This window comes from Nicotiana sylvestris, chromosome 6 (assembly GCF_000393655.2).
Source record: "Nicotiana sylvestris chromosome 6, ASM39365v2, whole genome shotgun sequence".
Lineage (NCBI taxonomy): Eukaryota > Viridiplantae > Streptophyta > Magnoliopsida > Solanales > Solanaceae > Nicotiana > Nicotiana sylvestris.
Window position 1 is genome coordinate 3,967,224 of NC_091062.1, and position 60,948 is coordinate 4,028,171.

Sequence of the window (60,948 nt, forward strand, 5' to 3'; positions counted from 1 at the left end):
TCCAGGCGGGCTCCTGACTTCAACAATTTCTTAAATTCTATCACCTCTATTCTCCAGGAGGGCTCCTGACTTCAACAACTACTTAAATTTTTAGCCTCCATTCTCCAGGTGGGCTCCTGACTTCAACAACAACTTAAATGTAATACCTCTATTCTCCAGGCGGGCTCCTGACTTCAGCAACTTTCTTAAAATAATTCAGCCTCCATTCTCCAGGCGGGCTCCTGACTTCAACAAGTTCTTAAATTCTATCACCTCTATTCTCCAGGCGGGCTCCTGACTTCAATAATTTCTTAAATTCTATCACCTCTATTCTCCAGGCGGGCTCCAGACTTCAATAATTTCTTTAAATAATTCAACCTCCATTCTCCAGGCGGGCTCCTAACTTCTTCAATTCCTTAAAAATAACACCTCCATTCTACAGGCGGGCTCCTGACTTCCCCAACTTAAAATATAACAACCTCCGTTCTACAGGCGGGCTCCTGACTTTAACAACTGCTTAAAATAATTCAGCCTCCATTCTCCAGGCGGGCTCCTGACTTCAACAACAACTTAAATGTAACACATCCATTCTCCAGGCGGGCTCCTGACTTCTTCAACTTAAAATATAACAACCTCCGTTCTACAGGCGGGCTCCTGACTTCAACAACTTCTTAAATTTTAACACCTCCATTCTACAGGCGGGCTCCTGACTTCAATAACTTAACATATAACAACCTCCGTTCTACAGGCGGGCTCCTGACTTCTTCAACTTAACATATAACAACCTCCGTTCTACAGGCGGGCTCCTGACTTCTTCATCTTCGACATACAACAACCTCCGTTCTACAGGCGGGCTCCTGACTTTGACAACTTCTTAAAATAATTCAGCCTCCATTCTCCAGGCGGGCTCCTGAATTTAATAACTTCTAAAATTTATCACCTCCATTCTCCAGGCGGGCTCCTGACTTCTTTAACTTAAAATATAACAACCTTCATTCTACAGACGGGCTCCTGACTTCAACAACTTCTTAAATTTTAACACCTCCATTCTACAGGCGGGCTCCTGACTTCTTTAACTGCTTCCTTCAAAACTGGTGTTTTATTCCTCTGAAAATTGCTGGGGATAACACCGTTATTTTATTTCACCAATATGTCATGTTCCTTCTTCAATGACTATTTCCTTTAAAGCTGGTGCTTTCGCTTCCCTGAAACCTGCCGGGAATAACACTGCTGGGGAATTATCTTCCTCCCTTTAATAATGGTGGGGATGATACTGACTATCTTGCTTCTTCCAAGATTGCTTCTTTTTTTTAAAACTTGTTTCTCCCTTCTCGTATACTGTTGGGGAATTTTCTTCCTTCAACACTTGTGTTATCTTCTCTCTTTCCCAAATGACTATCTGTTTTTAAGAAAATTTTCGTAATGAGAGAAAATTTTCTGCCCCAGTTTGATAATCTTCCTTGTGACCCTGTCTTCCTGCGGTCAATAATATTTCCTTGCCCTGTTTCAAATAAAAGAAAAATTTGTTAGTTTAAAACGGGGCGAGTGGTCGTGCCACTCTGTTGGGGATGGTGTTTTCCCTTTTCTTTTCCTTGCATGACTATAAAACTTGCTGGGGAGAATATTGATTGCAAGGGCTAATATTCCTGCTGGGGATGGTTGTCATTTCTCTTCCTTCCCTGCTCCGTGTCGTCCGACCATTGCGGAGCTTGGTCGAGAATCTGCCGGAGTTGTTCCTGTATCTCGCAAATATGCTGAGGATCATCTTGGAATTTGATCCATAACTTCCCTTGGAAATTTGGGCCTCTTAGGATCTAGACCTATTCGTCATTTGGTCTTTGCGACAAACTACTTTTCGCTTTGTCGCCTTATCTTTGGTTTGTCCTTTTCGCATTTCGCCTTGCACCATTTTGGCAATTGGTAGTAAACTCTGAAAATCCTTTTCAAAAATAAACTACTGGGGAAATAAAATCTTTTAAACTAAGAAATGAAAGAGTGATAATTTTAAAGATAGAAAAAGAAGTCTTTCTGAACAAAAGTTAGGGAAAAAGAAAAGAACAGAACTTATCTGAATGATATAACCAATCCCAACGATCATGTCGTGCATTCCGGATTGATCAACCTAGTCTGTTTGTATCAATCAATCTTTCAGATGGCCTCATCTTGCTGGGGATAAATAAATACTCAACTTTTGACAAAGGTGGACCTTCTCCGCCAATCTCGCCTTGTCGCCTCATAGTGCCCTTCGAGGGGTTTTCACTAATAAGACTCTCTCATTTCTCTCAACTCCCGTTGCCTTATGGTGCCTGTGAAGGTTTTCATTGATAAGACTCTCTCATTTTATTTTATTTATCAGTTGGGGATTGGAGCATTTGTCGATTTGACGTTCTTTTGTTGGGGATTCTTTCGGCTATCAATTCCTTTCCCGTTTATGATCCTCTTATCTGCTCTGCGGGATCAGAGTGTTGTTCCCGACTTCCACGTGCATGAACTTGGCACTTCTCGAATACTGATCGGGAGGCCTTTTTTGGACATCAATAGGGATTTTTGTGTGGAGTTAAAAGAAAAGGCTATAAAAAAGCTCAAAATAATTTTGACGGGTAAAACATTACAACTCTTGGAATCAAACTTTCTTTCCCAAAATTATAAACACAACTTCTGCCCCAGTTTTCTTTCTTGGGGATTCTTATTTTTTGGTACACTATGACCGAGCCGTGAGGCGCCTACGTATCCTTCTTTGAGGAATCAGGTCAAACGTAGTTCCCACGTTCTTTGTTTTTCTGGTGATTTTCTTTTGTCTTTATTATTGTTTTTCTCTCTGTTTATCCTTTATTTTAATTACTGACTCCAAAAGAGGGATATGAAAGAATAAATAAGGCTCAAAAGGGTAAGCAAAGGTTAAAGTATTTTGATAGAATAAAAAATTGCCTCCGTCATTTCATTCTCCGATAAATGCCAAGAACAAACAAATGGCAATTACAATCAAAAGAAATCATACATAATATCTCTTAACTGCGTCGAAATTGATAGCCATGTCGACGCATTTTCCTTCGACATCTGTTAAACATAAGGCGCCATTGGACAATACTCTGGTTACAATGAATGGTCCTTGCCAATTCGGGGCGAACTTGCCCTTTGCTTCTACTTGGTGTGGCAGGATTCGCTTCAACACCTGTTGCCCTACTTCAAATTTTCTGGGGCGCACCCTCTTGTTGTAGACTCTTGCCATTCTCCTTTGGTATAACTGGCCATGACACACAATTGCCAATCTATTTTCATCAATCAAGCTCAACTGTTCTAAACGGGCTTTGACCCACTCATCATCATCAATCTCAGCCTCGGCGACAATCCGAAGGGATGGAATTTCTACTTTCGCCGGTATTACTGCTTCAGTTCCATACACCAACAAATAAGGGGTGGCACCTACTGAAGTCCGGACGGTAGTGCGATAACCAGCAATGCAAATGGTAATTTTTCATGCCATTGCCTGGATCCTTTTACCATCTTCCTCAGTATCTTCTTGATATTTTTGTTGGCTGCTTCAACAACTATATTTTCCTTGGGACGATAAGGTGTGGAATTACGGTGTGTAATCTTAAACTGTTCGCATACTTCTCTCATCAAATTGCTGTTAAGATTAGCACCATTGTCCGTGATTATCACTTTCGGGATCCCAAATATACAGATGATATGGGAATGGACAAAATTCACCACTGCCTTCTTGGTTACTGACTTGAAAGTTTTGGCTTCAACCCACTTAGTAAAATAGTCGATGGCCACCAGAATAAACCTGTGACCGTTCGAAGCTGCCGGCTCAATAGGCCCAATGAAATCCATGCCCCATGCCACAAATGGCCATGGTGCTGACATTGTGTGCAATTCTGTTGGTGGAGAATGAATCAGATCGCCGTGTATCTGACACTGATGGCATTTTCGTACGAAACTGATACAATCATGCTCCATAGTGAGCCAATAATATCCTGCTCGAAGAATCTTCTTCGCCAATACATATCCGCTCATATGTGGCCCACAAACTCCAGCATGTACCTCTGTCATAACTGTCATGGCTTGACTGACATCTATACATCTCAGCAATCCCAAATCTAGGGTTCTTTTGTATAACACTCCCCCACTAAGGAAGAAACCATTTGATAATCGCCTAATGGCTCTTTTTTGATCTTCGGTGGCCTGCTCCGGGTATATCCCCATCCTGAGGTACTCTTTGACGTCATAAAACCATGGCTCGCCATCCATTTCTTCCTCTATCATGTTGCAATAGGCATGCTGATCACGAACCTGGATGTGCAACGGGTCAACATGAATTTTGTCTGGGTGGTGCAACATTGATGCTAAAGTGGCCAATGCATCGGCAACCTCATTGTGAACTCTTGGGATGTGTCTGAACTCCACTGATCGAAATCGCTTGCTCAGATCGTGCAAACATTGTCGATATGGTATGAGCTTCAAATCCCGTGTTTCCCATTCACCCTGAATCTGATGCACCAGGAGGTCCGAGTCCCCCAAGACCAAGACGTCCTGGACATCCATGTCTGCCGCTAATCGCAAACCCAAAATGCATGCCTCATACTCAGCCATGTTGTTGGTACAATAGAAACGCAGTTGAGCTGTAACAGGATAATGATGTCCTGTTTCAGAAATAAGCACTGCTCCTATTCCAACTCCCTTCGCATTTGCGGCTCCATCAAAGAAAAGCTTCCAACCTGGTTCCTCAGGTAAGTCCAACTCATCTATATTCATTACTTCCTCGTCAGGAAAATATGTCCTCAACGGTTCGTATTCTTCATCAACAAGATTCTCAGCCAAGTGATCTGCCAATGCTTGGGCCTTCATGGCTGTCCTCGTTACATAGACGATGTCAAATTCCGTGAGTAATATTTGCCATTTTGCTAACCTTCCTGTGGGCATAGGCTTTTGGAAAATATACTTTAACGGATCCAGACGGGAAATGAGATAAGTAGTATATGAGGATAAATAATGTTTCAATTTCTGGGCCACCCAGGTTAGGGCGCAACATGTCTTCTCGAGTTGAGTGTACTTAACCTCATATACTGTAAACTTCTTGCTGAGATAATAGATGGCTTGCTCTTTTCTTCCTGTAATGTCGTGCTGCCCCAACACGCAACCAAAAGAATTCTCCAAGACCGTTAGATAAAGAATTAATGGTCTTCCCGGCTCAGTGGGAACCAATACAGGTGGATTTGATTAATATTCTTTGATCTGGTCGAATGCCTCCTGGCATTCCGCCGTCCATCCTATTGCAGCATCCTTCTTCAACAGCCGAAAAATGGGTTCACAGGTTGCTGTGAGTTGAGCAATAAATCTGCTGATGTAATTCAATCTTCCCAACAGACTCATTACTTCTGTCTTGTTCTTTGGCGGTGGCAATTCTTGGATAGATTTGATCTTTGATGGATCTAGTTCAATACCTCGCCGACTGACGATGAATCCCAAAAGCTTCCCAGATGGAACACCAAATGCATATTTGGTCGGGTTGAGCTTAATATCATACCTTCGAAGTCTTTGAAAGAACTTCCTTAGGTCTGCTACGTGGTCTTCCTGATGCTTGGACTTTATGATTACATCGTCTACGTACACTTCGATTTCTTTGTGGATCATGTCATGAAGCACAATGGTCATTGCTCTCATGTACGTTGCCCCAGCATTCTTCAAACCAAATGGCATTACCCGATAGCAATAAGTTCCCCACGGCGTAATGAAGGCTGTCTTTTCCGCATCTTCCTCATCCATCAGTATCTGATGATACCCAACATAGCAATCCACAAAAGATCCGATCTCACGTCCGGCACAATTGTCGATCAAGATATGGATGTTGGGTAAAGGAAAGTTGTCTTTAGGGCTTGCCCTATTTAGATTGCGGTAATCGACACACACCCTGATCTTTCCATCTTTCTTTAGTACCGGCACCACATTAGCCAACCAATCAGGATATCGAGTGACACGAATAACCTTTGCTTGCAGCTGCTTGGTTACTTCTTCTTTAATCTTCACACTTATATCCGTTTTGAACTTCCTCAATTTTTGCTTGACGGGAGGGCATGCCGGGTCAGTGGGAAATTTATGAACCACTAAATCTGTGCTTAACCCCGGCATGTCATCATATGACCATGCAAAAACATCTTTGAACTCAATAAGTGTTTTGATCAGTTCCTCACTGATATTTGGTGCAATGTGGATGCTTAATTTAGTTTCTCTGATATCACCGGCATCCCTTAAATTGATGGCTTCTATATCATTTAAGTTGGGTTTGTATTTTTCTTCAAACTGGCTCAACTCCCTGTTTATCTCCTCGAATGCTTCATCCTCATCGTATTCCGATTCATTATCATAATCGACCTCTTGCATGGTTAATTCAGAATCAGATTGATCTTTTAGACTAGGTTGAAGATCCGTTATGCATGCCATGTCATTAGAACCAGTATGAAAAGAACTGTTCAGAAAAAGAAACGAAAGAAAAAAAATTAAAATAATAGAAAATAATAAAGAAGAAACTTTTCATTTTATTGAATCAAGGTTTCACACTGTATTCGATATAATAAAAAGAAATCTGGATTACAACCCTGGAATAATCCAGAAAATAGAAAAGGAAAATCAGAATCAACTACCAAGACTCCCTCCAAGTAGGAAGAGGAGTAGCCGTCCAATTGTTGACCTTGACTTTGGGACCCACAAACTGTATGTCTGCCTTACTGGAGCCCTCTCCAGCTTCTATCATGTTGACGTCGGCAAACACTCTTCCAAAGCTTTCATTCAAATCTCCGTTTGGCCCCATCAGAGGCCCAAGAACTTCCGGGGCTGGCAACTTTCTACATCCTACTTTGACAAAAGATCTGGACAAGTGTGGGACTGGTTTAGGAAGGACCCAAACTCTTTTCTTCTATTTGCGGGCTCGCTTCACATTCGCTGCGGTAGGCTTGAATCCTAACCCAAAAGTTTCCAGGTTCTTGGGCAAAGAAACTGGCTGGATCATTCCCTGCAAATCAACCCCCAGACCTTTCCCTAGTACAAACCCATTATTCAACATTTTTGCTGCTATCATGAAGGCTGCAGCTGTGATTCTAGAAAGTGGAAGGCCCTCGCCCTCAGGAATTTTGTCTACCAAGACTGCATCAAAAACCTGATAAACCTACGGGCCCTTATCATTGTCGGTTTCTATGAAGGGCACAATAGCATCACTAATGGCATATGTTCCATCATCCCCGTGTATCACAATCTCTTGTCTATCCCATTCAAATTTGACCACTTGATGTAGTGTAGAAGGTACTGCCTTAGCTGCATGGATCCATGGTCGCCCCAACAAAAGATTGTACGACACTACCACATCTATTACTTGAAATTCCATGGTGAACTCGACTGGGCCAATGGTTAGTTCCAGTACGATATCACCTACTGTGTTAATGCCGCCCCCATCAAAACCTCGGACGCAGACACTGTTCTGGTGGATCCTGTCATCAGCAACCTTTAGCTTGTTGAGAGTTTCCAAAGGACAGATATTGGCACTTTACCCGTTATCAATTAATGCTCGAGTGACCACCGATTCTTCGCATTTTACCGTCAGATAGAGTGCTTTGTTGTGCTCAGTACCCTCTACCGGTAACTCATCATCAGAGAATGTCACTCGGTTTACTTCAAAGATCTTGTGCGCTACCTTCTCCAAGTTGTTCACTGAGAGTTTGTCCGGGACATAGGCCTCATTCAGAATCTTCATTAAGGCCTGACAGTGATCACTTGAATGGATTAACAAGGATAGCAATGAAATCTGGGCTGGGGTCTTTCTCAATTGCTCTATAATTGAGTAATCCCGCGCCTTCATCTTCTTCAAAAATTCCTCTGCCTCTTCCTCTGTTATAGGTTTCTTTATTGTTTCAGGATTGACCCTTCTCAACTCTGCGGGAGCAAAACACCTTCCCGATCGAGTTAACCCTTGTGCCTCGCATACGTCTTCTACAACCTCCTTCCCCTTATGCGTCACCGTCACTTGACTGTAGCTTCACGGCACAACCTTCTCACTTGTTATCGGCAACTGTATGACCGGCTTGATAACAACCGGTCCCACATGGACCCCTTTTACTACCAACCTGAGTTTGTTTGCTACTCCCTGCAACATTGCTCTGACTAACTCTAGCCTCTTCGCAGTAATAGATGGCTCTTTCCCTGCTATCACAAAGGGCTTGTCATATACCTTTCCCGACTGTACCACTGCCTTTCCACTGGTTGACTCTTCATTAGTACTGGCGCGAATCATCATTACCGTTTGTGAGGGTGTTTTTGGTTTCCCTCCCTCGTGCACTAATTCGATCATGTGGGCTTCATGGTGCACCGGTAACGGATTTTCATTGATGTTGGGGGCCCCTGGTGCCTGAACCTCGATCCTATTTGTGTCAATAAGATCTTGTATGGCAGTCTTTAACTTCCAACATTTCTCAGTATCGTGCCCGGGAGCACCCGAACAATATTCGCAGCTCACTGAATGGTCCAGATTTCTGGGAAGGGGATTTGGCAATTTGGTTTCAACAAGGCTTAGTAGGCCTATCTGCTTCAACTTATGAAACAGAGAAGTATAAGTTTCTCCCAACGGAGTGAATGTTCTTGGCTTCTGCATCCTTTCGTTTCTGAAAGCCTGATTTCCGCGGAAGTTTGGCCCTGAAGGATTCCTGTAGGCCCTCGGTGGTGGATATGTGCTTTGTGGAGGTAGATATGTATGTTGGTGAGTCGGTACACGCCATTGCGGACGAGCCGGAGGCTGGGTATAAGTTTGGGCGTGATGTATGGAAAAATGTTGTTCTTGTGGTGGGTAGTAGGGTTGTGGAGGGTTGTATGGATTGGGTGGGTAGTTTAGATGATGGGGTCTGGGTTGGTAATGAGGGGAAACGCCTTTAAATCTGGACCAATTGCCTGCCTCTATTGTTGTGACCTCCTCTCTTCTTTTCTTTCCGAGCGCACCTCCCGTGCCGCTCTGAATGGCCTGAGTTGTTGCCTTAATTGCCGAGTAACTCAGGATCTTATTGGACTTAAGTCCCTCTTCTATCATACTCCCCATTTTCACCACTTCATTGAAGGATTTTCCAACTGACGTCACTAAGTGACCGAAGTAAGTCGGCTCTAGAGTTTGTAGAAAGTAATCTACCATTTCTCCTTCTCTCATTGGAGGATCAACTCTGGCTGCCTGTTCTCTCCATCGGAACCCAAATTCCCTGAAGCTCTCTTCGGGTTTCTTCTCAAGCTTTAGCAATGTGAGACGGTCTGGGACTATCTCAAGGTTGTATTGGAAGTGTCCTGCGAAAGCCTGTGCCAAGTCATCCCAGGTGTACCACCTGCTTGGATCTTGTCTTGTATACCACTCTAGTGCCGACCCACTCAAACTCTGGCCAAAGTAAGCTATCAGTAGCTTATCTTTTCCCCCTGCTCCCCTCATTTTGCTACAAAAGCCCCGTAGATGTGCTATAGGATCGCCATGCCCTTCGTACAAATCGAACTTGGGCATTTTGAACCCTGCTGGTAATTGAACGTCAGGGAAAGGGCATAGATCCTTGTAGGCCACACTGACCTGGTTGCCTAACCCGTGTATGTTCCTGAAGGATTGCTCCAGGCTTTTAAATTTCCGCATCACCTCGTCCTGCTCTGGGCTCTTAGCCGACTTTTCAATCTCCGCCGGGACCTCAAAGTGGGGATTGTAGGTATGTGGCTCAAGTGCTTTGAATGTGAGTTCAGGGGGGTAATATTGTGTGTCGTGAGCCTGAAACAGTGGCTCACTGGATGATCTGTGCAATGGGGTTGGGGGAGGTGCCACAAAGACGGGAACATTTGGTGGAGGAGGGTTTTGAGTGGGTGGTGGAGCTTGGGGATCATAAGCCTCTCTTCCCTGATAATAGTGATGGCTTGGGAAACTTGTTGAAGGACCGGGAGAAGGGTATTCTGACGTGTGTCCTGGTTGGAGAGTAGGAGTAACAGGTAGTTCCTGCCCCTTTTGGGCTCTAGCCAAGGCTATCTGCATTTCATTCATTTCCAGCCTCATCTTTTCCATTTTTTCCATGGCTTCCTTCAGCATCTGATTTGCCATTTTTTCCGACTCAACATTGTTGTCTGATTCCAGTCATGCTTTCTGGTATAGGACCTTTCGATCTTGTTTGATAATGGTACGGTGCCAGTACGCTCTAACAACTAACTGGTTTTTATTGGAAAATCAACAAACTTGTCAGTGTTAGAGTCTTAACAGATATTGTAATTGCACATTGGGGGGATGCAATGCTCTTAGGCAGTTAATCATTTCTAACATACTTTTGCTCTGACCGCATGCATCATCCCGACTTATTTTGTTCTGACAGATATATATTATATATTTATTTATTTTTTCTTTTTTTTTCTTCATAACTACGGTCGAATCCTATAAAGATTGCCTACGTATCGTGACCCCGCACGAATCAGACCAAGCGTAGTTCGTGCCATAAGTAAAATGAAGACTCAATTTCATTACTCAAATATGCTATTACAAGCCATCATTAAAAAAAACAAACGAAAATACAGACTCCATACTTTTTCTTTTTAAGAACGTTTGAAGAGAACACAAAGGTAGACAACAGACTCAAACAAGTGCATATTGAGCTTAGGGATACATTAAAGCTTTGAATTTTGGTGCCCGCGAGGCATCGTTCGGCCTTTCTGCGGGCTTTGGTGCCAGTCCTCTTTGCAAGCTTTTTAGTTCCTCCATGATCCGGTGGACATAACCCATGACCGTGGCATAAAGAATATCACGGGGCATCTCTTCACATGTTAGGCACTTCGTGGTGATATAGCGCCCTATCTCATTGATCCTACCCCTGATTCTATCCCTCTCTATGCACAGCTGTTCTATCCGTTGATTCTTTAGTCCCAATATTCGAGTATTGTCAATGAGCTGATCTTGGAACATCTCTATTTGTTCTTCCATCCGGGCTATTGACTCATAGCAGCGTTCTCTATCTATTCTAGCATCCCGGGTTTGTTTAAGGACTCGGTTATTGAGAATGGAGTTTATCTCTCTCAATGTCGCAACACTCATTTCGTAGTCCCTTTTTACTTGCCATAGGTGCTCTCTCCGTGCTGCTGCAACTTTGGCCCACCTGACCCGCATTCTTGTTATACAAGCCTTGGATCTCTCCAAGTCTTCGCGGCTTTTGTTGACCTGACTCCTCAACTCTGCTATCAACCTTTCACTAGACTGAATTTTCTGTTGGTCGCCGGCATTCCTTCTATTTTGGCGGATTCGGGCTCTCAAGGCCTTGTTCTCTTGAATCAACTTGCTTTTCTCTCCTGTATCAGCATCAATTTGCAAGCTGCTTTGGTATTTTAGCCCCTCAATTTGCTGTTTTAACTTGCCAATCTCGACCCGATATTCCTTCTCTTTTGCTAGCCAACCCCATTGTGCTTGCGAAGATTCTGCAAAGTCTTGGACGTGAGCTCTCTTAGTTGGTCTCTGGTGCTTAAGCTCTCTTCTGTACCATGTGAGGTATTTTGGAGATACTTCGCCTTTGGCCCGGTCTTGTACATGAATATCTACTTTCAGGGTTTGACATTCATTCCAAATTCTCCGAACGACTGCTTCAGGGAACTGCCCACCAAGCCCGATTTCGATTACCTGGCCACTGAGATCCTCTTCCTTTGGGACTATTTGGTATCGCCCCAACTGTCTCAACACTCTATATGGTGCGTAAGGCTGGATACTTTGGAGGCCTATCAATAATAAATGAGATTCGGTGGCTGACATGTGTATGATTTCATCTATGGGTAGCCACCCAAATGCCCATTCTATCTGGTTTGCTGAGACTGAACGCAACTAAGTGACCCACTCGGCGACCCCTTATGGCAGGCTAAACCCATTGACCCTTGTGGAAAACTCTTCTATACAAGTCTTTTGTGATGACTCATATTTCAGGAACTGTGGGCGATGACATAGGTGTTCTATCATCCACATTTGCAGTAGTACATTGCAACCCTCAAAGAAACCTCCCCCGGTTTTGCAAACAATGAGAGCACGGAAGATGTCTGCTATAATCATTGGCGCCAGAGTGCTGTTGTTCTGCTTGAGCAAAGTGCTGACGACCCCAGCGACTTGTATGTTGATTTTCACATCTTTTCTAGGGAATACCAGAAGGCCCAGAAAGGCTACCATGAAAGCAATACACCTATGTTCTTCCCATTTAAGCTGATTTTCCCCGATGCAGATCTTTCCCTCAGGATTGTTGAACCCTCCAAAATGACCGTATCTGTCGTACAAGAATGCAAAACTATAAAAACCTTCAGATAATTCTGGGTTGTGTATAACTCTGCGGATCTTCACGGTGTCTAGAAGTTTGTGTATGGTCACAGTCCTTGGTGCAATAAGATACTGCTCTCTCATAGGGACTTTGGGATTCCCGATGTACCTTGTCAGTTCTTCCAGTATTGGTGTGAGCTCAAAGTCTAAGAAATGAAATACATTGTGTGCTGGGTCCCAGAATGAGATTAGTGCCCTTATAATGTCCCCTCTCGGAACAATGTCCAGTAGCCCAACTCCTAAGTACATCTTGACTGTATCTCGCCCTGATTCTTCTAAGTCGTTCCACCACATGCGTAAGCCTAAAGGGATCCCATTTACCATGGCTTCAGATTAATTCCTACTCGTGCTCATTCTGCACATTTATTAAGGGATTTAGACAAAGCAAAAACTTTATTTGACTCATAACTAATTTTCCTATTTTTCCTAATTTTGAGGAAAAGAAAAATTGATTCTTTAAATACGGCCTTTTTATTTATTTTTGGCATTTTTGTAGATAAATAAACAAATAAAAATCATTTAAAAACAAAACTTTTTTTTTGGTAATACAAACTATTGTTTTGTTTTTTTTGAAAAAAAAAATAGGCAATTAATTCTCTATACTGTTACTTCGTCCCATTTTTTTTTAACAATTTTCAATATTCTTGATTTTCCAAAGCCGGTCAGCATGCAAGTCTAAAGCAAATAAATGCATAAAGCAAACAGAATGCAGCAGGATGGTCTTTACATTTACGGTTGCTAGTCCTAGACGGACCCAACCCTTGTGTTGAGTCCCCTAAGTCAGATGCAACGTGATGCAAATAAGCATTTTCCTACTAGGGATCCGGCATGAAGTCATGTTTTACTAAGTTTCAAACTGGGCTTTGTTCTAGACCTGGCTTACCCGAGCGGACAACTCGAGTCGAGGAGGGGGCTACGTACCGGGGACCCGCGGGGTCATCCGGCTTTGTAACTTATCCGAGCCTCTTTCTTATTTCAGGTATTGACACTAACAGAATAGGGAGTCTCGACCAGCGAGCTTCTCCCCGGAGGTAAGAAGAGAAGGGTTTCGGCATAGTTTATATACAGTTCACATAATATCAAAGCGGTAAAGGCAATTAATTAGCACATTTAATCCAAAACATGTAATGAAATCAGATAATAAATAAAGCCAAATAATAACAATTATTCTAAGCTCGAACTTCTAACCCTGAACCAGTGGTTCTAAGATAAATCCCCAGCAGAGTCGCCAGAGCTGTCACACCTCCTTTTTCCGACCCCGCGAGGGTACAAGGAGTTTTTCCAATTAAAGGACAATCGAAACGGGATTTATTTATTTATTTTAGAGTCGCCACTTGGGAGATTTAGGGTGTCCCAAGTCACCAATTTTAATCCCTAATCAAGGAAAAGAATGACTCCATATTACAGTCTGCGTACCAGAAATCTGGATAAGGAGTTCTGTTAACCCGGGAGAAGGTGTTAGGCATTCCCGAATTCCGTGGTTCTAGCACGGTCGCTCAATTGTCATATTCGGCTTGATTATCTGATTTTTATACAAATATGAACTTATGTGCAAGTTTTATCCCTTAGCCGCTTTCATAATTATTATTATTATTTTTACAAGAATGTGAACATTGTTTAAAACATGTCTTTGGATTACGTCACATGAAATGCACCCGCAATTTAAGAAGGTAAGATTAATTAAACCGCGCCTAAAGCGATTAGCGTGTTCATTATTTGGGAACAACCGTGAAGTTTGCTAAACGGCTCCTCCCGAAGTCTAGGTGATTAAATGTACATTTTATTGAGGGCCCCGCAATTTGTGCGTTTTATTAGGCGAGGCTCACTTCATTCCTTATCTTTTACAAAATAAACTCGTCCTAAACTGGCCTCATTCTTTTTTCCGTCCCTAGAATGAAAGAAGAAGACTTTCTAACTTAGTTACATGCTCACAAGTTATTATAATTGGGTTTCAAACACAACACTTTAATTTTGAAAGTGAATGCGTACATGGGCCATTTTTGTTTAAATGTTGGGCTTAGCTGATTATCCTGTACATGTATGAAGTTTTTAAAAGACGGATATGAAAGTACTATCTAATTACACATGTTCTTGCAAGTTTGTAAAAATATTAGAACAAAACTAACCATTCTCTTATTGGTTTAAAATAAGAGTTTTTAGATGAGTGGGGCTACCGAGATTAACTACTAGCAGATATTATCAAACTGGATTCAAATACTAGCCTATATACTGCTTAGAGGAATTAGCGTGTTGGTAGAGTTGATTAAATTATTACAGCTACATTACACCAAGAAGAATGACTAACATTAATCCATTAGGATACACAGTCCTAAAGTCCGCCTTAAATACAAACAGACACTAACTATACGGGAAACTAAAGCAGTAGTAAACATTTGCACTTCAAGTTCTCTCTCAATCAGGCTTCATTCAATTTGACATCAATACATCGCTCAAGATGGTGATAAATACCTGGTTTGGATAAAAAAACGAAAAGAAAGAAGAATAATCAGCAGCAGTACAACAGCAACAGCAGCAACAAAAGAAGCAACACTCAACAGCAAACAACCCAGCCAAACAAATGTTTGAAACCAAATAAAACCAAGCAAGAAATTCCAATAATGACCAGTAGAGAAACCAGCCAACAGATTTAAACCAAACAGAAATCCAGTGAACTCAGAAGACCAAATTGAAAACTCAGCTGGTGTCCCAACAAATAACCGGATAATCAGAGGAAGAAAACAGATGCAGGAAGAAACATGCTTATGATATTTTGTGTTCAGAAATCCCAAGTCTCTCTTAAACCTCTATTGAACAGAAATTAAGCTAGCCTATTCAGGGCCTGAAAATCCAGCCTTGTCTTTTGATTTTCTTTTTATCTCTCAACACTCAAAGCTATCCAACTCTCCACTTAACTGTCCAGCCTTAATTTTCTAATCCCTGTCTGATTTTTCTAAAGTCTGTCCTACCTTTTTTCAGATCTTTTCTTTCCAGTTTTTTTTCTTTTTCAGTCTTTTTCTTTTTCTTCTAAAATCTGTTCTCTCTTTTCTTTTCTTTTTCTCTTTTCCAGATATTTTTCTCTCTTTTCAGATAATCCCCTTTTTTTTTCAATCCCCTTTTTCAGTCCTCTATTCTAGGTATATATAATAACCAACAGATCTGCCCTCCCTTGAAAAGCTTCACTTACCCGACCAAAATCCCAAAAAGTCTGCCTATTTTCACCAATATCCCACTAAGGAATGCTTTTCCTTACTTTATTCCCTAATTTAAGGCATGATATAAGGGCTTATCCTCCACTAACATTAAACTAATATAAAAGCTTTTGTCGTATTAGTGCTTGACTAACGGACCACTAATTTAGTCAATTCTACCCATTTTCCCTTCCCAAAATACCCCTATAATCCTACTATTATTACTGCCCTCCTAACACAAACACTACTGTATTACAATTTTTAAAATCTGCTTACCTTTTAACAAAGATTTAAAATTAAAACTGATTTCAAATGTACCCAAACTTATTTCTGATTACTGAAGGACTAAAGCTGAGTTCTTATTGAAACAACTGAACTGAAATTAAATCAAAACCAAACTAACACAACGCAGAACTCAACAGAATCATTGAAGCTGAAATTGAAACTTGAATCAATATGCACATGAATGAAGGTAATGTGGATGCAGGTTCATTGTCAGCTTAATGACAATGTCCTGAAACTAAAACTGAAATATGCACATGAATACAAACATCAGGAATGCAAGTTCATTCCTGAAATCAAATGGCCCTGGATCAAATATACACAACAACATTTGACGAACTTGTTGATTTAACAAACAAGAGTGAATTAACTGTCGAAACTAATTAATGGACATGCTTATAACAACTGATACCAAACAATCAGACCCCAGACAATTTAGGCAAACATGTTGTTTCAATCAACATTAACAGGAACAAGAATTTATAATAAGACAACTAATCGTCGAACTTAATCGAGTCGATTACACACATTGTAAACAATTACAACAAACAGAAACAATGTTATAATTTGATCGAATAAACGGGTATAGTGGATATGAGACAAAATCAAGTAAAAAAAAGTAGGAAAATTATACAGATTACTAAAACAGGCAATAATACACGCATAGGGTACAAAAGAAAAACAGGAAAAATACCTCTAAATCTTCAAAATTATACGGACCCAGGCTCAAAGTCAGACCTAAGCATTTTGAGGTCGAACAGACTTTAATTGAAGTGTTCTCAACTGAGAACACTTCGATTAAAGTCTATTAGGCCCCAACCCTTCAATTAATTTGGTCAGATTCCATGATTGGAATTTTAGGGTTCCGTTTTTTTTCCAGATTTAGGGCTCGAACATTTCTGGGCAGATTTGAAGGGAATCAAGGGTGGTTTAGGGGTGAAGTAGGCTTGGGGGTCACCTGGTATGAATTTGAAAAGGATCTGGGCAGTTCCTGTTTGGATCGAATCTTCAGATGAAGATTCGAGCAGTTCTAGGAAGATTCAACCTAAGCCATTACCGGATCTATGACGAGGGTAGTCGGGATAAGCTAGGGTGTTGATTTGGAAGCCATCGGAGAAAGTTAGGTTTTCATACCAAACTTTGATCGAAGATTCGAGATGTTGGGGTCTGATTCAAAGTAAGCTATGATGATAGTTGGAACGGGGAGGTTGAGAGGAGTTAAGGGTGTTAAAATGGAGTCATTTAGACCACCGGAACCTATGTGAGGCGATTTCCGGTGGGTGGTTGACGGTGGTTGCAGGCGGGGATATGTTTGGTCTCTGAAGGAGACAATGAACAGAGAAGGGGGGGGGGTATGGTTTGGGACTTATATAGGGTAGGGGTGTTTTGATCTTGGCCGTTGGATCCATCACGATCTATGGCCAGGATCAATTCACTTAAAGGGGACGACGCCGTTTATTTCAAGCTGGGGATGGGTTGGCCCGGGGTGAAGTGGATCGGGTTATGGTGAGGCCTTGAGGCCGTTGGATCAAAAACAACGAACGGCCCCGATCACATTCAACCATACGACGTCGTATGGCTTGTCTTTGAAATTATCTGAACGGGCATCATCAAATGGCGTAGTATTTGCCCTATACTACGTCGTTTGATGGCTTTTTGGGTTGACCGGACCTGGGCCGGGTAAATGCTTTGTTTTGGGCCTGATTTTCTCCTGGCCCAGTCCGAATTTCCTTTACATTTACCCATTCTCCATTTTTCTTTAATTACAAAAATTAAACAAAAATCCTAAATAAATTGTAAAAATCAAAAAATAAAATCACACACATATTATTTAACATCTATAATAATTAATACTCAAATTAAAATTTAAATAAAATCAACGCAATGGCCAGAAACAAATATGCATATTTTTTTTTGATTTTCTTTCTTTATGGTTTATAATTTCCTAAATATATTATTATCCTTTTATATAAACCCATGATTAATTAATTATAAAAATGCAACCTTAATTCCTAAATGAACATGTACCTATATTACTACTTTTCTGTATTTTTCCTTAATTAAAATAAAATGCACATGCACAGACGAAATGTCACGAAAATTCAAAAATTGCATACAAAGAAAAAAAAATTATTTGTAAGTCGTACAAATACACCTCGCAACACTAACATACTCATCACGTGGATATCCAACCGCCATTCCGGCTAACAAGGACAATAATGAACATATGAGTTCAAAACACTTGCTCACAAAATCAGCACCTCGGTGCTCAAGCCATTGGCAAAGATTTGGCCTCAAGTCCTCCAGACTGGTCTAACTTCAAACTCACAGAGATTACACCTCGCCCCTCGATCGGGGAATCAAAGCCATCGAGACACATCTGATACTGAGCGCCCGTTGGTGCATACGATCACGCGGAAGGAATTTCAAAAGTTTCTTTTCAAGCTGAATCAAGGACGCACGATAAGAATTCAAGAATGTGAAGTTTTCCTAAAGGTTCGGCAGCCTCTCGAGGATAAGTACAGACGTCTCCGTACCGATCCGCGAGACTCTACTAAACCGGCTCATGACTCGTGAGACCAAGTAACCTAGGCTCTGATACCAACTTTGTCACGACCCAAATCCCGGTCGTGATGGCGCCCAACACACTACTAGGCAAGCCCGACCATTATTCAACACTTAACCCAATTTATCAAAAATAGCGGAAAGAAATATCAATTAAGCAAGATTAAAGTACTGAAGAATTTAACAAAATACACAATATAATCTCACTAGGACCCGGTGTCACGAATCTGAGCCTCTAGAATACAGAATATCATCCTAATACATGGTATATCCAAAGTCTGATAATGCGGAAATAAAGAGATAGGATAGGAGGGAGAAGATCAATGGCTACGAACGCCGTGCAGCTACCTCGATACTCCCAGAAGCTGGATCTGCTGATCAACTGGATCTACTGAGCCTGAGACTGCCCTGGATCTGCACACAAGGTGCAGGGAGTAAAGTGAGTACTCCGACCCAGTGAGTAATAAAAGTAACTACAGTCCGAAGATAAGAAAATCCAGTAAATACACAAAGTAAGCTAAAATCCAAATATACAGCAACATATGGAACTGAGCAGCTAAATAACGGTATAAATAGAAATACATGAATGCAATGCAATGCATATGATGGTACATTCCAGTACCCACTGCGGCGTGCAGCCCGAGCCATCCATATTTATTTATCGTCGACGACGCTCACTGGGGGTGTGTACAGACTCCGGAGGGGCTCCTACAGCCCAAACGCAATATCTTGGTCAGTCATTGTTACCTGACCAATTTATATCATACAGTGCCATTGTTACCACTGTTCAAGTATATCATCCAGTGTCATTGTTACCACTATTTCAAGTATATCACACAGTGTCATTGTTACCACTGTTTCAAGTCACTTTATAATCAGTCCAGAAAATAATATAATAAGCCCCTTGGGCATTTACAAAACAGAAGTTCCCAGCCCGGAATACATTTAAAAATATCATTTAAGTTTTCAACACTTAGAATTATGGCTGAGTTTGCAAAACAACATTTAAAACCTTGGACTGAAATTAAATGATATGCAAATCATGCTAAGCAGTAATATCAATCCTCGAAGGATTTTACAAATCGGCACAAGGCCCCAAACATGGCATCAAGCCCAGTAATATCAATGAAGTATGTGTATCAATCACCAGTATAGTATAAACATCACACGGGATGGACCAAGTCACAATCCCCAATAGTATCCGACCCCGCACTCGCCATGGAGTGCGTGTCATGCCTCAATATAGTGTTACGATGTGAAAGTCCGGGGTTTCAAACCCTCAGAACAACATTTACATCTATTACTCACCTCAAGACGGCCAAAAGTCTACTCCGCGATGCCCTTTCCTTTCGAATCGACCTCCTCACGCGTCGAATCTTGCCAAAACCACAAGGAATATATTACAACAGGCTAAGGGAATATAACCCAATCGAAAAGACTCGAAAAATATCGAAAATCACGAAATTTGCAAAACCCGAGCCCCGGGCCCACTTCTCGAAAAATTACGAAAGTCACATCACCGGATTCCTCGTCTCGCCACGAGTCCGTACATATAAAATTTACCAAAATCGGAGTTCAAATGACCCCTCAAATCTTCATTTTAGAATTTCAATCTCAAGCCCTAATTTCTTATAATTTGGCTATGTTTTCATGGATTTCAAGGATGATTCTTCAATAAAATCATGTATTTAACTCATAAAACTTACCTCCAATCGATCTCAGTTGAAACTCCCTTCGATCCCCGTCCAAAAGCTCTCAAAATGACTGGAAATGGTGGAAAAATGACCCAAAATCGGATATAAACTCACTGCCCAGATTTTCGGAATTACTGTTCACCTGCGCGGTACTGTTCACGCGCGGGTTACTGTTCACTGCTGCTAAAAAAATACACCAGCAGCCAATTTAAATTGCAGCACAACTATTTTTCACTAAAATGGCTCTAACTTCATCATACGAACTCGGAATTAGACGATTCTTGTTCCTATGATTCACAAATAATAATACAAACACAACTCTTCAATCGAAACTCAATTAGGAGCTCATTTTCCTAGTGCGATATCCATTTTGCTCGTTAAATAATTACTCATGTTTCGCGTCAAAAACCCAATCGCGACTTGATGAAATTAGACCAAAATTTCCAGATCAGTCCTATAATTCATTATCAAAATTCTAGAAGTCTCGGAATCAAATTTGGATCTCTAGAACTATAAATGAACTTTTAGATCATTACATTTATCCTCAAAATGGCAAAATCTTCCAAAATTTGTCCGAGCCTCATAGGATCCCAACAAAGTATACTAACAAGTCCCATAATATGATACAAACTTAGTTGTTCCTTCGAATCACCAAAAATAACACAAAAATATTAAATTCACCTCGGATTCAAGCCTATGAACTTTGAAACTTCAAATTTTCACATCCGATGCCGAAACACGTCAAAACTAGTTCGAATGATCTCAAATTTTGCAGACAAGTCCAAAATGACATAACGAAGCTACATCAACTCTCGGAATTCCATTCCGAGCCTCGGATCAAAATCTTTCCTATCAACCGGAATTCGCCAAAATACTAACTTAGCCTATTCAAGCTTAATTCTACACCGGTCATCACAAAAATATTCCGGACACACTCCGAAGTCCCAAATCACCTAACAAAGCTATCCGAACCATAAAATTCACATTTCGAGTGCTCTAACACATAAGTCAATATCCGATTGACTTTTCCAACTTAAGCTTCCTTAAAAGAGACTAAGTGTCTCAAACCTTTCCAAAATCATTCAGGAATGACTTCAAATTTTGCACACAAGTCACATTCGACATTATAGACTTGCCCCAACTTTCGGAATCACATTCCGACCCCGATATCAAAATTTCCACTTCCGGTCGAATTTTCTCAAAAACCTTCAAATTTCTATATTTAGCCAAACGGCTCCAAAATGACCTACGGACCTCCGAATTCACTTTCGATCGCGTTCCCAAATCCAGAATCACCATACGGAGCTACTCCCAGTCTCAAAATGCCAAACGGGCATCAATAACACTGAAATGCATTTTAAGCCAAACTGATGCAATTTCTTCTAAAATGCTATCTTCCACAATAGGCGCCAAAACGCTCCCGTGTTATCCAAAACCCGATTCGGGCATACGCCCAAGTCCGAAATCATCATACGAACCTGCTGGAACCTTCGGATCCCAATTCCGAGGTCTTTTACTCAAAATTCCAATCCTAGTTCATTTCTTCAATTTTAAGCTTTCAAAATGAGAATTTCCATTTAGATTTGACTCCAAACTTCCTGAATTTTAATTCTGACCATACACTCAAGTCAATATACCTGAGATGAAGCTGCTCATGGCCTCAAACTGCTGAATGACGCGCCAGAGCTCAAAACGACCGATCGGGTCGTTACACCCTCTCCCTCCCCCCCAAAAAAAAAATTTACTTCTATAATCAGGTTTGAGTGTGTACAATTATTCCCGTGGTCAACAGGTATGTAAGAATGTTCAAAATTCCAAACATACCGAAATATGATGGGACTTCGGACCCTCAGGAGTACATCACCACTTATACAATGACAGTGAAAGGAAACGACTTGGCTCAACATGAGATAGAGTCGGTCTTGCTGAAGAAGTTCGGAGAAACCCTCACGAAGGGAGCCTTGACATGGTACTCCCTCGTACGTGAACACTCAGTAGGTTTCTTTGAGATGCTCGCAGATTCTTTCATCAAGGCCCATGCCGGGGCCAAGAAGTTCTAGGCCCGGAACACGGACATATCCAGAATTTCGCAAGGAGAGTCTAAATTGAAGCGTTCGTGATCAGGTTTCAGAAAGAAAGGATGCTGCTACCGGCCGTGCAGATGAATGGGCAGCTGAGACATTTACTAACGGGTTGTACCCAAGGAGCTCCGATGCCTCCCAAAAACTGAAAGAAAGCCTGCTCGAGTTCGAGGAAACTATATGGGCAGTTGTCCATAACCGTTATGAATCAAAGATAAGAATAAAAGATGATTAGCTTGGGTTCCCGGCATCAACTAAAGTTCGGGATCGAGAAAATAATAAGGATAAATCGAAGGATGATTTTGGTGCAGATCGGCGATCTTCTAAGGGCTGTTTTTTGCCCTACAAAAGGGTCGGCATCAAAGGGTTCCGAATGGCGGATATGTTAGCTCCCGATAGAATAACTCGTCGTGGCCGGAATAACAGGCCACTGCAAAACAAAGAGTTATTACGTACCCGAGATTCCACCTATCCCAGATTGTTTTGAGTACAATTTTAATATCAGCGTAGTGGAGCTAGTATTGGTGATGAGGAACATCAAGGAAGCGTAATTCCAGAGGCCAATGAGATTTGATCCCAGCCAGAGGGATCCTAATCTATGTTGCGAGTATCATGGGACTAACGGTCACTGGACTAGGGACTGCCAACATTTGTGCGAGGAGGTAGCAACATTGTTGAAAAAAGGCCATCTCAGAGTGTTCTTAAGCGACCGGGCTAAGAACAATTACGGCTGCAGTCGGGACAACACGAAGCCCTCGAAGACAGGTCTCCCTCCCCGACTAACCATCAACATGATTTTTGGGAGAAACGAGACCAACTGTGTAACTTTTTCGACAGCAAAAAGACAAAGATATCGGTGACTCATAGCAAGAGACTCCGGGAAGTTGCCGAGGATGGCATCACCTTCACAGAAGAGGACGCCGATGGACTTCTACTGCCGCACAACGATTCCCTAGTAATTTCTCTTAACGTTCTAGACTTTAAAATTAAACATGTTTTGGTGGACCCAGGAAGTTCAGCCAACATCATTCAATGGAGAGTGCTGGAGCAAGCCAAGCTAACCAGAAGCATCATTCCGACAACAAAACTCCTCGCCGGGTTCAACTTAGCAAGTGTATCAACCTTTGTGCTTTGCCAAAAATACGAGTTACTATTTCGCTTTGTAGCTATTTTTAGGTTCCAATGACACCAATGAGAATGGTGCAAAAATAAAATTATCCCTACGAGATTTGAGAAAATATTAGTTTTTTTTCATGTAGTGTTTCTTAATTAATATCTAACAATTATCTATAATTATCTAGAAGGTTTAAATTTTTAGGTTATTTACATATAATTCAAATAACTCAGATATTTAACATGGTTAATGTTAAATATCAAATGGAGTCATACTGGGAAAAAAGATTCACTAGCTAATTTTTTTTTATAAATTTTTTTAGATAGCCAACTAAAATGAGTTTTGAATTACGAATAATATTTTCACTTACATTATTATAAAAATAATTATAATTAAAAAATAAAGTTTTAGAAACTGAAATTTTAAAATAAAAATATTTTTTAAAAGTTATCAACCCACCAAATAAGAGTTCAAGTAGTAGTAAATGAGTCAAGTCGTATCCAAAGAGTCCTTCATAGTCTCAAACTTTGATTGATTTGCCATAAATATCAGTTATTATTTTTCTTCCTAACTATTTTTAGGATCCAATGATATTGGCGACCTTCCAAGAAACTTGAAACGTAAAGTCAAAAAAGGAGTGTGCTGGCTACCACTTACTTGGCAGAAATAACAACTGAATGTGATAGCACTTAACCACAATAACTTACATATGTGTGTACATATTCAAACGGTCTATAGTCAGATCACTCGTCTTAATTGAGTCTTTAGATATAATTTAATTACCGCACAAAACTTGTTAGTTTTTCGGATTCAAGCAAGTATAGAAAGTAAGAGTTCCCACTTGGTTTCCGGCATTTCCTATGTAATTTCTAAATATCAAAATTTTATCAATCATCGTTCTGCTTAAATGCAATAAATATGATCCAGTAAAAAAATGTATGGTTGTATCCATTTTTTTTGTGTATTAGTACATGTGATTTTTTAGAATTTGATTGATGGACTATCATTGACCTGAAATTTTGTAGGTCCACAGAGAACGACCTAGTGACTAATACTATTGCTTCCCATGGATTTCATTTTACGTTTTTGGGTCGTGCAACATGAATTTATAATTATATCCATTTTTCGTGCGTATTAATATACGTTGATTTTCTAAAATGTGGTTGACGGACTCCGATTGGACTGAAATTTGATAGGTTCATAGGAAATGACCTAATGACCAATAATCATCCATTCACCATGAATTTCATATTCATTTTTTTAGCATTTCTAGGTTGTGCAATACGAATTTATAATTATATCTATTTTTTCATTCGTATTAATGTATGTTGATTTTCTAGAATTTGGTTGACAGATTCCGATTGGACTGAAATTTGTGGACCTGCTGGGAAAGCGAAGGGAATAGGAAGACCAGGAATGAAGTCACTCGACCAAAAGAATGTCTTATTTGAGTTCAAAGAGAGGAGCCAGACAGAGACAGATTGTAATTGCAAAAACCAACTCTAAGAAGCAACTTTACTTTAAAGAGGGGCAAAAGAAAAGCAAGGTAGGTCCACAGGAAATGACCTGATAACCAATAATCATCGCTTCGCCATGACTTTCGAGTTCATTTTTTGGCATTTCAGGGTCGTGTAACATGAATTTATGATAAATCCATTTTTTCTTGAGAATTAGCACATGCTGATTTTCTAGAATTTGGTTGAAGGACTCCGATTGGACAAAAATATAATAGGTCAATAGGAAATTTCTACTAACCAATATTCTAATGCTTCGTCATAACTTTTGATTTCATTTTTTGGCATTTCAGGATCGTGCCACAAAAATTTATGACTAATGGAAGGCCATTGTATCCTACGTCTTTAGTTCTTCCTCCTCTATATACTTTTTCGAAGAACCTTAAAATCTATTGGGAACTCTGCGAAGAAGATTCAGGAAATTGAAGACACCTATGGAAGTTCTGTTGAGGTATGTATCAGTTAGTCCTTTCAAGTAATTATTTCTATGGTCAACAGATGTGTAAGAGGGATTTAACTATAAGGTCAGGTATCATTTTATGTATTTTGCCTGTCCTGTGCTATTTAGTGTGTAAGAACTTGTGACTGTCCTATGCTATTTGCTCTTTCAAAGTTACCCACCATCCACAAACACCACTGCCAAATTACCGCAATCAACAAGAGCAAGGTAGGGGTTGTTCTGATGGTAAGCAACCTCCACTTCCAACCAAGAGGTTGTGAGTTCGAGTCTACCCAAGAGCAAGGTGGGAAGTTCTTGGAGGGAAGGATGCCGAGGGTCTATTTGGAAACAGCCTCTCTACCCCAGGGTAGGAGTAAGGTCTGCGTACACACTACCCTCCCCAGACCCCACTAAGTGGGATTATACTGGATTGTTGTTGTTGTTGTAACAATCACCAACACTAGCCACATGTTGCCACATGTTACAATTCATCATCACCAATCACCGTTATCACACGACCACAGTCACCACATCAGCCATCATTATATATCGCCAACCATAACTATCAGCCACTACAACCATTAGCTATTACTATCATTCACCGTAATTATTAGTTGCCACCACCAATGACCAACATCAACTACCATTATTGATCTTTATTGCTAGCGACTATCCACCACCAACCACCACCTCAGTCGACACCCACAACCACAACCACCACCAATTATCATATTATTTCTTAATTTTTTTTTATTGATGTAGTATTAGATTAAATAGTATTTTAGGTTAATTTTATATTTAATTTTTAAATAAAGACAAGTTTCATATAGACGCATAATTATTTAGTATTCAGATTTGGTAATACACATCTTAATATTTATAAGTGTATATCAATTTATACATTTTAATTATTAAAAAAAAAATGAGGCTTAGTCAGATCACTCGACTTAATTGAGGACAAGGTAGTTATATATACTCTTGGTGACAACATCACGCATCATGTCAACGCTTTATTACTACCATAATTCCGCGTTAAAAAAATTAGGATAATACAAGAATTACCACATATATCCACCTCAAGCCTTTGTGCTGAGTTCTTGGCCAGCGCGCGCAGGAGCTGAGCAGAAAATAGGATAATATTGTAACTTTTGGCAGAATGGAAGTCTACGCCCCCAGGCCAGAGCCACATATTGCGGGTTCGGCTGCACCCAGTAATTTTTGCCCAACTCTGTATTTGTACGAAGAAATTCAATGAATATGTATAAATTATTAATTTAGAACTCAATAACTTAAAAGAATTATAACCCGAACTCGTAAGGTTCAAATCCTAACTCCGCCTCTGCCCCAAATTTTAATTCAATAGTGTCTACATGTACAAAAATCAACTGCTCACTTTGAGAAGCAGTCAAAGAAGATGGCTTTAATTTTGTTTGTTAATACGGACTTTACTTCTTTTCAGATTAAATACTATATATTTTTTGGGACTATTCAGAGCTGGATCTGGATCAACTTCCAGCTGGTTGATAGAGACAAGAGAGTGGACCAAGCTGGAAATATGTAGAAATAAACGAAACATAGTCCTTTCCACTTTCTGTTTTAAATTGAGAAATTACCAACTTGTTGAAATTAAAACAAAAGAGGTTCTGCCTTTTTCTTTATGCACAAACTCCCAATTGCATCACATACACATTGAGATATATTCTGCTTCTTCTCTGTGCTGAAACATTCCTATTTTTATCACACTTAATTATGGCTTATGCTGCTATTACTTCTCTTATGAACACCATACAACAATCAATGCAACTTACTGGACGTAATTTGCAATCGTTCTATGAGAAGCTTCAATCCTTGAGATCTATTATGGAGAAACCCTGTAATATAACAACAGAGGATATTGAAGCACTGACAAGCTTGGAAGCTGAAATCGTAGAGGTAGCATTCAGCGCAGAAGTTAAGGTTGACTCGAGATCAATAAAAGTTCTTTATTCAAAAACAACAACTTTACGGAGCAACGCTTTATGGAAACTCTGTTGTTGCTTGGAAAAAGCGGTAGAACGCATTGATTCCATCATGAAGCAGTGGATGGCGATACGGGACTGGTACACTAACATCAAAGGTTTGAAAGCACAAAAGTTTTCTCTAGCCAGTATACCTGAACGTGCTGTAGAGCCCGAGAATATTATGGTTGGCCATGAAAGTGAGTTCGAGATGATGCAGGATCGACTTGCAAGAGGATCAAGTGAACTAGAAGTTGTCTCCATTACAGGGATGGGTGGCATCGGTAAGACAACTTTAGCTAACAAGCTTTACTCTGATCCATTCATTATGTCTCGCTTTGATATTCGTGCAAAAGTTACTATTTCACAAGAGTATTGCAAGAGAAATGTACTACTAGGACTTCTTTCTCCTATAAGTGGAAGGACTAATGAATATTTCGAGCAAGATGATGGCCAACTAGCAGACCAACTGCAAAAGCTTCTAAAAGGCAGGAGATACTTTATCCTCATTGATGACATATGGACTTCAGAAGCTTGGGATGATATAAAGTTATGTTTCCCGGAATACACCAATGGAAGCCGAATACTCTTAACCACTCGGAATGTGGAAGTAGCTAAATATGCTAGCTCAGGTAATCCTCCTTGTCAGATGCGCCTTTTAGATTTTAATGAAAGTTGGGATTTACTGCACAAAAAGGTCTTTGAGAAAGATTGTTTCTCTCTTGAATTTGAAAAAATTGGAAAAGAAATTGCATCAAAATGCGGAGGATTACCTCTAGCAATTACTGTGATTGCTGGACTTCTCTCCAAAATTGGTAAAGCATTGGATGAGTGGCAAAGTGTTGCCGAGAAAGTAAGTTCAATGGTAAGCACTGATGTTGACGTCCAATGCATGAGAGTGCTTGCTTTGAGTTACCATCACTTGCTACATCACCTAAAAGCATGTTTTCTGTATTTTGCAATCTTCCCGGAGGATGCTGAGATTTATGTCGATGAACTCTTGGATTTATGGGCAGCGGAGGGATTTTTGAAGTTAGAGGAGATGAAAAGCATAGAAGAAGTGGCAGAAAAATGTCTAAAGGATCTAATAGATAGAAGTTTAATTTCCATCCACTATGTGACAGGTGATGGACGTGTCAAGTTTTGTAGAATACATGATGTGATCCGTGAACTCTGCTTGAAGGAAGCTCGAAACATGAATATTGTGACTTTTATTGGAGAAAAGAATGATGAAAATCCATGTGCACTATCCATGCATTTTTCTTCAAATAGTCGAGGTCGGACCAGTACCCAATTGAACTACCGTATTATTGTGAATAAATTGGCTAGATGTCCTAATAATGAGGCTCGTTCCATTTTCTTTTTCAATAGTATGTCAGGGTTCATGTCAGAGTTGTTGCCTTTCAAGCTAGTAAGAGTACTAGATCTTGCTTTAATGAACTTTATTGTTTTTCCCAGTGGGATACTTGATCTAATTCACTTGAGATACCTAGCTTTGCGTCTTTCTCCTACCGTGCATTACTATCTAGGAAAAGAGACTCCCTCATCAATAGATATTCCTTCTTCCATATCTAGACTATGTTATTTGGAAACTTTTTTTCTTGGTCAGCCACATGACGAGGCCCCACGACATCCTCTAATAGTACCATCCGAAATTTTGACTATGCCACAACTGAGGCACCTCCGTTTGGGCTGGAATTACTTACATTATCATGAGCTTACAGAGAACAGCTTGGTTCTGAAAAATTTGAAACGTCTCTCACATTGGAATCCTTGGTATTGTACTGGATCTTTCTTCAGACTATTTCCCAATTTAAAGAAGTTGCAAATATGGGGTGTTGAAGAAGACTTTCGTAGTCGCAAGGACCTCTATGATTTTCGCTGCTTAGATCAACTCGAGGAATTGGAATTTTATATGTCTCATCTAAATTATCATTCCTGCTTTCTAGAAAGCATTACACCTTCAGGTGCTACTCCACAAGATCCTCTGAGGTTTCTGAAAATACCAGGTCCAACTCCTACACATGCTGTTCCACCTGCTCCAGATGCTGTTCCACCTTTGCTCCTACCTCCTCCGGATGCTTTTCCACAAAATCTGAAGACATTAACTCTTTATAAGACTTGTTTGTGGTGGAAGGACTTGAGCATTGTTGGTAAATTACCCAAACTCGAGGTACTTAAATTAATAGGTGATGCCTGTAAAGACAAAGAGTGGGAAGTAGCGGACCACGGTTTTCCTCGGTTGAAGTTCTTGTACCTTGAAGAAGTGGATTTTCAGTACTGGAGAGCTAGTTGTCATCACTTTCCCTGCCTTGAACGATTAGTTATTGGAGGTTGTTATTCATTGGATTCAATCCCTCGAGATTTTGCAGATATAACCACACTCGCTCATATTGTTGTATGGAGTTGTGCAGAATCTGTTGGGAATTCTGCCAAGCAAATTCAACAGGACATGCTAGACAACTATGGTAGTTCCTCCCTTGTGGTCAATATAGTAAGACATCTTCTTCCTTAAATTTAATTCTTATATCATTCATTTACTTTTAACCATTACTCCATTTAAATTACCATATATATATAGAAATCGTTGTAGAGATCAATTTTGTTTTCTGTCCAAATTAGGGTAGGAACCTCATTAACCAATCACTAGTTAGTTGGATCTCCTTAATAAGTGCATACTAGGGGAAACGTTTATATGTGACCTGACGTGCTTGATAAATTTCCCCAATCTTGAAATGCTCAAATTGAATATCAATTCATTATGATCACTCATTTTGATAGAGAAAAGTTTGGTTATGAAAAGGATCGAAATAATCAAGTGTCATCCGGAAGCTAGTTAAGCAAAATCTGAACGACGATAAATCAGACAACAAAAGAGAAATATACCAAAATAGACACAAATATTCAACATTTATGATAAATGTTTGATTCCTTCTAAAAGAATGAAAATTCAATTATGGTAAATATGTTGCTCTTTCCTTCAAGAGATAGAAAAATCAAATATGATAAGAAAATTAAGACAAAGATGTAATTCTTATAAGCAATCTAAAGAAGTTGCAAGTATGTGGTACTGAAGTAAGGGAAACATTCTTCATTATTTTCTTACTTAAATCAGCTCGAGATATTGAAATTTTTGATTAAAAAGTTCCTTATTTAACAGGGGTCCGTGTTCAAGCCTAACGAGCAAGAGGAAGAGGAAGACGATGAAGAAGAAGAAACATATTGATCAGATTGAGGAATTGAAATATCAAATGAAAATGTCATTGGTACAGTTGCTTTGATCTTTCCCTATTATGCAATCATTTTTTGTTTAAATGAAAAATACTTTTTGTAATCCAAACTACACATTTCATAAGTAAGTGTTAAGTTTTTTTAAAAAAAATTGTTTCCTCTAAATTATTACAACAGTAAAAATCTGCTACAACATGTAACTCTTTATAGCAAGCTGAATACAGTAACCTTGATAATAGAACAATAACCTTCTTTAATAAGTTAAATTGCATTAATATTGTAAAAATTCTTTATGCCGTCATTGTATCTATTCAAATCCGTCCAATAATGTGTAGGTTCATTTACCTACATGCTCTTTCTTGCAATAATTTTCTTTCGTTCCTTAATTTAGGGAATTCTATTTTTTTTTAAATTTTCTGCAAAAATAGGTGATGACCTTAAGGTGCTCCACTGATTAGCCAATTCTATGAAAGAAATGTCAATTCATAACTTAATTGTATATGATTTTGAGTATAGCCTTCTGTTAATGTTTTTTTAAATGCTCCAAATTTTATGTACATATTTATAAGATAAATAGCGTTTTTTGCCTCAGCGCAGACAAAGTTAGATCATCTAGTCGTCCAATAGAACTATACATGGCACTCCAGAACATCCATACTTTGCATCAACATATCATTATAAAAATAAAATAATAAATAAAAAACTAATTTCCCAAAAATTAAAACATATTTTTAAAACGTCTAGTCTAGAATACGATAACTATTTCAAATTATACAAAAAAGAATGAGTATAATATAATCGATTGTACATTTGTACTACATAGCTATAAAAAGTCGATATTCTGTATATCACTTCTCTAATCAAACTGAAAATACATTAACTAAGAGCAAGTGTGATTATATCTACAAAATCTTGGGGAATTGAATTCAAATACCAGCAACCTTTGAGAAATAGTTGACTCTTTCAATTACTCACTCTCTTAACTATTTTCTCCCTAACAAATTTTAGCCATTTTATTGTGACGGTGGTGTCTGGATCAACAAGTGCCACCTTGAGTATTTTATTGGATCCTCCAAACACTCTTGTATTTTATTCTTTGATCTCTTATATGTAAAAAAATAAAAATCTCTTAAAAGATTTGACATAAATAAAACTAAAAATAATGTGATAGAGTACAAAATCAATTGACTCACGCCAGTAACACAGGATTACCCATTTTTCCTCTAAGCTTCGTCAAATATTCACCAGACAACTACAAGCAGTAGCAGAGCTATGTATGGTTAATGGATTCAAGTGAGTTGGAAAATTATATTGCTTTAGTGTATTCTTAACAATGCCCTTTATATTAAGAAAACTTTTAGTGTATTGTTTCTCTAATCCCCTTATTCGAATTTCTGATTTCGCCACTACCTGCAACCTAGGAATCATTCACCATAATCATCATATCATATCATATTTTATACTAAAAGTGGGAAGCCCCCAAGTTAAAAGTTAAATTACTAAAATATCCACAAAAAATTATTGGACTTTAATACCCTTAGTAAATAAATAATAATTTCTTTTTATACTCTTTAGTAGTATAACTATTCTTCCAATATAAACATAAATGTATAAAAAGGTAAACAGACTCATAATAAATAGCCTAAATCATGATAAGGGCGTTTTGTCTCTTCAATTTCTTGTCCTTATTCTGCTCTTGAGAATCATCACCTATTTGAAACTACTACAATAAACAGATCGAGCACTCCCATAATGAATATTAATTGCTTGATAATATTGCTATGTCTTTTCCACTGCTCTTAATGCTCCTTTGGAATTCCAAACTAGATTCATTGAAATGTTTGCTTTATGGGAATGTTCCAGATGGAATAGTAACAATTATGTTTGATGCACATTGTTATATAAAAAGACAAAACCCACTAAACCATTAAAGGCAGATCGAGCTACAACACAAAAAGGGAGGTTGACATATGCCAGAGTTCTGGTTGAGGTTAAGCCTTATCACAAATATCCAGATACAATAATGTTTGAGGATGAGAAGGGCAGAATAGTGGAGCGGGAGGTTTTCTATGAATGGAAACCTACTCTATGTGGAAAGTGCAAGAACTTTGGGCATGAAATGAATGAATGCAGGAGGTTTATCAAAGAAGAGAAAGAGAAGAAAACAAACAAGTAGGAACTACAAGAGCCAAATACAGTACAGGAGAAGACTCAAGTGGAAAAGAAGGCTGTCAATGTGAAGAAGAAAGGGGAACAAGAACAAATATAGCAAGAGAGTGGGCCAATAAGCAAAGGTAATAAGGGGACTGAGGTAGTACCCATTGCAAATGAAGTGGCAACTACATCCAGAAAGTAGAAGACTGTAGTAAGAGGGAAAGCAGGGGAAAGAAAGCAACATGAAGGTATAAGAACTGGGAATTCTTTTGCAACATTAGGGGACCATCAACAGGAGAAAATAGAAGAGGAAAATGGGAAGGTGATGGAGAACAAGACAAAAAAGGGGAAAGGGAGTGAGATGGCCCTTGGAAATGGGCAGGATTGGGGCAACCCCTCATCCAATGGATAGAATAGGTTTCTGAAACACCAAGGGATTGAATAAGCTACATAAACAGAATGAAATGAATTTGTTTATGAACAATCAAAAAGTTAGTCTATTTGGTCTTCTGAAAACTAAGATTAAGAGAGTTAAAGCACAACAAGCTGCTCTTAATCTATGTAGGGGGTGGTCTTTTACTATAAACTTAGTAAAACATCCAGCAGGAAGGATTTGGATTGTATGGAAACCAGGAGTATATGATGTCAATATAACAAATATAACTGAACAACTTATTCACTATATGGTCGATCATAGAGGGACAGGGAACAAATTCAATGTTACAGTAGTGTATGGGTTTAACAACCAAAGTATGAGAAGGCAACTGTGGGAGGATATTAAAAGTATACACCTACAGAACAGAGGGCCTTGGGCAATAATGGGGGACTTCAACTGCATTTTGAGCACTGAAGAAAGAATGGGAATCAGGGTTACTATAGCAGAAATCAAAGATTTTAAAAAATGCATGGAGGAATGCTCTATGCAAGATATGAGATCTTCAAGAGCCTTTTATACTTGGAGCAACCAACAACCAGGTGGAGCAGAGTAATGAGCAGAATAGGTAGAGTCCTCATCAATTTTGAATGGATGACAAAGTTGCCAGCATCAGAAGTCCATTACATGCAACCAGGGCTCTTTGATCGCTCCCCAAGCATAATAAACTGGGAGAGAGGGGGGCAGTAGATAAAAAGGAGTTTCAAATACTTCAATATATGGAGCATGGCATGTGATTTTAAAGAAAGAATAAAAGAGAACTGGAAAACAGATAGAAGGGGCACACAGATATACCAACTGGTGGGAAAACTACACAGAATCAAGGGAACTTTGAAGAAGATTAACAAGGAGAGATTCAGTAACATTGAAAAAAGAGCAGAGGAAGCAATAAATAGTCTGTAGCTATGTCAAAGTAAGGTATAGCAGGGCCCCCGGAATGAAGCTTTGATCAATGAGGAAGTAAGATTAAATGAGGTATGTAGTAGGTGGGAAAAGGCAAGGAACATGTTCTTACAATAAAAGGCTAAGACACAATGGCTCAATCAGGGTGACCAGAATACTAAATACTTCCATGGCCTACTGAAAGCTAGGAGGAACTGCAACAAAATTTTCCACATCAAAAACATGAAAGGGGATGACATTGATGATCCAGCAAAGATTCCAGATGCATTCATAGAAATCTACACAGAAATGATGGGAAAGAGAATGGTGGAAAGAGATCATGTAAATAGCTAGATCATAAGACAAGGACCAATAGTGCAAAGGAGCAAAGGAATGAACTAGAAGCAGACTTCATAGACACAGAGGTGAATGAGGCTCTATGGGCAATTGCTGGGGATAAAGCACCAGGTCCGGATGGATTTGGAAGCCAATTCTATAAGGACTGCTGAGATGTTGTGGGTACAGATGTAAAGAAGGGAGTACTGGAGTTCTTTAGAGAAGGCAAGATGCTCAAAATTGTCAATAACACTGTGATAACCCTTATCCCCAAGGGCTTTCATGCTGAGGCAGTTGGTGATTATAGACCTATTGCCTGCTACAACACAATTTATAAAGTGATTTCGAAGATGCTTTGTAATAGGCTCAAAAAGGTATTACCAGGGGTAATATCTCCTAATCAAAGTGCTTTTGTGGAAGGCAGGAACATAGTGCATAATATTCTGATTTGCCAAGATGAGGCTGTACAAGAGGAAGAATACAACTAAAAGTTGTCTAATCAAAGAAGACCTAAGGAAGACATATGATACTGTGGAGTGGGGGTTTGTGGAAGAAATATTGCATTCTCTTAACTTTCCTCAAAAGTTCATAAAATGGGTGATGGCTTGCATCACATCTACCCAGTATACAATAGCAGTGAATGATGGACTATATGGGAACATTATGGGCAAACGAGGACTAAGGCAAGGGGACCCAATATCACCCCTACTATTTGTCATTTGCATGGAATATCTCTCAAGAATAATGAAATGGATTTCTGAACAAAAAGGGTTCCAATTTCATACTAAATGTAGAGGGCTCAAGCTAAACCACTTATGTTTTGCAGATGATGTATTATTCTTCTGCAAAGGGGAATGGCAATCAGTGGAAATGATCCTAAGGGGGCTGGAAATATTCTTAAGAGCATCAGGTTTACATACCAGTGCAGCTAAGTCAAACATTTACAGTGCAAAAATGGAGGAACAATGCATTCAGGACATATATGAGCTCAGATGATACCAAAGAGGAGCTTTACCATTTAGGTACTTGGGAGTACCAATATCTGCTAAGAAGCTCTCAACAACAGATTGTGAAATGCTAGTAGAGAAGATGGCTACCAAGTTCGAACTTGGAGTTCAAGGAATATTTCATATACTGGAAGGGTGATGTTAGTGAACTCAGTATTGATGCACATATACTCATATTGGGCCTCAATCTTTATAATCCCCAAAAAGGTCTTAAAAAGTATAATAGGTATTTGCAGAAGCTTCCTATGGGATGGAAAAGGAAACTCAACCAAAATGACGCTGGTAGCATGTGACACAGTGTATAAGCCTAAACAATAAGGTGGATTGGGGATAAAGGATTGTACAACATGGAATGAAGCAGCAATGGTGAAATATGTTTGGAATATAGCAAACAAAGAGGATAACCCTGGGGTGAAATGGGTTAATCATGTATATATAAAAGATCAGGATTGATGGCAGTATGAACGACCAATTGACAGTTGCTGGTATTGGAAGAAAATCTGTGCAAGCAGAGATAAATTTGCAGCTGATTTTGTGAATAATGGATGGCTAAAACAGGGAGGAAAGTACACTGTAAAGAGTGGATACCATTGGTAGAAAGGAGAGGAAGAGGAAAAATCATGGTATCAAGGGGTATGGGGTCGGATGAATGTACCAAAACATAGCTTTACTAGCTGGCTTGCCATGCATAGGAAGCTATTGACTAAGGATCGATTGCTAAAGTTGAAGATAAGTCAAGATAGTGATTGTATGATATGTGGAAGCCAAAGGGAAACAGTGGAGCACCTATTATTTGAGTGCAAACTTTCAGAGGAGTGCCTAAAAAGACTGTTGATATGGATGCAGAAAGGAATAATAAAATATGACCTAAAGGGTATATGGAGAAGAATACCTCGGGGAATACAGGGGAAGAAATGTAGAGAGTTTGCCACAGCAGTGATTGCATCACTAATATACAAGATATGGTGGGCTAGGAATGAAGTGTTATGGAATCAATGGGTACCTACACCAAGAAGTATATGTGCACAAATACAGCAAGAATGTAAGGCTAGAATAGTACCTATGTTAAACAAAAAATGTAGTAGAAAGGAGAGAGATTGGATAGATCAATTGTATAGGAAATGTTGAAAATACAGGGAAGGGAAGTATAGGAAAGATATAGAAAGATAGAGGAGGATACGGGAGAATGAGGGGAATATTGTAAAGAGTTGTTTATTTGTGAATAAAATCTTTCTGTTTCACAAAAAAAAACCCACTAAACCTGAAATATCTCAACAATGGCAGCGGATATGGGCATGGATGGAGACTTTTGATGCGTTTCTATAGTCCCATATAACTCTTGCTATATATATATATATATATATATATATATATATATATATATCAATTAATATTTCCACATATTTCTATGAAAGATGGATATGGAGTAGTAAAAAGTTACTTGAGCCCATAAAAAGAAGTGGCTTCTGTGCTAAGCTGATATGCCACTCAATGATTCAAACAATGATCAGATGGCAAGTCATGCAGTTGAAGAAATACATGTAATAGCAGAAGTAGTGAACCAACTCTATCACTATTGTGCTGGACTTGGTCTATGTTGAATGAGCATCATCAGATATAATAATTTGCAACATTTCAGATCAATAATCTGATTTTGCATTAATATATCGAATGAATTTGGTCTATATTGAGATATGCATTGCAATTCCTCAAATTCTCACATGACAGAAGTTTGGATTCGAGAATTACCACTTTCTCTCTTCTCTCTCCATTGCTCATAGGTAAAAAATTAGAGATGAAATTCCCATATATAGATGAAAAAAACAATAGTGTTGATGATTTTTTATGCCTTTTATCCAAACAAGTTAATTTCTATAAGGTATTAGCATGAAGAGTTGTAGAGGAATTAGGACAAATCTAATTAGGAAATTTTAATGGTGTGCAATATAATTTGAGCTTTTTTTTCATTTGTGTTGTCCAATGTGTATTTAGCTTTTGTCATACTACTACTATTATATTTTTTTTGGATGTCAATAAAGAGCATAAATGTAACCATAAATTTGTTACTATTGACAAAGAATGCATAAAACTATCAATTTGATGATTTTACTTTTGCAACATTATAGAGTAGACAAATCGAGTGGTTATATGCAAGAAGATAAAATCGGTTTTTATTTTTTAAACTTATTCTTTTATTTCCTATCCCTGTGAAATTTAATTTACACTTATGATTAGCGATACTATATTCTCTGGTTTTGATAAGGTAGTAGATTTTGAAATAAAAAATGAATTGAAATTGCTAAAAGTGTAGTTGTTCATGGTCTCATGTACAAAGGTTAACAGCGGAATTTTTTTTAATTGATAGGATAACGATTGAAAAATTTATCAGAGGTCGTATTAAGGATATGTAAAAAAAAGGCATCCCGACGCACTAAGCTTCCGCTATGCGCAAGGTTGGGGGAAAGGCAGAACCACAAAGGTCTATTGTATGTAGTGTTAGCCTGCATTTCTACAAGAGGTTGTTTCCACGGCTTGAACGCTTGTCACATGGCAGCAACTTTACCAGTATTAAGGATATGTATTAATGCTAATATTTGTTTAATTTAATTTCAAATTTATAGCTCAATCGAATTTTTAGAATATTTATACATAAATTTATTACTATAAATATACATTATGCGAATATTGATATGGGATACACGTGCAACGCACGTACCCAGATACTAGTATATATATATATATATATATATATATATATATATATATATATATATATATATATATATATATACAGGAAAATAAAATAAATAGCGTTTTTTGCCTCAGCGCAGACAACATTACATCTAGTCGTCCAATAGAACTATACATGGCAGTCCAAAACATCCATACTTTGCATCAACATAGCATTATAAAAAATAAATAATAAATAAAAAACTAATTTTTCAAAAATTAAAACATATTTTTAAAACGTCTAGTCTGGAATACGACAACTATTTCAAATTACACAAAAAAGGAATGAGTATAATGTAATTGATTGCACATTTGTACTTGTAACGACCCGACCGGTCGTTTTGAGCTTTTGCACTTTGCTCGCCAGTTCTCGGGTATAACTTGCCCCGTGTGATGTATTATGACTTATGTAAATCATTGGTTTTTGTTTTCAGGGTAATCAGAATGAATGTGGAAGAACAGTTATCAGTTTGAAGCTTGAAATTTGAAAGGTTTGACCAATAGTTGACTTGTTTGTATATGATCTCGGATCGGATTTTTTATGATTTGGTTAGCTCCGTTGAGTGATTTGGGACTTAGGAGTGTGATCGGAATGCATTTTAGAAGTCCGTGGAAGGTTTAGGCTTGAATTGGCGAAATTGAGATTTCGGCATTTTCCGGTTGATAGGTGAGAATTTGATATAGAGGTCGGAATGGAATTCCAAAAGTTGCAGTAGTTCCGTTTTGTCATTTGGGAAATGTGTGAAAAATTTCAGGTCATTCAGACGTGGTTTGGTTGGGTGTTTTATCAAAAGAGGAAATTGGAAGATTTTGAAAAGTTTGGCTTGAATCCGATGTGCTTTCGGTGATTTGATGTTGTTTGAGGTGTTTTGATGATTGGAACAAGTTTGAATAAGGTATTAGGATATGTTTGTGCTTTTGGTTGAGGTCCAGGGGGCCTCGGGGTGATTTCGGATGGTTAACGGAGAAGTTGGATTTTTGTTGCAGCTATTGAAATTGATGCTTCTGATATTTTCGCACCTGCGGATATGGGACCGCAGGTGCGGCGCCGCATGTGCGGTTGACTAGTTGCAGAAGCGAAAAGGAGCCTGTTGGGCAGAGACTGCAGAAGTGGTTAGAGTGGTCGCATCTGCGATGTCGCAGATGCGAGGATGTGGTCGCAGGTGCGATTGTTGGCTAGTTAAGTGATTTCCGCAGAAGCGGAGGAAGGACTGCATCTGTGGTGCCACAGAAGCGGGTATGGCACCGCAGATGCGAAAAGGTCTGGACAGAAGGTATAAATTGTCTCCTTCACAAATTTAGCTTATTTTACCATTTTTGACTTTGGCTTGGGAGCTTTTTGGACGATTTGAGAGTGGGATTTAAAGAGAACGTCATTGAGGTGAGGAATTTGGACCTAAAACTCATTCCTATGCTATTATTTCATGGATTAGAGCTAGAAATTATGGAAATTAAGGGTGAAAATTGAGAAACTAGGGCTTGAAATTGGAGACCAAACATTTGGGATTTGAAGCGTCATTTGTGGATGGATTTTGATGTTTTTGATATGTATGAACTTGTGATGAGATAAGGAACCCATTGATGTGAAAATTTTCGAATTCCGAGACGTGGGACCGGGGGTCGGGTTTTGGCAATTTCGGGATTTGTGTCACATTTTGATTGTTTTCGCTTGGGCTTCATTTCCTTAGCATATTTTGACGTCCACATTCTGATTTTGGAGAGATTCGACGCGAGTGGAGGGTGATTCGAGGGGCAAAGGCTTCGCGAGCTAGAGATTTGATCGGTTCGAGGTGAGTAATAATTGTAAATGATGTTCTGAGGGTTGAAACCCTGGATTGCACATCGTAGTGCTATATTGAGGTGAGGCACACGCTTGATGACGAGCATGGGGTCGCACACTATTGGGGATTATGACTTGGTCCGTCCCGATTGATAATTTTACCGCGTATTTGACTGAAATCTATTTGCTATCATCATTATTTGGGTTGAATGCCATATTTGGGGCTTCATGCCAATTATTTGAACCCTTCGGGGATTTTTGTGGATATTTCCTTACTGTTTTGACTTTTTACTCGAACTCAGCCATGTTATTTTCCATTGTTTTCAAAACTCAGCCATGTTTACTTTGTTTTAACACTTGAAATGATATTTCAAATAATATTTTGGGCTGAGCATCATATTTTACTGTTGCCCGAGTGGCTTATGTGATTTTTGACTGAGTAAGACCGAGGGCCTGTGTTGTGAGGATACTTATGGGTTGGGTTTCACGCCGCAATGGTGATACACTCATTTTGATTATGAGGCCGAGGGCCTAAGATATGTACGCCACGAGGTGGCTTGTTGATATGAGGCCGAGAGCCACGAGATGATGCCACGAGATGGCTTGATATTGCACTTGGGCCGTAAGGGGCCCCTCTAGGAGTCTGTACACCCCCAGTGAGCGCGGGTACCCATTGTGATGTGAGATATAGCCCGAGGGGTTGGTAGTGTTCTATGTGATTGCCCCAGGGGAGAACCTTATATGTTTATCTTTCTTATTTGCCTATCATTTACCTGTTTAATTGTGTGTTTGTGCCCGAGGGGCGAATTTTCTGTGCTTATCTGCACTAATTGCTTTGCATTCATTTGCATAACCGTTGAAAAGTCATTTTAAAGAAGTTTAAACTATGCTAAGATGTTTTAAGAGATTTCACTACTTCATTGCTTTCTTACTGGTTTTGTACTACTTCTATACAGAATGTTGATGCACTTTTCGTGATTTCTTATCCCTCAGTCTTTAGTTATGATTATTACTCACTGAGTCAGAGTACTCACTTTACTCCCTGCACCTTATGTGCAGATTCAGGTATTTTTGAATCCGGTAACGGGTATTGGTTGATCAGAGGTAGAGTCATCAGAGTTTAGCAAGGTAACTGTCGGCGTTCGCAGCACTGATTTTCTCCCTCTTTAGTTCATTGTCTGTATTCAGTACATTTTAGACTTTTCAGTTGTAGTTAAACCCTAGTAGATGCTTGTGACTTGTGACACCCCGATGTCGGGCTGTATTCTTTTTTGCACTTGATTTACTCCGCTAAATCTATACTTGTTGGGGATTTATCCTTATAAATTACTTAAATTGACTTATTTAACTGTTAAAAACTAAATTGGAAATTGTGTCGACTGGCCTTGGCTTCACGAGGGGCGCCATCATGACCGGGTCCGGTTTGGGGTCGTGACAAGTTGGTATCAGAGCCTAGGTTACATAGGTCTCACGAGTCATAAGCAGGTTTAATAGAGTCTCGCGGATCAGTACAGAGACGTCTGTATTTATCCTCGAGAGGCTGCAGAACCTTTAAGAAAAAATCACATTCTTGAAATCTTATCGTGCGTCCTTGATTCAACTTGAAATGTAACTCTTTGAATTCCTTCCACGCGTTCGTATGCGTGCATGAGCGCTCAGTATTAGATGTGTATCGAGGGCTTGTGATTCCTTGATCGAGGGGCGAGATGTGATCTCTGTGAGTTGATGTTGGGCCAGACTGGAGGACTTGAGGGCGAATTTTTTCCTATAGCTTAAGCACTGAGGTGCTGATTGTGTGAGCAAGTGTTTTTGAACTTATATGTTCGGTAGTGTCCCTATTAGTAGAAGTGACTGCTAGATGACTATGTGATGAGTATGTTAGTACTGCGAGGTGTATCTATATGATTTGGAAGCGACGAGAAGGGTCTGCTGGAGGATAGAAGAACTATTAGGTGCTTGAATTCCATCTTGATTCGAGGTATAGCCCCGAGTTATGGGCGTGTGAAGAATCTTTTCATGTTTCCTAGTTGGGAGTGAAGTAAATCTCATGTTGTGGTATGAGTTCAGACTCAGGGAGACTAAGTGACTGCGTAATGTTTATGACGGTGGAAGGTATACAGAAATGTTAGTTGGAGGAAAAGCAGGTGGGTTATCTCCTGCGAAGTGTTCTGAGGTTGTGTGACCCTTATGTGTCTTCTAGAAGATCTCATTTACAAGTGAAATATAAGTATTGAAATTTGAATTTGGGTCGCTTAAGAGAGTGGGCTTGACTGTTGTGAGGATGAATGGGAGATTTGCAGAAGATTCAAAGTACCAGATCCTCTATGTTACACGAGCTTATGAAAGATCCAGTTTAATCTCACTATGGTATTATGGCAGCAATAGAGTATATGCATAATAAGTTATTGAGTGTGTTTTGATCTATGGCTTCGAGCTAAGTGGGGGAGTCTACTATTGATTAGTTGGTTGCACGATTATGTGCTATATTGGTCCCAGTTCGAGGCGTTCCGGCGAATCAGTTATGGCCTACGGAGATTGAGACCGAGGATGGCTCGAGTAAAGGAAAATTCTTAACAAAGGATATAGTATGATTCATAGGTATGTGAGAATCACGGAATGTCTTGAGTTGTTGTTGGTAAAGGATGTTCGGTGCTTAGAACAGGAAATTGCTTGGTTGTACTGGAATGAGGTTACATTCTGCAGTGTTAGAGTGCTAATGAGGCACGAGTTGTTCGGTTTGTTTGATCAGGCTAATTGCGGTTTGAGTAAAGTGGATGACTCTCGAGAATGGTTCTAATGGGTTCAAGATTTTCTAGTACTAATTGGAGATTTTCAAGTGTATAATTTGGCTAGAAACTAAGGTTTGCATTAAAGGGTGCCAAGACTTGTGTCATTTCTATATCAATTATGGGATTCTATATATTAGTATTAGGAAGTTAATGGTTCCAGATTCGCAGGAAGTCCCTTCGGGGTAGGTATTTTGAACGTGGTGCTTTTGGAAACATTTAAGAGAGTACTCAGCAGCTTATGAGCCTTAGACAGTGTGGTTTTATGCTTGGGTCTCGTGTGATAAGTCTGGGTTGAGGAATTGTGGTGCTATATCAAGATGGCATATCAAGTTGAAGGTAAATCAGAAGGAAACTCAAATAGATGGGGTAGCTTGGTAGTGGGTCGGATCGGTATGGTAAGGATATGATTAGCTCTTTGGATGCTTATGAGGTAATGAGTTATACAGGCGTTTTGCGGCAATGCTCTTGGGTTTTAGTGGCCTGCGTAGCGTGGTTGAGTTAGAAGGATTCAGTCCTGACGGTTTAGTCTTATGCGAGTGGGATTTAGAGAGTTTTTGATGGTTTCTACCATGGCTAGAAATGCATATTTTCTACGAGTGTGAGAAACATCAGATGTTTAGTGATTTTCTTCTAAATGGGATCAATGAAAGTTCTTGGCTAGATGGGTTACAGTTCAGTTCTGAAAAGAAGGTCATAAAAACTCTTAGGCAGCGGGCAGTTTCAGACAATTAGAGAAATGAGCTTCAGATAATTAGAGAAAGGGTCTTCGGATGATTAAGGAAATGGTATTTCTAATTTGGGGTGATTTGACGAGGGTATATGTTTCAGAAAAGGCAATGTGATTAAGTTGATGGTGCTTTGGTAGTATTGCAGCACTTTCTTGTTAGATCGACTACTGATATTCGAGTTTGCTTGGTGGCACAATGGAATTTTAGAGTATCTCTCATGGAATGATTAGGTATTTGAGGTGTAGTATGCATTCAGACGGCGGAATTGGGATCAGGTATGTTGATTCGTGTGCTATATGGAGTTGGAGATTGGGAGTTCTCCTATTCAGGCTATGTTGTGGTTGTGGGTCACGTGTATCAGCACTATTTAGAGACTATCGGTGTTTCGAGACCTGAGGGGATCTTTTGTTGCTTGGTAGGTTAGATTTTGGATGTGATATTGGGTGCAAACTGGTTGTCTCCGTGTTGTGTTATTCTGGACTATTATGCTAAGGCGGCACTGTTGGTTATGCCGGAAATGCCACGGATTGAGTGGTGAGGTTCAACAGATTATGTCCTAGTAGGGTGGTTTTATATTTCGAATACCCAGCGGACGACTGGGAAGGATTGTCTTCTTAATTGGACTTTCGTGATAGATGTCAATGTAGAGGCTTCTACCATTGATTCAGTTCCGGTGGTGAGGGACTTTTCGGATGTGATTCTGGTGGTCGGGCATGTCGCCAGGCAAAGTTGTTGATTTCGGTATTGATTTGATGTCGGGCACCGTATCATATGACACCGGAAAAGTTATAGTAGTGGAAGGAGCAACTTTAGGTTTCCTTGATAAGGAGTTCATTAGCAGGCCAATGTGGATGCGTGTTCTAACTTGAGTCGGCTTGGTTGGCTCCAAATTGTATTGATTGAGGGATGTGTTGATTCGACTGTTATTGAGCTTATTAGTAATCTGGGGAGATCTATGAGTTACCTTTCCGTGTTGCGAGGCATTAGGACTTGTTGGTTATCGGCACATGTGGTGCGGTGTTATTGGGGCCTCGTAGTAGAATTCGAGCGGGAGGAGTATTGGATATTGCTTAGTAGGTGGCGCATCAGTTATGTCCTTTCGGGTTGTATGGTGTTATGTATTTGCTTTACCATAGTTATGATGATTTACTTTGGTTCTAGACAGCAATTGCGCGTGGTCGTTAATTTCGAGCAGAGTGACTTGAGGTGTTTCATGTGGAGCAGTGTTTGGATAGGATCGCGCTTTGCAGTGAAGTTATATGGAGGTATGACCTTGAGGGTTAGATTCGTGTGTTCTATTTCTATGATGTGAGATGGGTTCTCAGCCTTGTGTTGTGGTGGTACTGGTGAGCTTGAGGTACAACTCTTTCATTTGAGTTATTTTCATGATTTGAGCATGTTCGGATTGTTGCTTATTGGTGCGCTAATTGCACAAGTTGTGGTTTTAGTTTGTATTGATGTGTCATGTCATCAGAGTAGTTGTGTTGGATTAAATGGGATCGTTGGGGTCTTTAATGAATACAAACAGATTTGATTTCAGCATGTTGGAGGGATAATATCGAGTTTTCGCTCAAAAATTTGCTATGGTCATTGCCAAAGGAGAAGTGGCTTCATGAATGGTTGATCTGAGGAATGGTTATGGCTTACTGTGTGTTTTATTTATCATTGGCAGTATATGAAAATGTTGGAATAAGACTTTAGTTGATAAGAGGTTTCCTACCGGTATTCGGTTGTTGGGTGAAGCTGCTGTGATTTGAAGTTATCGCTACAAGTGTTTGAGTTATGTAGTATATCATGTAATTGCACCTGAGGTTGCAAGTATGAGTTATTACAGCTGGTTCGGGCTTATTCTGAATATAGGTGTGAGATTCTGATCTTGTGGATGATTTCAGAAGTGGGAATGTGGTCTAAGGTTTATGGGCTAGGTTGGATTGTGAAATTTCAGTTACATTGTGTTATCTGGCCTATATGAGATAGGGTGACGTGGGATCACCCCCGGGTATATGCATGGTAAGGTTATTCAGCGATTGGTGGGCTTTTGGAACAACTCTGGGCATGTTCGAGGACGAACGTATGTTTACATGAGGGAGGATGTAATGACCCGACCGGTTGTTTTGAGCTTTTGCACTTTGCTCGCTAGTTCTCGGGCATGACTTGCCCCGTGTGATGTATTATGACCTATGTAAATCGTTGGTTTTGGTTTTCAAGGTAATCAGAATGAATGTGGAAGAACAGTTCTCAATTGGAAGCTTAAAATTTGAAAGGTTTGACCAAGAGTTGACTTGTTTGTATATGATCTCGGATCGGAATTTTTATGATTTTGTTAGCTCTGTTGAATTATTTGGGACTTAGGAGCGTGATCGGAATGCATTTTGGAAGTCCGTGGAAAGTTTAGGCTTGAATTGGCGAAACTGAGATTTCGGCATTTTCTGGTTGATAGGTGAGATTTTGATATAGAGGTCGGAATGGAATTTCGGAAGATGCAGTAGTTCCGTTGTGTCATTTGGAACGTGTGTGCAAAATTTCAGGTCATTCGGATGTGGTTTGGTTGGGTTTTTGATCAAAAGCAAAAATTGGAAGATTTTGGAAAGTTTGGCTTGAATCCAATGTGCTTTGGGTGATTTGATGTTGTTTGAGGTGTTTTGATGATTGGAACAAGTTTGAATAAGGTATTAGGATATGTTTGTGCTTTTGGTTGAGGTCCCGGGGGCCTCGGGGTGATTTCGGATGGTTAACGGAGAAGTTGGATTTTTGTTGCAGCTGCTGAAATTGCTGCTTCTGGGTTTTTCGCACCTGCGTATAGGGGACCGCAGGTGCGGCACCGCATGTGCGGTTGACTAGTCGTAGAAGCGAAAAGGAGCCTGCTGGGCAGATACCGCAGAAGCGGTTAGAGTGGCCGCGTCTGCGATGTCGCAGATGCGGGGATGTGGTCGCAGATGCGATTGTTGGCCAGTTGAGTGATTTCCGTAGAAGCGAAGGAAGGGCCGCATATGCGGTACCGCAGAAGCGGGCATGGCACCGCAAATGCGAAAAGGTCTAGACAGAAGGTATAAATTGTATCTTTCGCGAATTTAGCTTATTTCACCATTTTTGACTTCGGCTTGGGAGTTTTTTGGACGATTTGAGAGTGGGATTTCAAAAGAACGTCATTGAGATAAGGAATTTGGACCTAAAACTCGTTCCTATGCTATTATTTCATGGATTAGAGCTAGAAATTATGGAAATTAAGGGTGAAAACTGAGATACTAGGGCTTGAAATTGGAGACCAAAAATTTGGGATTTGATGGGTCATTTGTGGATGGATTGTGATGTTTTTGATATGTATGAACTCGTGATGAGATATGGAACCCGAGGATGTGAAAATTTTCGAATTCCGAGATGTGGGCCTGGGGGTCGGATTTTGGTAATTTCGGGATTTGTGTCACATTTTGATTGTTTTCGCTTGGGCTTCGTTCCCTTAGCATATTTTCACGTCCTCGTTCTGATTTTGGATAGATTCGACGCGAGTGGAGGCCGATTCGAGGGGCAAAGGCGTCGCGAGCTAGTGATTTGACCGGTTCGAGGTGAGTAATGATTGTAAATGATGTTCTAAGGGTTCGAAACCCTGGATTGCACATCGTAATGCTATATTGAGGTGAGGCACACGCTTGATGACGCGCGTGGGGTTGTGCACTATTGAGGATTGTGACTTGGTCCGTCCCGATTGATGATTTTACCATGTATTTGACTGAAATCTATTTGCTATCATCATTATTTGGGCTGAATGCCATATTTGGGGCTTCGTGCCAATTATTTGAACCCCTCGGGGATTTTTGTGGATATTTTTTCACTGTTTTGACTTTATACTCAAACTTAGCCATGTTATTTTCCACTGTTTTCAAAACTCAGTCATGTTTACATTGCTTTAACAATTGAAATGATATTTCAAATAATATTTTGGGCTGAACATCATGTTTTATTGTTGCCCGAGTGGCTTATGTAATTTTTGACTGAGTAAGGCCGATGACCTATGTTGTGAGGATACTTATGGGTTGGGCTGCACGCCGCGGCGGTGATACACTGATTTTGATTATGAGGCCGAGGGCCTGAGATATGTACGCCACGAGGTGGCTTGTTGATATGAGGTCGAGAGCCTAGAGATGATGCCATGAGATGTCTTGATATTGCGCTTGGGCCGTAAAGGGCTCTTCCGGGAGTCTGTACACCCCCAGTGAGTGCGGGTACCCATTGTGATGTGAGATATAGCCTGAGGGGTTGGTATTGTTCTATGTGATTGCCCAAGGGGTTGGTATTGTTCTGAGATATTGCCCGAAGGGCGGATTTGTTGACATTGTGCCCGATGGGCAAACCTTATGTATTTATCTTTCTTATTTGCCTGCCATTTACCTGTTTAATTGTGTATTTGTGCCCGAGGGGAGGATTTTCTGTGCTTATCTGCACTAATTGCTTTGCATTCATTTGCATAACTGTTGAAAAGTCATTTTTAAGAATTTTAAACTGAGCTAAGATGCTTTAAGAGATTTCACAGCTTCATTGCTTTTTTACTGGTTTTGTACTACTTCTATACAACATGTTGATGCACTTGTCATGATTTCTTATCACTCAATCTTTAGTTATGATTATTACTCACTGACTCGAGCACTCACTTTACTCCCTGCACATTGTGTACAGATTCAGGTATTTTTGAACCCGGTAGCGAGTATTGGTTGATGAGAGGCAGAGTCATCGGAGTTTAGCAAGGTAGCTACCGGTGTTCGCATCACTGCTTTTCTCCCTCTTTATTTCGTTGTCTGTATTCAGTACATTTCAGACTTTTTAGTTCTAGTTAGACTCTAGTAGATGCTCGCGACTTGGGACACCCCGATGTCGGGCTATATTCTTTTCCGCACTTGTTTTACTCCGCTAAATCTGTACTTGTTGGGGATTTATCCTTATAATTTACTTAAATTGACTTATTTAACTATTAAAAACTAAATTGGAAATTGTATCGGCCGGCCTTGTCTTCACAAGAGGCGCCATCACTACCGGATCCGATTTGGGATCGTGATAGTACTAAATAGTTGTAAAAAGTCGATATTCTGTATAACAGTAGTCTAATCAAACTGAAAATACATTAACTAAGAGAAAGTGTGATTATATCTACAAAATCTTGGGGAATTGAATTCAAATACCAGCAACCTTTGAGAAATAGTTGACTCTTTCAATTACTCACTCTCTTAATTATTTTCTCCCCAACAAAGACCAGCTCCGCCCACCAAATTTTAGCATTTTTATTGGAAGAAATTAAAAAATATCTATATTTATGAGTGGTCATTCAAAAATAGTCATAGTTTTAAAAGTAATTGAAATTTAGTCATTTTTCATGTAAAGATAAATATGAAAGCACCGTTCAAAATTCGAAAAATACTCCAGCATAATATACTGGAGTTCCAGCATAAGTATACTGCAACTCCAGCATATTATAATGGAGTTCCAACATAAATATACTGGAACTCCAACATAATTTACTGGAGTTCCAGTATAATAAATCAGTCCAGTATAATATGCTGTAAGTTCATACACAGGTGCTCCAATCTCCAGTATATTATGTTGGAACTTTCCGCGTGTTGGAGTTCCAGCATAATATGCTGGAAGTTCATACACAGGTGCACCGATCTCCACTATATTATGCTGAACCGGTCCTTGTTACAGCAAAATAATAGATATTTTTAATGACTTTACAAACGCTGACTATTTTTGAATGACCAATCCAAAAACTAGCCAGCCCCTGCTAATTTTACATTTTTATTATGACGGTGGTGTCTGGATCAACAAGTACCCACAATTTTATTGGATCCTCCAAACACTCTTGTATTTTATTCTTTGATCTCTTATATGTAAAAATAAATATCTCTTGAAAGATTTGACATAAAACTAAAATAATGTAATAGACTACAAAATCAATTGACTCACGCTATTAACACATGATCCTCTTAGCTTCATCAAATATTCACCAGACAACTACATTCAGTGGCAGAGCTATGTACGGGAACGGGTTCAAGTGGGTTGGAAAATTATGTTGCATCTTTAGAGAAAAATATTTTAAATATACATAAAACTTTATAAAATTCCCTTATATTAAGAAACTTTTAGTGTATTGTTTCTCTAATACCCTTACTCGAATTTCTGATTTCACCACTATCTGCAACCTAGGAATCATTCACCACAATCACTAGAAAACTCGCATCACCACCGCCCAACTCCAATAAAATTACTATGTCGTCAATAATAAATTTCATACGGCATTTGAAAAATATATCATAATAATCCAATTCTAATGTACAAACATTTAGAACAAAAAAAAACAAAACTCCATTGAAATGGGAATTACTAAATTGCCCATTACAGCAAGTTGTATGATATACAATATGTACAACTGATTGGAGGATTAAAAAAAATTACAAGACCGACACGGGATAAAAGACAATATACAATTACATTTAAACAACATCCAAACTCATCCTTCCTATGCCAAAAATTAGAAAAGAAAAAGAATGATCAAGATATTTCTTTCAGAGAACTAGCTAATCTTCGAAACACCTTAAGGTCATGACCCGTTTTATCCTACAGACAAATGAAGGATAAAAAATGAAATGCTAAATTCTCACAATTAAGGAACAAGAGACAATTATAACAAGCATTAGCATGCAGGTTACAATGGCTGAACAAGAGAATTATCACAAGCATTTTATTCTTTTTTGATAACCTAGAAATCCTCAGGGGCTAAATGGCACACGGTTCATAATGGGGTCACCCCTCTACTCTTCTCTACTTAAATATCATGTTTCGCAGCAGGGTTTAGAACCCGTGACACGCACATAATCCACATCATGCATTGCGCTCTTACCATTAAACCAAAGCCTTGCGGGTGAGAATTATTACAAGCATTGGCATGTAAGTACAAGTTTGCTGAACATAGCTGCTCATTGAAGTATGACAACATGCTAAGAATCACATACATTTAATACTTAAGAGGATTGTTAACCTTAGAAGCTAATTTAATTTAGCACTGTATCATAATAGAATGCAAAATAGTAATATAAATATCCAAAGCATATCATATTAAGATTCCTATCTATAAGTCTTCTGAAGCTTGATCTTGAGTCTTGAATGGTTCTTCATACAGACTTTAGATTTGAACCTTGACACTTGTTAGCTGCAGGTGCTAGCTCGTTCTTCTACAGCTTCTGGGTCAGGACCGGACATGTAGTGCTTGTGACCTCGGCCATGTCTTGAGCAACTCACATCCTTCATCAACTTCTGAATTGCCTTCTGAATTGAATTCCCTTTTTTCCAGGTGGGCGCCTGATTGCTGAACCTGAACTGTCCTCCCTTGTTACTTGACACTATTTTCCCTTACACTTTGAACCATTTTCCTGTAAACTCGAACTGTCTTCCTTCGAAACTGTTTTCCCTAGAAACTTGAGTTGTTTTCCCTTGTCCTCCAGGTGGGCGCCTGACTGCTGAACTTGAAATTGAATGTATTCCTCTGTTATCCAGGCAGGCTCCTGACTCTGTCATACATGCGGGCTCCTGATTTCCGAAACTTGAATTGTATGTCTCTATTCTCCAGGCGGACTCCTGACCTCTGAAATTTGAAATGTATTCCTCTATTATCCAGGCGGGCTCCTGATTTCCGAAACTTGAATTGTATACCTCTGTTCTTCAGGCGGGTTCTTGACTTCAAAAAGACAAAGAAATCAATTGAGAACTAAAAATTTGAATTGTATCACCTCTGTTCTTCAGGCGGGCTCCTGATTGCTGAAACTTGAATTGTATGTCTCTATTCTCCAGGCGGACTCCTGACTTCCGAAACTTGAAATTGAATGTATCACCTCTGTTATTCAGGCGGGCTCCTGACTACTGAACTTGAACTGAATGTATTCCTCTGTTATCCAGGCGGGCTCCTGACTTCATAAAAATAAACGAACCAAGAAAACTTTCTGCCCTAGTTTGGAAACTGGGTACATGTTACTTGATATTAATAAAAATTTGATTAAAACTTGACTTGAAATACCTCTGTTATACAGGCGGGCTCCTGACTTCCGAAACTTGAATTGTATGCCTCTGTTCTTCAGGCGGGCTCCTGACTTCAAATAGACAAAATAATCTATTGAAAACTAAAATTTGAATTATATCACCTTTGTTCTTCAGGTGGGCTCCTGATTGCTGAATTTGAAATCGAATGTATTCCTCTATTATCCAGGCGGGTTCCTGACTTCACAAAAATAGAAAAAACAAAGAAAATTTTCTGCTCCAATTTGGAAACTGGGTGTTTGTTACCACATACTAATAAGAACTAAAACTTGAATTGTGATAAGACTGAAATGCAACTTTTAAAAATTTAAAGACTGCAATGTATCTTAAAATTTAAACTTTATCTTAGGTGAAAAATTCATCAGACTAAGATTCTCATCTTAGGTGAAAGATTCGACGGACTAAGATTTATCTTTATCTTAGGTGAAAAATTCATCAGACTAAGATTTTCATCTTAGGAGAAAGATTCAACAGACTAAGATTTTTGTCTTTATCTTAGGTGAAAAATTCATCAGACTAAGATTTTCATCTTAGGAGAAAGATTCAACAGACTAAGATTTTTATCCTTTATCTTAGGTGAAAAATTCATCAGACTAAGATTTTCATCTTAGGAGAAAGATTCAACAAACTAAGATTTTTATCCTTGCCTTAGGTGAAAAATTCATCAGACTAAGATTTTCATCTTAGGAGAAAGATTCAACAGACTAAGATTGTGACTCTAGGAGATAATTCATCAGACTAGGTCCATTTTTGCGTGATCCCAATTTTCTTAATTTTCCAAAGTCCAACTTCCTTTCTTTTCAAATTCCGCGTTCCTTTTTTGTTCTCAAATTATGCCTTCCTTTCTCTCCTTTTTTTCGACTTCTGCCCTCCCCTTTTTTAAATTATACCTCCCTTCTTTTCCAACTTCTACCTTTATTTTCCCCAAATTATGCCTTCCTTTCGTTTTTCCAACTTTTGCATTTATCTTAGGTGAAAGATTCATCAGACTAAGATTTTTATCTTAGGTGAAAAATTCAACAGACTAAGATTTCTTTATCTTAGGTGAAAGATTCAACAGACTAAGATTTCTTTATCTTAGGTGAAAAATTCATCAGACTAAGATTTCTTTTAACCATTTTCCTTCAAAATTTGTTTTATCTACCCACTAACTTGAATTATCTTCTTTCAGAACTACTTCCCTAAAACTGGTGTTGTCCTCCTTAAAAAAAAACCACTTCCCTAAAAACTAGTGTTTCATTCCTCCAAAAATTACTTTTCTTAGAACTGGTGTTTCTTTTCTGAAAACTACCTCCCTCTCTCTCTTTTTTTTTAAAACACGTGTAATGACCTTCATGTTCTTCAGATGGGTACCCGAAAAAAAAATTTCAACATGACAGAAAATTTTCTGCCCCAGTTTGATAATCCTCCTGTAGCATATCTTTTTGCCATCAATATCATTTCCATGCCCCTGTTTCAAATCAAAGAAAATTTTGTCAGTTTAAAAGTGCAGTGGTTGGTTGTGGTACTCCCGCTGGGATGGCTTTCCTTTTCTCCTTTCCATGCTTTGCGTTGTCCGACCATCTTTGAAACTTGGCTGATAACTTCTGCCCTTCTTGACAACTATCTCTCAATTATTACTTCTAGTCTTCTTATCTGACCCCATATGTTTTCTGTGACAACTGATTCTTCTTGAAGGTCTTGCATGTTTACTGATTAACCACTTTCCCCGTCATCTGTGTCACTGAAATACCCTTTTTCCCCGTTCAATCCCAATACCCTCTATCTATTGCATTATTCCTGAACCGACATCTACCAAACTTTGTGTTTCATAAGGATCCCAAAGTATGTTGATTATTACCAGCTCAGTGCTCTTGTTATTTTCCTGACTTGTGACCCCATTTTGTGCAATTGGAAAGCTGGTGGAAAATTTTGAAGTCATTCCTCACTTGTTACGACCAAAAGACTCAAAAAGGGGAAATAAACAAAACAAAAGGAATAGAGTAAAGGACAATAGAAAGATATGATTCCTAACAAGAAAACTACACAGTAGAAACCTATCGGATGTGGATACCGACTCTAATGACCTTGACATGCACCTGCGACCTATTCTGCTAAGTAAATCTGATGTTCATCTCTTGTTCCTTTTTGCCGTGAAACTGGGCTTCATTGCTCCGCTTATCCAGTTTAATTCGCATTCCTTATTCGGCTTGTAGTGCCCCAGAAGGTTTTCACCATCAAACCTCTCTCATTTCGTTCTTTATCTCAACTTATTGTCGCCTCAAGGTGCCCGTGAAAGTTTTCACCAATAAGACTCTCTCATTTTTTATTTCTCTCAGCTTTCATCACCTTGCGATACCCATGAGGACTCTCATTTTCATTTTCCTTGTTTGGACCGGAGTGTTGCCCCTGACATGAATTACCTTACCTACTTGACTTGGCATTTCTCAAAGACTAATCAGAAGGTCTTTCTTTGGACCGTAATGTAGGCTTTTGGATGGGTTATAAAGAAAGGGTATAAAAGGCTCAAAACAATTTCAAAATGGGTAAAAATTACAACTTTCGGAATCCAACTTTTCACAACAACCACAATTTCTGCCTCAGTTTCTTGCTTGGGGACTTTTGGATTTTTATTTTGGTATGACTGAACCTCAGAGAGGCTGCCTACGTACCCTTTCGGGATCAAGTCAAACGTAGTTCACGACATAGAAATTACTCTTTTTGTGATTTTTCTTTCTCTTCTTTTCTTTTCTGTTCTTCTTTTCTTTCATTTTCCTTTCTTTTCTTTCTTTTCTTTTCTTTTCTTTATTTTCTTTTCTTTTTCTTTTCTTTTTCTCTTTACTTCCCCTTTTTTTTCATTTGCTTATTTGCGACACTTGCGTTTCTTAATTGTGTCGTTGATTCCGAAAGAGGGGTACGAAAGAAAATAAACACGGCTCGAAAGGGGTGACAATGGAAAAAAGTGTTTGGATAGGAGAACAAAATGCCTTCGTCATTTCAAACTTCAAAATATGCCCAATACAAACAAGTACAATCAGAATAAAGAAACCATGCACGTCATCTCTTGACCGCATCGGAATTGACGACCATTTCCACACATTTTCTTTCTACATCTGTCTAATATAACGTGTCATTGGGCAACACTCTTACTCTTATTACCACGACCGGCCCTCTGTCAATTTGGCTGACTTGTTCTTTTTGACCCAGTTTCACATGGTTCGGGCGTCAAACAATTCTCAAACGTCCAAATATGTTCTTATTTCCTCAAGTACCCCCATAGTTTTCAAAAATGGTTTCATTGCTTCCCGACTAACATAGCTTTTAAAGATCCGACTGAGAATTATGCGTGCATGTCATGTCACTAGAACTAGCATTGGACAAAAGACCAAACAAAAGGATAGAAAAGAACTAAACAAAGAAAAATGATTGGAAGTAACAAAAGACCGGAATTTGCATTAGACAGCGATGAAATAACTCGAATAATAAAACAAGCAAACAAACTGGAGTACGACCCTAGAATGAACCTGAAACACCCATGGTCAACACTAAATGAACCACTACGACTAAACAAGCTAGACAAAAATGAAAGGATAAGAGGGTTTGATCACAAGACAATATCCGGATTACAACCCTGCAAATAATCCGGACAATAGAAATGACAGCAAAATGGACCACCAAAGCTCCTCCCCAGCTGACTTAGGAATGGAGCGTCTTTCCAGTTACCAAGCATGGCATTTTAGCCACTAAGCTTCGCATCCATAATGCCATGACCACTATCTGCGTCAGTAATTTCAACTTCGGTCAACAAGTTCCCAAGAGGATTCTCATACCCCATGTCACCGGGCATGTTCTGGGTGGCACTGTCTTGAATTAAATTTTCCTGGATCATCCTTTCTATTTCTCTCTTCAAATCCCGACAATTTTCCACATTGTGCCCCAGAGCATTGGAGTGGTATTCACACCTTTTAGATGAGTCAAAGCTTCTCGCACGTCGGTCCACCTGATTTGGAGGAATGGGTGCAATCATGTCATGTTGTTTTAACTTCTCAAATAAGCTTGCATAGGACTCTCCTATTGGTGTAAATCTATCTTTCAACTTTTTTTCCCTTCTATACCCCTGGCTTGGATGTGGGTTACAAGGTAATTGAAAATTTTGCGGAGGCTGGTGGAGATTTTGTGATACTCGTGCTCGCTTTCTTGGGTGATTTGGTGGCGAGTATGAGGGGTTCGGAGGTGGATATTAATGCTTAGGGGGGTCATGGAAAACCTGATGAGGCTGCACATACCTTCGCGATGTTCTCCTAGGACCTCTTCTCGACCCTGATATCACCATGATTTCTTCATCCCTCTCATTCGTGTTACCATATTCAATTTGGAAAGCTTGAGCTGTAGCTTTGAGAGCTGTTTGACTTATAATTCTGCCTATCTTAAGACCGTTCTCCACTATTTCTCCTATTTTGATTGCTTCCGGGAAGGATTTACCCACTGCGGACGTCATGTATTGAAAATAATCTGGCTCTTGAGCCTGTAGAAAGACAGTGATTAACTCGTGGTCATCCATTGGTGGCTTAGCTCTAGCTGCCTGCTCTCTCCATTTGATGGCAAATTCCCTGAAACTTTCAGTTGGTTTCTTTTTTAGGTTAGAAAGGGAAATGCGGTCTGGGGCGATGTCGATGTTGTATTGAAACTGTTTGACAAAGGCTCGTGCCATGTCATCCCAGACGTACCAGCAAGATGTGTCCTGATCCAAAAACCATTCAGATGCTACTCCCGTGAGGCTTTCCCCAAAATAAGCTATAAGCAATTCCTCATTTCTTCCCACACCTCTCAATTGGTTGCAATGCCTTTTCAGGTGGGCTATGGGGTCTCCATGTCCATTGTACTTTTCAAATTTGGGAACCTTGAAACCAGGCGGCAAGTGGACATCGGGGAACATGCATAGATCTCTGAAGGCAACGCTCTTTTGACCTGCCATTGCTTGCGTGTTTTTCAACGTTGTTCTAATCTTTTCACTCTTTGGGTTATTTCTTCATGTACTCTCTTTCGGGCAGGCTTCTCGATGTTTACAGGAAGCTCAAACGAGTACGAGTGGTACTCGGGATAGTGGTACTGTTCTTGCTGTGTAGCAAATTGTGACTCGTGACAAGGCTGTCCTTGGCCATTGGCCCAGGCTTGACGCATTTTGGTCATTTGTTGTTTCAGTGTTCTATTTTCCTCAACCACAGTAGACCCTTGTTGAACCCTCTGACCCTGAGTCTCTTGAACACTCGTAACAGCTTCGATGTCAGTTATCATTTTCCTTGGATCTTGTGTTTCCAGCTTACCACAACCGACCACCTCAACTTTCTTCACAATTCAAAACGAAACATGTTAGAATGGATTGGGTCGATCCTCATTATTCACAACATCTTTTCCCATTTTTTTTTCAATTCTTCTTTTCCATTTTTCATTTTTCATTTTTTTGGTTGCGGTCGAATCTTATGGAGATTGCTTACGTATCATGACCCCGCATGAATCAGACCGTGCGTAGTTCTTGCAAATAAAAGGTAAACGACAATAAAACATTTTTTGGAATTTTCCATTTTCATAATAACAACAAAACTAACCAACTTAATGATGAAATACAGGCTCGAAAATCAAACGATCCATATACTCTAATCAAAAGAAATACAAACCCCAAAAATGACAGATTCCTTCCCCTATATGCCAACTCCGACCCAAAAATCCGAACGGTATTCACTTGACCACTGACTCTTTTCTTGTTTTCTCAAAATTTAAAATAAATGACCCGGTATTGCAAATACGGCCTTCCTGCGCCTCGGGGCGAAGATTTTAAGGCTGTGAGGGTCAAAAATCAAAATACGACCAAAGGTGGCTGTTTATGCAAAGTCATCCTTCCGGCGCCCCGTTTGGGAACATTTGGCTATTTTTGACAAAAACGGCATCACCTGGTTTATTTATGACAAAAATTAAATTTTTGATATTTTTTGGTTATTTTTGCAAAATGGAGGTTGGACCCGATGAGGGTTGCCTACGTATCTCACGCCCTGTGAGAATCAAACCATGCGTAGTTCGAGCAACTTAACCGAACTATTTTAAAACATGACTCTTTTTTCCATTTTTATTTTTGGCATTTCATAAGCAAATAAAACTATTTTTAGAAACAAGACTTTTTTTCTTTGCAACAAATAATAAAACAACCTATTTTCCAAACTAAAAATAAAAGACTCTTCTTTTCTTTCCTTTTTCAACAAATAATGAAACAACTTATGTTTCTCAAACTAAAACAACAACTTTTCTTATCTTTTTCTTTATCAACAAACAACTTTCAAAAATAAAAGACTCTTTATTTTCTTTTTCTTTGCTTTTTTTTAGTAAAACAAAATAAAACATTTTCCCTTTTTTTCTCAAAATTTTGGCAGAGTTTCGCCAGTAATTGGTCATTGATTTTTTATTTCTAAAATAATCAATTAACTCCCTAACTGATATTTCTTTTGTTTCCTCTTTTCTTTTTCTTTTTTCAATTTTCCAACATTCCTGAGATTCAGAAACCGGTCGACATGCAGGTTCAAAACAAATATATGTACAGAGCAAGTAGGATGCATCAGGATGGTCTTTTCATTTCAGGTTGCTAGTCCTAGACGGACCCAACCCCTGTGTTGAGTCCCCTAAGTCAAATGCAATATGATGCAAATAACCGTTCCTACTAGGGATCTGACATGAAGTCATGTTATTCTATGTTCAAATCCTGAGTCGGTGTTCTAGACTGTGTACCCGAGCGGACAACTCAAGTCGAGGAGGGGGCAACTTACCAGGAACCAAAAGGCCATCCGGCTTCGTAACTTGTCCGGCCTCTTTCTTACTTCAAGGTATGACACTAACAGAATAAGGAGTCTCAACCAGTAAGCACATCCCCGGAGGTGAATAGAGAAAGGTGTTGGCACAGTTTATATACAGTTCAGATAATATCAAAGCAGTAACATTTAACACATTCAACATAAAACATGTAGGAAAATCAGATACAATTAAATACAACAATTTTTCTAAGATCGAATTCTGAACCCTGAACCAGAGATTCAGGGTTCGTTCCCCAGCAGAGTCGCCAGAGCTGTCACACCTCCTTTTTCACCTACACCCCCGGAAGTGCGTAAATGAGTTTTTCCATTTAAAGGACAATCGGAACGGGATTTAATTATTAATTATTCAGAGTCGCCACTTGAGAGATTAATGGTATCCCAAGTCACCGATTGAATCCCGAACCAAGGAAAAATATGACTATGTTAACAGTCCGCGAACCAGAAATCCGGGTAAGGAATTCTGTTAACCCGGAAGAATGTGTTAGGCATTCCCGGGTTCCGTGGTTCTAGCACGGTCGCTTAACTGTTGTATTTGATTTTATCTAATTTCAATACATGCTAGCTTATGTGTCTTCTATTCGTAAACCGCTTTTTATCATTATTTATTTTAAAAGAATTGCAACGTCGTGAAAACACGTTTCAAACCACGTCACAATCAATGCACCCATGGCCGTCAACACATTTCGACTTCGTCGAGATTTGAATTTGGGTCGCATCAATGCGCACCCGAGTTTAAGGAAGTAATTTAATTAAATCACGCCTAAAGGTTCTCACGTAATATTATTCTGGGGAAGACCGCAGAGTTCGCTAAATGGACATCCCAAATTCTAATTATTTTTAATAACCATTTATTGAGGGCCCCACATTTATTTATTTCTGTTCGGTGAGGCTTGTCTCATTTTATGAACCTATTTTTTCGATCATTATTTATTTTATAAGAATTACGACGTCGTGAAAACGCGTTTCGAACCACGTCGCAAACAATGCTCCCGTGATTGTCAACACATTTTGACTTCGTCGAGATTTGGATTTGGGTCACATAAATGCGAACCCGAGTTTAGGAAGGTAAATTATTAAAATAATGCGCCTAAAGCAACTACGCGTTAAGAATTATTTTTCCAAAACTAGTTTTCCACGACCCTCGACCAATGACTCTACTTCGATTCAACCCCGTCATCACATAATCCATTGACAAAACTTCTTATAGCATATTAGACTTATACTCACGCCTTTTTGTTCCATATTTTCAAGTTCATAAGACAAACCCATCTGAAATAAGTTTATACAAATCACTAAAGCAAAATAACAAAATACTAACAGAGATAGGAACCATTTGGATCTACCTATATGTGACACAAAGGAGGAAAAGTAATTTATGGCTATTGACAGTTGATAATGACATATGTTAACTTTGCATTCTATCCTTCACAGAACAAACAAAGCAATGTTCACCAAACACAACTAATAGAAAATCAACAAAACTAATAAGATATCATGCTTTCAAACGCAAGAGAGAACAAAATAACGCCCATAAATGAAATCAACAAAATAATAGTAACGAAAGAGAGAGAGACTAAAAGACCTTTATTGCTAAAATTTCCAGCAGCTACAGTGAAGAAGAAGCTTGCAAATAGCAAAAATTCAAGACCAGCACCTAACCGGAACCTCAACGACGGAACTCTAACGCGACTTCACTTCGGCGTTGACTTTTGACGGTATTTTTGGGGCTGATTTTAGGTGCTTTGAAGCTGGATCTTCGGGTATTTTTGAGTGAGATTATGGCTGGGTTTGGGGTGGATTCATCATAGAATTTGGGGTTGTTTTTAAGGGGAAAGATTGCTGGAATTTTGGCTTGGTTTTGCTGCGTTTTTGAAGGGAAAAGAAACTGATTTTTGGCTGATTTCGTGGCTATTTCGAGGGTGCGAACTGGCAGCATTCCTTTGGTTGTTTTGGGGGATGTTATGGCCGCAATTTTGCTGCTCCTTTGGACTAGTTTTCACTGGGTTTTGCTTCTCCTTTTTGACTGAAGTTTGCTGCATTTTTGGGCTCATTTTTGGTCATTGTTTTTGTATCATTTTCAGTTGAGTTTCATGCCATTTGGGGAAGAAGAAAGAGGATATCTTGGTGGTTGTTTGGGGCTGCAATTGAAGTGGTGTCCAGGGGTGTACTTTGGAGGTTTTGGTCGAAGAGGGAAGCTAGCAGAAGAAGAGACTCCAAAAAGAAATTCATTCCCCTGTATCTATCCCCTCCCCCAATTGTGAAGAGATCGATCCCCCCCGTAAAAGAATAGAATAGGATATATATATAAAGAAAAGGAAAGGTCCTTCCCCCTCTCCAAAACGTTATCCGATGAGAGAGGAAAAGGGGATTCTTGTGCATGTGAGGATGGGTCCCATAACCAAAGTGCATGTGATTTTTGAATTGCCCAAAACCAAAATCTGTTATGCCATGTGCTAGTTTGTTAAGTAAGATAGAGAGGAATCTTTGCCAAATGACAATTTTTGATTGTTCTTTCTTTCTTCTTTTTTTTTTTTGTAGTATTTTGTTTATAACAAATAAACAAAAATAAAATTTACTCCTACTAAATTAAAAATAGCAAGATAAAATGACTATACACTCAATCTTCATTTATTGAAAGTGTCTAGATTTTTTTTAAAAAAAAAGTTGCACTAAACTAATAAAACTAATTTTTGACACTTTTTTTCTTCTTTTTTTTTCAAAACAAAAATAAAACTAATACTCTAGAAATATGTAACTCTTTTTTTTTTTTGTAATTTTTCAT

General features: G+C 39.2%; 1 protein-coding gene and 1 long non-coding RNA gene across 3 annotated transcripts; one reads left to right on the forward strand and one right to left on the reverse strand.

The window, feature by feature from the left end:
* The first annotated feature begins 26,809 nt into the window (after nt 1–26,809).
* On the forward strand, nt 26,810–40,882 carry LOC104229898 (putative late blight resistance protein homolog R1A-3). 2 transcript variants are annotated; one of them, XR_011400594.1, is made up of 4 exons: nt 26,810–29,678; nt 30,345–30,450; nt 38,392–38,448; nt 40,797–40,882. XR_011400594.1 is itself a non-coding variant. In XM_009782626.2 (2 exons), exons 1-2 carry the CDS (start codon nt 26,937–26,939, stop codon nt 30,408–30,410), a joined length of 2,808 nt encoding a protein of 935 aa, XP_009780928.1. In that variant the 5' UTR covers nt 26,810–26,936; the 3' UTR covers nt 30,411–30,675. The 2 variants fall into 2 exon arrangements, 1 of the variants encoding a protein (XP_009780928.1); XM_009782626.2 differs by lacking the exons at nt 38,392–38,448; nt 40,797–40,882 and having other exon boundaries at nt 30,345–30,675.
* Nucleotides 40,883–50,115: 9,233 nt separating this feature from the next.
* On the reverse strand, nt 50,116–60,435 carry LOC138870065 (uncharacterized). The gene is made up of 2 exons (XR_011400288.1): nt 59,749–60,435; nt 50,116–58,186 (listed from the first exon to the last, which is right to left on the reverse strand). It is a non-coding gene; the product is annotated as an uncharacterized lncRNA (long non-coding RNA).
* Nucleotides 60,436–60,948: the final 513 nt, after the last annotated feature.

Bases quoted from the DNA above. Each gene is read 5' to 3' on its own strand.
- LOC104229898 (XM_009782626.2), top strand. From the start codon at position 26,937: ATGGCTTATGCTGCTATTACTTCTCTTATGAACACCATACAACAATCA. The intron at 29,679-30,344 runs GTAAGACATCTT...CTTATTTAACAG, and splicing joins CCTCCCTTGTGGTCAATATA to GGGTCCGTGTTCAAGCCTAA.